Here is a 72,089-nt window from a genome sequence, read left to right on the forward strand (position 1 = left end):
ATGTACTAGGTCGGGAGGGACAATTCCAGTGCAAAAGTATCATATGTGTTATAAAAGTTCTTGATTTGAGTGATGGAGGCACATGTTTTTCAAGCTTAACGATTGCATCATCCACTTGCTGCAGAGCCCCTTCCACGTGGACAGTGTAGAGCATAGATTCCTTCAAGGATCGAGCACGGTATGGTTGACGGGAAGTTGTGGCCTCCTTTGATACCAACCCTCTGATGCTAACCACGCTTCCGCTATGCATCTCCATGGCAGTTTATGAGCTCAATCGATCGATGCAGTGGCTTAATCGCAGGGGCTTCCTTCTCCACAGTTGTCTGGGTCTCCTGTGCCTTCTCCTCAACTGTCCCGACCTCTTGCGATCTCCACACAATTGAATACTGATATCCTCAAGCAGCCCCGAAGTGTTCTCCTGAACTCTCCTCCCCACAAGAAAATTTGACCCCCAACAAGTTGTTTTGGGGCCAACAAGACACGCAGATAGCAAAACCAATCCTGATACGGATCAATAAAAACGGCCCTTCCCTCTTCGCATCAGCAACACGATGGATCAACAATACAAATATCGACTCCACCTTTTCTCACATGACGGTGATCACGAATTAGGATAGCTCGAATCAGCAGGATTCAAATCACCAACTCATAGGAAGACAACAACTCCTCACAGCCTACACACACCTCCGATCCATAGGCTTCCACCGTAGCAGAAACTGGATTCACGCAACAACGATTGACGTGCTTCAAGAGTGGCTCACCTACACTGTTCTTGAAACAAAAAAAATCATGTAACGGAAGAACTAAATCAGTGTGACCATCACACCAAATTCTGCGTTGATCTCACCTCAAACACGTCGGTCTCTCTCTCCACTTACGGTATAAGCGTCCTCAGCCCTGTAGCTCTGATACCATGTCAAAATACGAATCAAACTTTATTAATTCACCTGAGAAGCTTACAGGTGTGAAACACCACCTGTAAGACTGCCTCTACAGAACACACTCTCCCTTACAATTGATTACATGAGAAATATATACATGAAACACACATTTAGGGAAGTTGAACAGAATCCTAGAAAACAGGAACAAAATCCTAAACTAAGGTTCAGTTTGAACCGTCACTCCTTTAAGCTATTTCAACATTAATCTCAACATACCCTTCACCAGGTTCATTGTAATAATCAACTTTTGTTTGATCAATAAAAGAGCAGCAACTCGTGTGATTTGTGTGAATTTCTGTTTTGTTTCCGCTGCCTTTCCCATACTTAAGACTGCGGCGCCCTTGTCATAAATTCATAGCACGCGATGTAAAAGTGATAATCGATCTCCATTATTAGGAAGAAAGTTGTCCCTCGCCATGTAAAAGAGAGAATCCATCTCCATATTAAGGAACTCACTATGTTGTCCCTAGGAACTCCAAAATGGTGTTCATTTAAATATGACTGACCAATGCCTCCTACCATTCACAAGAGACTATTCTACATAGCTGGTGGAAGTTATAATATATATATAAAAGTAGCACATTATCGCGAGCTATGTATAGATATTTTTGTTAGAAATAGTAATTACTCCGTATGAGGAGTTGGCTAAACTTAGAGAGTTAGTTAACTAAGTGGTTGAGTGTTTGAGTGAGTGAGTTAACTGAGTCATTAAGTGATTGAGTGTCTGAGTGTTGAGTCAAGTCAAGTTAGGTGATAGACCACTTATAGTGTGTGGATGCATGTGGTTGCTTGTCAACGAAAGTAACTAGTTGGAAAAGGATAAATATCGTTCACCAGGTTCATTTTAATAATCATGTTTTGTGTGATCAATATGAAGAGCAACAACTAATGTTTTGTGTGAATTCATGCTATGTCTCCTCCGCCTTTCCAACATTAACATGTTGATTGTTTAGTATCCTACATTGACAAATGAAGGAAATGTGAATTGATTGTGAGGTTGAAAATTGAAGTATCTATAACTCATCAAAAGTTTTAAATATATAGGATTTAAACCATATATCGATTATAAAGCCTATATTGATTTCTATTTTTCTTCACATAAATCTTCAAATCCAAAATGACAAAAAACTAGAGTTCTCATACTATGTATTTGATTTTTATTTTTATTAAACTTCTTCTAATCTAAACTTGCAAAGAAATATTTTATTCTTATTTTTATTCAACTTCTTCGAATCCAAGCTTGCAAAGAAATAATTTGGTAAAACACATTACATATGACGAAGCATCAAGGAGATGAATTGGTGTAGCACATTGAACGAGACAAATTTGTATAATGTGTTGGATGTGAATGTAAATAGATGATGTTAATGACATCACTGTTCAATAACCTCAAACTCCATAAACATAAATAAAAAAGTCTCTCAAGTTTCATAAACAAAATCTCTTTCAACAACAATAAGATGTTACTGGGCTCATTTGGGGCATTCGGAGTTTGAAGAGCTTTAGAGTCGAGAGATTTTCCTGCTCTGCAACTATGGGCTTCAGCCTTATCTACTTGCATCACGAAGAGATCTCAAAGTCTTAGGTGATCTGAGAAGCCTGCGCATCTGTGTGCTCGGCACAGATGAGAACCTAAAGTGGCCATATCTTTAGAGAGTCTGTCTATATGAGCATCAAGAGTTGATTGTTCAAATACTGAGTCTGTGATCTCGCTAGGTAGCCTCTAGTAAGCTATCTACTAGTTGAGTAGCAAAAGTTTGGTAGAGCCAAAGCGTTTGGTTCAAGTTAGTACTCAAGAAAAACACTCTATATATTATAAATGGAGCCTTACAGAAAGTCTATTTCTTTTCGCGAAATAGAAGAGAAAGAATCATCTGATCATGATAATCCCCTTAGGGATATGTTCGCATCAGCATCTAGCCATGTTTTAAATTCTGCTGAATTAGAATATGAAGAAACAAAACCCTCTGCTAGATGGAAGCTACCCAGAATAAATGCATCTGAAGTTTACTCAGACCTGTCTACTTTTCATTTGAAAGCCGCAACTAGAATTTCTATTAAGGAATCTATAAGTCAAATTCAAGAGAATTCCGATTGTGTAAAATCCATTCCTCTCTTAAATTCCAAACAACTCTAGGCCAAGGCAAAAATATTAAAAACTCAATATCTTTGTCTAGGATGCATCCGTAGTGGTATACATGCTTGAATGCATCAGGTTCTAAATACATTTGTATTAGCCACTGTTAGAGATCTGACCCATAACAAATATACTGACTCATTGATAGGTGGGATTGTAGCTCCTTTGTCCAATGGCTCTGCGTATTTCAATTCTTATCCTAATTTTTATGTATATGTTTTCGATGAAACAATTGAAAGTATTCTTTAGTTACAAATTCAGACAACTGGATTTGACATGGCAAAAAAGAGACATAATATTGCCATACAAACTAGATGTTGCTTCCGTCATACAAGTACCCTCTATCCTGCAGTTTTAGATGACCCAAGCAAAGAATCCAAAGCAAGTGTACTAGTGTTAACAGATTCTCAAAATCAAAAAATTGAACACCAAACTAGAAGATGGGAAGATCTTACTTTCCCAAAACATTGGGTGGTATCCAATCCCAAGCCTCCTGCCATAAATAAAATTACTTCTGCTGATATTAGAGAAGAAACCTCTTCTGCTATTATTTCCTTCCCTCAAAGATCAACTATTGATAGGAAAATAATAGACAAGATGTGCAGAAGTTCACCATTATACAGAAATCCTGAGTTTGTAGATACAGATTGTTCCAGCACCAGTTCAAATTCTTGTAAACATATTTCATTATTTGAGTTTGCACAGATAGTAAATTTCTCTTCACTTGAGGTAAAATGTCTAGAATGCCATTGTTCTATAAATCTTAGCCATCTTGCCAAAGTGGTCATGCATGAGGATCATCATCCCAGGACAGGAGAAGCTCCACCTTCTACTTCTATAAATCCTTGTCCAAACCCTAAATGTTCAGACATACCATTTCCCCATGACTCTGAGCATGTCTTGATGATGCATGAGATCACTACTTTGGAAAATTAAGATTCAAGGTTAACAACAATCTTTAGAACCTTGAGGCCAACAAAGCCTAGATATGGGCTAAGATACTTAGAGCAAACAAATGGTTTAATACCAGATTCAAGATTTGGCAAAATACCAGATGACTGTAAGAAGTCTGCAATCATGGAAATGCAAAAATTATTTACTTTAATGGATGGTTGTCCAAAGCACAAAATTGGTGCTCAATGGATGAAGGCTATGTTAAATTGGGATATTTTTACTCATCCAAAGGCTAAAGAATTTGGCCTAAGTCATTCAATTGATGAAAAAATCAGAATATCTCAAGATTGGAAACAGTTCAAGGAGGAAACGAATACCTGGATTTCATTCTATTCATGGATCCAGAAGAAACAATTAGAAACAATTATGATGACTGATGACAGGGCAGCCACATCATGTAAACACTCATGGTTAGCAGTAGATGGTAGCAAAGTTGAAACTCCTACCACATTCCCTCCTTACAAAGGAATAGCCCTAGGAGAGGGCCAAAGTGTTGGAAATAATACTGAGAGGGGGGGTGAATCAGTATTATCAAGCCAAATATTTCTTTTTTAAATTCCAGATGATATACGCTATTTCAGTTAATACAACCCGCGTATATACGCAACTACAGATAAAGAAAACCGCGTATATAAATCAGACTTATAATTTGAATTATCTTTCAGATGTCAGTTATTAATCTATGATTCAGATGCACATAAACAGTACCAGAAATAGTGAAACAGAGCAGAAGACAGTCACACACAAGAACACAAGATATAAGGAGGAAACCCAATGTGGGTGAAAACCCCCTGCTGCAATTCGTCTCTATCTTCTTTTTAATTAGAAACTTCTCTTTACAATGTCTTGTACTGGAGCAGACTTTACCAGTACACAGGCTGCAACCTGTAGAGAGCTACAACTCTCTCTCGTTTTCCAGCTTCCCTGGAAGGGAGCTCCAACCCCCTTAGATCTTGTACTAGCTTGAGATACTAGTACGCAGGCTCCTACCTGCAGAAGGCTACAACCTTCTCTTTGCTTTCAGGGACCTCGTTTCATTAATTTTCAGACTAGATCCACAAATAACATTAATCAAACATCAAGAATAACCCAAACTCCTTTTCACCAATTGAGGGTTGAAACAACTAAGCACTTCTCTGACCACTGATCCTAGAACACAGTAACTGTAATCAAACACCAATTCTGAACCCAGAACACTACAACAATAAAACAGAAGCAGCTAGAAAATAAATCAAGACATATACGCTACTTCTCTGTTCATCAACCTGCGAGTATACGCTTCTGTACCACAACCAACCTGCGTATACGCGTCTTTCATTCACAGAAAACGCGTATATACGCAGCTTCAATTCACTGAACCTGCGTACAGATCTATAAAGGATAATTTATTCTTTCAAGTATTCAGACATTAGTTAGCCCAGATTTATAGATCAAGAGTGCGCCACATATAACAGATCAAAATCATACAGAGATACCAATGTTCAAGCCTTGAGATTTAGATCCATCAATAGTCCTTATCCTTCTTGCGCTCAGGTTCCACCTTCATTCAGATCTAGATCTGCACCATAACCTAATCACCCGTATTCCAGATCTATCACAATATCAGATATTCAATAATTCAGAGGATACCTTGCCACATGATCTACTTCTTCTTTTATAGTTTTAGGCCTTCCTCAATACCACGGTCCAAAACCATAATAAACCAATACCAAGGGCCAAAAACTTGGGTTCAACTCTTCTACCGAGATACCATGGTCCACAACCAAAGGTTCAAATTCCAAGGACTAACAACCACGGACCAAAAACAAGTTTCCCATCATGTACGTGCTTTTATGTGCATAAAAGTGCGTGTATACGCATACGCGACTTCGGAATGTATAAACCGCGTGTATACGCGTCTTTGTCAAGGTGTACTTGCGTATACAAGATTTCCTTCATTCTGAGCACTTGAACTGAGATCTGTCACCAAAGTGAGTTGCCATCAAGGACAACACCTGTACCATAGCACCACATCTATGCCAAAATGCCAACAATCTCCCCCTTTGGACTTGATGGCAACCCCAAGATCCTCAAAGTCATTCTCCCCCTTTATCATCAAGGGCAAAGGGCTATGCTCCCCGTGAGTACATGCTGATATCTCTGCTCTGTTGTGCTGAACATGCTCCCCCTGACTGTAGGCAGGATCTGCAAAAAGATGTTCTTCAAGAAGAACCATGGCGTATACATCATAAAAGACCTTCCTATCCAAAAAAGACTCGATACATACAACCATCACCCAACCAAGTGGGGATACATCAGAAATTTACATATGACAATAGGTCACAACAATCATCCCAGGCATAGTGGGGAAACCAAAAATAGGCCGTTACATGACCTTGATAAGCAAATATACATGACATAGAGACGAAATATCAAGACTTATGACCAATAACTACTATCAGCAGCATCTGACAATCACTGTACATATCAGCAATCATGTTCACCTTCTGACCTTCTTTCTGTAGCTGATCCACCTGAGTCAAAAACAACTTGAGTACTAGACCCAAGAGCTTCTAAGGTAATGCCAACAATGCATTATTAGAAGATTATCTGCTCCCCCTAAATCTGTGCCTGATGGTCTCTGACAGACCCATCTCAGACTCTCTCCAACCAGAGTCTACCCTTGCTGATTTTCTTCAGAACTCCATATACGCGACTGCACCTGAATAAATCGGCGTATGTACGCGGATACCCCTCATTCAACTCGCGTACACCAACTTTTCTTGGAACAGACAAGCTTCAACAGTAGGATGAAGCATCAACGACTCCCAGCTTCTGTCTGAGATATTCAAAAGTTTCCCTGGGCAGTGGTTTGGTGAGTATATCAGCAACTTGTTCCTTAGAAGGAACATACTCCAATTTGACCTTTTGTTCCAACACTTGTTCCCAGAGAAAGTGATACTTGATCGGTATGTGCTTGGTTTTTGAATGCATGACTGGGTTCTTTGAAATGCTTATTGCACTTGTATTATCACATAAGATAGAGACAGGTGGATTACAAGTGATTTGAAAGTCCTGCAAGGTTTGCATCATCCAAAGGAGTTGTGTGCAACAGGATGCAGCAACCACATATTCCGCTTCAGCTGTAGATAAGGCAATCGAACTCTGTTTCTTGCTGAACCAAGATACTAATCTAGAACCCATAAAGAATGCACCGCCACTTGTGCTCTTCCTGTCATCCACGCTTCCGGCCCAATCTGCATCTGTGTAAGCATGAAGAATGAGATCTGTATCTCTAGGATACCATAGGCCATAGTTTTGAGTTCCTTGAAGGTATTTGAAGATTCTTTTGACTGCCTGAAGATGAGTTTCCTTTGGGTTGGCTTGAAACCTTCCAACTATTCCCACTGCATGCATAATATCTGGTCGTGTACCTGTCAAATAAAGCAAGCTCCCAATCATGGATCTATAGGTTGGTTGATGCACTGCTGCTGATTCATCATTTGCACTAAGGCTGCATCCCGTAACCATGGGGGTACATAATGGTTTCGAATTTTCCATGCCATACTTCTTCAAGATCTGCTTGAGGTACTTGGTTTGAGACAAGAAAATACCGCCTTCATTTTGTTGGATTTGCAATCCAAGAAAATATGTCAATTCTCCAAGTAATGACATTTCTAATTTTTTCTGCATCACCAAGGCAAAGCTTTGACTCATAGCTTCTTCATTTCTCCCAAAGATAATATCATCTACATACACAACAAGTATTAGAAATTTGTTATTTTCAATTTTTATATATAGATTGCTATCTGTTGATCCTTTTGAAAATCCTTGTTAATGAAGGTATTTGTCCAACCGATAGTACCAAGCCCTTGGAGCTTGCTTAAGCCCATAGAGAGCCTTTTTAAGTTTGCATACAAGATTTGGATCATTTCCAAGGATAAAGCCATCTGGCTGCTCAATGTATACTTCTTCTTCCAAGTCTCCATTCAGAAAGGCTGATTTCACGTCCATTTGAAATACTTTGAAGTTTTGAAAGCTTGAGAGAGCAAGGAACATTCGGATGGCCTCAAGTCTTGCAACAGGAGCAAAGGTTTCTTCAAAGTCTATTCCTTCTTGCTGCGCATACCCTTTACAAACAAGTCTGGCCTTGTTTCTAATTACTTCTCCATTTTCATTCAATTTATTTTTGAAGACCCATTTTGTTCCGATAACATTCTTATCCTTTGGTCTAGGAACCAGCTCCCAAGTGTTGTTCTTTTCGATCTGCTCAAGTTCTTCATCCATTGCTTTCACCCAACATTCATCTTTGCATGCCTCTTTCACATTTTGTGGTTCAGTGGAGGAGAGTAATGCCAAATAGCTTGAAGCTTCTGCAACTGTTCTTCTTGTTTGTACACCTGCTTCTTTCTGCCCCACAATCTGAGATTCTGGATGATTCTTCTGAACATATCTGGATGGAGTCTTATCTTCTATTCTTGTCTGCTCCTATGGTTCTTCTTGAGGTTCTTCTTCTTCATCATTCTGTCTTTGAGGGTAGCCTTCATCTTCTTCAATGTCTTCATGATGTACTTGCCTAGGAATGTATTCCTTCTCATCAACCACTACATCAATGCTGTCAACAATTCTGCCAAGTCTTTTATTATAGCACTTGTATGCTTTGCTATGTGGAGAATAACCAAGAAGAATGCCTTCATCTGCTCTAGGTTCAAGTTTGCCAAGTTGCTCATCAGTATTCTTAATATAACATTTGCTCCCAAAGATTTTGAAGTGCTTTACCGAAGGAGTCTCACCACACCAGAGCTCATGAGGGGTTTGAGTGCTGTTCACCCAGACATTTGTTTTGTTGAGAATAACAACCGCAGCATGTACAGCTTCACCCCAAAAAGTTGCGGGAGTTCCCGACTCATCAAGCATAGCACGAGCCATTTTTTGGACATTTCTGTTCATTCTTTCCACAACTCCATTCTGCTGAGGAGTTCTAGCTGTAGAGAATTCTCTTCTTATCCCATGTTCTTCACAGAAATCGGAAAATTCATTTGAGGTAAACTCCCCACCTCTGTCGGATCTGAGGCACTTAATTTTGTATCCTGATTCATTTTCAACCAAGGCTTTGAAGGTTTTGAATTTTTCAAATGCTTCATCTTCGTGCTTCATAAGTCCTAACCAGACAAACCTAGAGAAATCATCAATGAACAATATCAAGTATTCTTCTCCTCGAGGTGTCCTTTTCCTGAATGGACCACATGTATCTGTATGAACTAGCTCAAGAGGCATGCTAGCTGATCCTTCCTTTTCTGGAAAGTTAGTTCTGGTTTGCTTTCCAAACTGACATGATTTGCATATGGTGTTGTCTGGAATTTTGATATCTGGAAGATCGCGAACTGCCTGATATCTGCATGCTTTCCTTATTTGTGAAAAGCTTAGATGCCCCAACCTTCGATGCCATAACCAGTGTTCATCATCCTTGCTTAGATAGCATTGTTGTTGTCCTTCTTCAAATATGTATAGATTATTTGAAGTTCTTTTACCTTTGATCACTGTTTTACCTGTATCAAGATCACGAACAAGACATCCATTTGTTCTAAATATCACCTCGGTTCCTTGATCACACATCTGGCTGACACTTAGAAGATTATGTTTCAATCCATCAACATACAAAACATTTCCAGCCTTGACCTTTAATTTTAACTGAGCAATGCCTTTTCCTTTTATAGTTGCAGGAGTATCATTTCCAAAAGAAACTTTCTTTCCCTTTTCTAGAGCAGAATATGACTCAAGTTTTTCTTTATCACCTGTCATATGCTTCGAACATCCACTGTCAATGTACCATAGATTTTCCTGTCCCTCTGCATAAAATGCTATCCCACATCTTTCTGTTTGTGGTTCCTTTATTCTCCATGTTTTGGTGCTTGAGGCTTGTTCCTTTGTCTGCTGAAACCTGCTTCTGCATTCAGAATCTTCATGACCAAAGTTATTGCAAATAGAACATTCAACTTCATTTTCAAGAGCCGAAAAGTTGTTATAGGTCCTTTTTGTAATCCCAGTCATACTTCTTTGCTTTTGAGCTTCTCTAGTCATGATTGTTTTATATGCGACACATTGAGCTGCTTTGTGACCAAAGTTATGGCAAGAGAAGCATTGTCCATTGAAGAAACTTCTGCGGTTATCAAATCTACCAGCCAAATGATTGTAATTTCTATTGTCATCCATTCTTGAAGCAAATTGAGAAGATTTTACCTGTGGCTGGTTGTAGCTTTTGTTCACCCTTAAGAAGGATTGCCCCTGGTTTACCTGATAGTCTTTGTTTGTTCTTGATGTAATTCGTCCTTGCTTTACCTGGTGATCTCCATTGTGCTTTTGCTCATTTCTTCTTGCTGCATCAAGATAACTCTTTGAGGTGGATGCTTGAGAAGTTTCTCCATTATACCCCAAACCTGTCTTGTTTAGTGGAGAACGCTGTACATTGATGATCTCATCCAGAGTTTCAGATCCTTTGACAAATTTAAGATTAATAGCCTTTGTTTTCTCAATCTCTTTTCTAAGGCCAACAATTTCACCTTCTAATTTTTCAAGATGTTTTTCCTTTTCATCAATTTGAAATTGTAGAGTATCAATGATCATATTCTTTTCTTCTATACATCTCTTGAGTCTAGTAATTTCTTCATAAAGGCTATCCACATCTATAGCATCCATATAATCATCATCTTCAAATGCCATTAACAGTTTATAGTCATTACCTCGTTCATCTTCATCACTATTTGATAGACCATCACTATCTTCATGAGTGTAGTAGCTCTTCTTATTTGCGTTATGTTTCTTGTTCCATCTAATAGGTTCCTTTCCCTTGTCGATCTTATCCTTATGAGGACATTTGGCAGCATAGTGACCTACTCTTCCACGAGCAAAGCATTTGAAGGGCAACTTACCTCTGAACCGTCCAGCACCCCGTTGAAGATTTCTGACAAAATTTGATTCTTCTTCTTCTTCTGACCCATGTCCTAATTCATAGTACTCTCCTTTGCCTGAAGCCTTGAAGGCAGCTTCTCTCCTGTCAGATGGACCTCCTTTCCTCATTTCATAAGCAGTTAGAATTCCGTGTAGCTGAGACATAGTAAGTGTTCGTAGATTTTCCTTTTCTTCTATAGCAGACACTTTAGATTCAAACTTGGGGGACAAAGATCTTAGAACCTTTTCAACCACAATAGCCTCTTTTATTTCTTCACCCAAGTTTTTCATGCAATTAACAATCTCATCTACCCGAAGGAAATAGTTAGCCACACTTTCATCATTATACATTCTGAGATTCTCATATTGAATTCTGAGGGTTTGAAGTTTAGCACGCTTTACCTGTTCATCTCCTTCGTAGCTCAAGACAATCTTGTCCCATATTTCTTTTGCAGATTTATATTGCATAACCTTCACAAATTCTGTTTGAGATAAGCATCCTAGCAGAGTATTGACTGCTTTAGCATTTGTTTCATATTTCTTCTTCTCAGCCGCATCTGTAGGAGTAGTTGAAGGAAAAGTGTAGCCTGTATCTATGATATCCCATACTTCTGTACCAAGAGATTGAAGATAGGCAGTAACTCTTACCTTCCAATAATTGAAGTTTGTCCCATCAAAAATTGGAGGCCTGATTGATGCTTCCCTCTCGTAGTTGCTCATGATGAATGATCTTCCTTCAAGCGATCAAGCTTCTCTGAAGGACCTGCTCTGATACCAATTGTTGGAAATAATACTGAGAGGGGGGGTGAATCAGTATTATCAAGCCAAATATTTCTTTTTTAAATTCCAGATGATATACGCTACTTCAGTTAATACAACCCGCGTATATACGCAACTACAGATAAAGAAAACCGCGTATATAAATCAGACTTATAATTTGAATTATCTTTCAGATGTCAATTATTAATCTGTGATTCATATGCACATAAACAGTACCAGAAACAGTGAAACAGAGCAGAAGACAGTCACACACAAGAACACAAGATATAAGGAGGAAACCCAATGTGGGTGAAAACCCCCCGCTGCAATTCGTCTCTATCTTCTTTTTAATTAGAAACTTCTCTTTACAATGTCTTGTACTGGAGCAGACTTTACCAGTACACAGGCTGCAACCTGCAGAGAGCTACAACTCTCTCTCGTTTTCCAGCTTCCCTGGAAGGGAGCTCCAACCCCCTTAGATCTTGTACTAGCTTGAGATACTAGTACGCAGGCTCCTACCTGCAGAAGGCTACAACCTTCTCTTTGCTTTCAGGGACCTCGTTTCATTAATTTTCAGACTGGATCCACAAATAACATTAATCAAACATCAAGAATAACCCAAACTCCTTTTCACCAATTGAGGGCTGAAACAACTAAGCACTTCTCTGACCACTGATCCCAGAACACAGTAACTGTAATCAAATACCAATTCTGAACCCAGAACACTACATCAATAAAACAGAAGCAGCTAGAAAATAAATCAAGACATATACGCTACTTCTATGTTCATCAACCTACGAGTATACGCTCTGTACCACAACCAACCTGCGTATACGCGTCTTTCATTCACAGAAAACGCGTATATACGCAGCTTCAATTCACTGAACCTGCGTACAGATCTATAAAGGATAATTTATTCTTTCAAGCATTCAGACATTAGTTAGCCCAGATTTATAGATCAAGAGTGCGCCACATATAACAGATCAAAATCATACAGAGATACCAATGTTCAAGCCTTGAGATTTAGATCCATCAATAGTCCTTATCCTTCTTGCGCTCAGGTTCCACCTTCATTTAGATCTAGATCTGCACCATAAACCAATCACTCGTATTCCAGATCTATCACAATATCAGATATTCAATAATTCAGAGGATACCTTGCCACATGATCTACTTCCTCTTTTATAGTTTTAGGCCTTCCTTAATACCACGGTCCAAAACCATAATAAACCAATACCAAGGGCCAAAAACCTGGGTTCAACTCTTCTGCCGAGATACCATGGTCCACAACCAAAGGTTCAAATTCCAAGGACTAACAACCACGGACCAAAAATAAGTTTCCCATCATGTACGCGCTTTTATGTGCATAAAAGTGCGTGTATACACATACGCGACTTCGGAACGTATAAACCGTGTGTATACGCGTCTTTGTCAAGGTGTACCTGCGTATACAAGATTTCCTTCATTCTGAGCACTTGAACTAAGATCTGTCACCAAAGTGAGTTGCCATCAAGGACAACACCTGTACCATAGCACCACATCTATGCCAAAATGCCAACACAAAGTTTTGCTAAAGCTATTCCACTAGTATTAAAAGATGACAATGCTTTAGGCATTGATGGTAGAATACAAAAAGTTAGTGAACAACTAAACTAGACTAACATAGTTGTAACAGGGCTAGAGATGAATGTAGCCAAATCTACATAAGTAAAAGAATAGTTCAACACTGTTCAGGTTTCTATTAATGATGTAAATAAATCTCTAAATGATGTACAGTATTCCACGTCAATAGTTAGAGGATATGTCAGAGAATCCTTGATGAAACCAGAAAATGTAGAAGACAAGTTTGTAGAACACATTGGTTCTACTTCAGGAAAATTAAATGAATTGGTATAAAGAGTTGATAAAATGTCTCTATCAAAAGAAGATGAACCAGTTCCATCCTCCTTTATGCATAAAAGGAGTGTAAAGATACAAGACCCTATCAAACTTGTTGACAGGTTTCCCCATTTATTCCCTAAAGAAGTTGCATCTTTACAGAAAGATAAAACTGAAGCCTCTAGCTCAGAAGAGAACATTTCATTAGCATCTCTCTTCAAAAAAGAAGAAAAGGAAGCCGAAGTTCTCCCTATCTATGAGCCTTTAGAGAACCAATACAACAAATATTCTACTCCAGATCGAAGAGGCAAAGGCAAGCTCCCAGATTCTCACACATTCTTTCTCGATTCTCATAAAGAATGGAACATTGACAACCTTAGTGTTGGTCAAATTAGGAAAATGGTGGACGTGATGTTCACTGAATATAAGTCCATTTGTTTGAGAGGGAAAAATGAAGTATAAGCTTGTAAAACAATAATCCAATGTTTCACAGGGACACTGTTACAGTGGTGGGAGACTGAGTCTTATCCAGAATTAGTAACCAAAATTGAAGAACAATTGCTCAAAGATGAGAAAGGAAATATCATACACAATTCTAATGGGACAGTTCAGAATAACATGATTGGAGCTTTAACCTCCATGATTGTAGAGCACTGGTGCGGATCAGAAGTAGAAATCACTGATAAACATGAAGTCATCTTAATGAATTTAAAGTGCAATAAAATGTCCGAATTTGAAGACTTCCATTGGGACTAGATACAATGCATATATGAGGTAAAAGATTCAAAGAACCTTCTCTGGAAGCAGGTATATCTAGCAGCGTTACCTTTAAGGTTTGTTGATTACATTCACCTGGAAGAAGTTTTTCAAATGTCATTTGAGTCTTACACATGGGGACAAATTTATTCTCATATAACAAAAGCTTTGGTTGGCTTATGTACTAGCTCAAAAGTTAAAAAATCTCATGAGAAACTATCTAAGCTCCTAGATAGTAAGTCTATTTGCAACAAATATGGACTTTCTATTGATGACCCATTGGTCAAAAGAAGAAAGATCAAGAGAAGAGCCAAAAAGGAAAAGAAGACAGCCAAGTTCCATTACAATAAAAGAGGCCAACATTCTAGGCCTAAACAAAGAAAGGGATATTACAGGTATGTCCCTAAGACACACTACTACAAGCCATTAGATATTCATTTGCATAGTGACAAGCAAGAACAATTGAACAAATTAACATGTTGGCTCTATGGTAAGACTGGACACACTGCAAACAAATGTCCAATGGGAGAAGAATCCAAGAAAGATAGAGGTACAAAGTCTCAATCTCTATCACAGAGAAAGACTGTAAAAACAGAGAAAACAGATACCCCAATGCTTTGCATGAGATGTGGGTCTAGGACACATAAAATAGATCACTATCCAAATGTAGTGATCAAAGATTGTCCTCAAATTCAGCAACAACAATTACTCTATTCTTCTGCTGAATATTCCAGTTCCAGTTCTTTTTATACATTAGAAGAAGAATATGAAGAATTAAATCTTCATACCCAGGCTTGTAATTGCTCAGATTCTGAAGAATGTCAATGTAATATTTTAAATACAGATTCTGACTCTTTTGATGATGAACTAGAAGACATGCTGCAAAAAGAAAAAATATTAATGCCTGCGACAGAAAAGGATGAAATATGATCCATGCGACAAAATATTACATTAGATCCATTTGAAGAATATGATCCACCAGAATTCCATGGATCAAATATCCAGATATTTGAAGGGAAAAGGGATCCCTTTGCTGGTTTTCAAGAAATGAGGATACTTGCAATAGGGTATCAACAGCGTCATGTACAGGTTAATATATGTATTCAGGGTGAAATGTTTAGTCTAACTACTCTTATAGATTTAGGGGCTGATGTTAATATACTAAGCACCAAAGTTGTTCCAACTAAATACTGGATGTCTGCACAAAGAAAAGAGATTGGTCTAGGCAATAAAACACTAAACTATGAAGTACCCAAGGCTTCAATTTGCTTTGATAATCATTGTATAAAGTTAAAATTTGTAGTCGGTGACATCCCAGTAAATTGCATTTTAGGCAATATCTTTCTGGCTGCAGTAGAACCACATGGGTAAATCTATTTGAAGAAAAGCAGAGGTGGATATTTTATTACACTCCCAACTTCCAGTGGCATTCCTAAAAGGATTGAGATGCCTTACATATCAAATCCCAGAGTCTCAACAATGGTACAAACCATAAAATATTTGGATAAAGTTGAGTCAAAATTGTTAGATCTTAAAGATCTAAAATCCACTATTTAAATTTCACAACAGCTAAAACATCAAGACAACTAGAAGAAGATTGTTTCAATCAAAAAACAGATTGAAGAAGAATGTTGTGCAGAAGAGCCAAATGTTTTTTGGCATCGAAAGCAATTTTAAGTGGAACTACCATATAAGGTAGAATATACAGGAATGCCTTGCAAAAGAAAAGCCATACCAATGAATAAGAAGTATCGAGATCTTTGTGAAAAAGAAATACAGAGGCTTTTGGAGAAAAAGCTAATCAGAGAATCTTATAGCCCCTAGAATTGCTATGGATTCTATGTAAACAAAAGGGCTGAACAAATCAGAGGAATTCCTAGATTGGTAATCAATTATAAACCTTTGAAATCTGTTTTAATTGACAATACCTACCCAATTCCTCATAAAGGGGATCTTATTAGTAGGATTGCAAGTGCTAAGGTATTCTCTAAGTTTGATTTAAAGTCAGGTTTTTGGCAAGTTGCAATTTCATAAGAAGACAAATTCAAGACTACCTTCAATGTGCCAGCTAGGCATTATGAGTGGAATGTGATGCCTTTTGGTCTCAAACATGCACCATCCAAATTTCAAAAGGTGATGGACTCGATCTTTAAACCTTTCTTTGATTGGTTAATTGTATATATTCATGATATTCTTATTTTTTCCAAGAATGTCCAGGACCACTTTTGACATATACAGATCTTTGTAAATACCATTAAAAGAAATGGTCTTGTCATCAACAAAAAGAAATTGAAGTTTTTCAAACTTCAATTAAGTTCCTTGGCCATACAATATTTAATGGCTAGATCTCTTTGTGAAAGCATGATTTGGAATTTTCCAGCAAATTTCCAGATGTTATTACAGATAAGACGCAGCTCCAAAGATTCCTTGGATGCTTAAAATATGTTAGTAACTTCTATAAAGATTGTGCTAAAGAAATAATTTTGTTGAATAAGCGTCTTAGAAAAATCCAGAACCTTGGACTGAAGCACACACCAGAGCAGTTAAAAATATAAAAGCCAAGGTTAAATCCCTTCCTATTTTGCACATCTCCGATGATGAAGCATATAAGATTGTTGAATCCGATGCCAATGACATCAGATGGGGAGGAATTCTAAAGAAAGAGAAAAATAATGAAGAACAAGTTGTCCAATTTGTTTTAGGTACGTGGAATCCTGCTGAAAGAAACTACTCTACCATAGAAAAAGAAGTTAAGGCAGCATGGAACTGTATAGATAAATTTGAGATACATCTTTTCAATAAACCATTTCTCCTCAGAACAGATGCATCAACACTCAAAAAAGTCTTAAGCAAAGATATCAAAAATCGAGGGGAAGCAATATTCGCAAGGTGGCAAGCTCCCTTTGCTAACTTCAATTTTGAAACTAAGCATATAAAAGGAGATGAAAAATTGTCTGCCAGACTTTCTTAGTGGAGAACATATTCAGAACCAACACCAAGAACATGTGATGATAATTGTTATAGAATGGGATCAAAGTCAAAAGCAGGAAACTCTGAGAATAATCCTTGATAATCAGAGTTGGTTTGAGTATAGAGGAAATTGGAAGCCAACCTGACAGTTGAGAAATACAAATGTATTCGATGAAAACTTACAAGCACATACAAATATCTTACATCTAGTACCTGAAAGGAAAGTGTACCCTAAAGGAAGTAATTGGATCTGTTATCACCCCAAGAAACTCTCCTAGGTTGTATCTCGGAGATGCTCGGGAACATTACATACTCAACAAAATGTTGGAGATGGATGAATGGAAGGAAAGATGCTTGTCCAAGCTAGATAACCACTTCTACTATGCTTAACTCCAGACATGGGTGAACACCCTCAGACTACAAGGCTTTAGACCACCAATTACTCATATTTTGAGGATTAGTTGAACATGGAGAATACTAACCACATCAATAGATGCACAAGACCATGTGATGGCTGACTGAAACCAGTAAGGAGGTCTACAAATCTATTTCCTAATGCATAGATAGGATGACAACTCTTTGGCATTAAGTAAACAAAAACCTGCATAACACATTCAATGATACATACTAGACTTCAACACTGAGGTGGGATGACAACCCCTCTAATGCTAAATATCAAGAGCACATGAATAAATGCATAACAGGCACAACCTAGAATAGAGCAGAAATGAAAAGTGAGCAATTAACAACAAAATAATCTTATATTAGCTTAAAATGAAGACCAGACGCTGCAAGTATCAAAGTAGCTACAGTCTCCAGAAGTTGAACCTTACATCAAACTACAACCATCAACCCTGATTACATCTGTGTTCTGGGTATATATAGAGTTTGATTACAAAGATATGCTACTGTTCTATGTGTGAAGGGGTCATAATGGACCACCAATCGCTTCAACTGTCTAATATGGGTCTCTGTTACAATTTATTGCTTTAGTGAACAAAATTGATCTTCTTGGATGCTCTGCTGTACTTCTCGAATAGGCAGAGTGTAATATGGATGAAGCTCCATAACTGATAAATGTGTTATCTGCTCGAGGCTGGTCCTTTCCCTTCTTGTCCATTCTGCCTCTTGAATGCAATTGTTGGAGGTGAAATGCGCCAAGTACAGGCGAACAAGTTACTTTTGTCCTTTGGATGCACGGGACAGGCTATGGACATGGACAGTATGGCAAAGGCATGAGTCTGACAGGAACAGATATCAGCCATTGGATCGCACAGATGGATGGCAGAGAGCACTTGACACAAATTATCGGGAGGAATCGGGTATAAATAGGATCAAACAACATGAGCCGTCGGATCGCGGGTGGACAAATCCGACGGCCATTTGGCGGAAGAGTAGCACGGGAGATAATGAGCAGGGATGGGCAAATGGGTGGTAAGCTGTATGTATCACACCACTTTAGGGCCTATGGCAGTAATCATACAAAGCCGTGCGATTCCACCTAGGCGATGACGCATGGTGGATGTGACGGGACAAAAACCACTTTCCCCGTAAGGTAATGTGCAGTCAGTTTGCGAGAGCGGGAGGAGCGAATGATGTCTGTTCATGTCAGAGATGATCGGACGATGGAAGATCGGTGCACATGTTTTTTGGTCGGACGCGGCTGGGGACCATTGGATCGGGGTGCGGCAAACCAACGGCTGAGATTGCGGCGGATGGTTTATGAAGGAGTGCAAGCATATGAGCACGGGGTCACATGGTTATGGTGATAAGGGATCTTAAACTTAGCGCTCGGGGCTTGAAGAACAGAGGTTTATGTCGGGTGTGAAGGAAAAGGAGGAAGATGACCAGTGTTGACCTTTTCTGAGAAAAAACCAAGGAAATGAGCTTACTTAGGCCCCTTGAACACCATCAACATGTAGCAGAGCTAACACTGGCTCCTTCTGGGGATGAGATCCTCCCTGTGAGGTCTCAAGAACTCGCAGATCAATGCCTTTCCTATGAAAAACAAATTAGCAAAATTCCTAGTGTTCCATTGGGCATGGAGTCTGACTGATCCTACACTAAAACTGATAAAATAAAATATTTACAACTTCAAGGCCAAGAGGCCTTAAATCACATAAATTTTCAGAAAACGCCCATTAACTGGGCCATCAAAAACTTCTTCTCCTCCCATACTTTTCAGTATGAAGGTGTTGTTCCCTTGAATCTGAGAAATGATAAAAGGCCCTGTCCAGAAAGCATAAAACTTCCCATGATTGCCTTTCTTTTCTTTTAGTGCATCCCACTTCAGAATCAAGTCTCCAACCTAAAAATTATCTGTTCTTGTCCTTTTGTCAAAAGCTTCCTTGATCTTTTTTTGATGCGCTGCAATCTTTTCAACCAGCTGTTCTCTGATTTGATGTACCTTTACTAAATCAGTGATCCTTTTTGCCATGTCTCCCTCCTCATTCTGTTCTTGTTGCAGGAACTTTGCCACAGGGAGAGTCAACTGAATTGGGAACACGACCTCAGTGCCATATACTAGCCTGAATGGAGAATTCCCTGTGGACTTCTTAATGGTCACTCTGTCAGCCCACAGTGCATACTTGAGCTTAGAATCCCAATTCTTTTTGTTGTCCTCCAACAGCTTTTTAATTATCCTTATCAGACTTTTATTTGAAGACTCTGCTAAACCATTTCCTTGAGCATAATATGAGGTGGAATGAACCAGTTTAATGCCCATTGAATCGCACATATCGACCAATTATTTTGCCCTAAAGGCTGCTACATTATTTGTGACTAATTTGTGTGGACAACCAAATCTGGTAATGATATGCTCTGTCAATAACTTCATCACCACATTATGATCTGCCTTTCTGGTCAGGATTGCTTCAATCCACTTAGTGAAGTAATCAATGGCTACTAATATCCATCTGTGCTAGCCACTGGAATGTGGACTGATTTCTCCAATGAAATCCAAGCCCCACTGCTGAAAAGGGCATTTTGCATGTATTGGTTTTAAGGGCAGGGACTTCAATTGTTGTTTCCCTTCAAATCTTTGGCACCTGTCACGAGATTTAACAAATGAAAAGACATTAGAAAATAAGGTGGGGCAATAGTACTCAGCTTTGAGGATCTTATGGGCAGTGGCTTTCCAATAATGATGTCCTCCACACATGCTAGAATGAAACTGCTGCATAACTTCCATTGACTGTTCTTTGTCCAGGCACCTCAAAAGCATCCCAGATGGGTCCCTCCAATAGAGCAAATTTTTATGGATGCAATATTTTGTTGCCCTGAGTTTAACAGTTCTGGCTTGACTTGTGCTTGAGCCTGGAGGGATTTCTAGCTTCAGCAAGAAATTAGCTATTGTAGAGTACCAATCACAAGAAGCTAGATTTTCTTCCATCGATTGCTTTCTCTCTAGTTCAGCTGCTTCCCCTTCTTCTATTTGACCACTTTCTACATATGTGCTTATGAGATTTATGTCTAATGTTCTGCAATTTTCTTTAGCTAATAGTCTGGCAAGACCCTGACCTTTGACAAGCTTAGTGGGCTTCAATTCTATATTAAATTCAATCATCTTTGCAATCCATTTAGCCCTTCTTCCGTTAGCATCAGGTTGCATTAAGACATCTTTTATTGCAGCAGAGGGTACATATGCAATTATCTTGGAATGCAGAATATAAACTCTGAAAGCTTTCAAAGACTTGATAATAGCATATGCCTGTTTCTTCACAATATCATACCTCAGCTCAGCATCCCTTAATGTTTTGTTGAAAAATGCCACTTGATGCTCTGAGCCTTCTTCATCTGCTTGCAATAAAACTGCTGCAAGGGTGTCTTCAGAGGCAAATGAAAATATATGGAACTCCTTGCTATAATGTGGGCTGATTAATGTAGGGGCCTCCATGATAGCTTTCTTAATGGACTCAAAGGATTTTCTTGCTGAATCATCCCACTTGATCTCTGACCCCTTTCTCAACATGGAGGTAATATGCTTCACCAGTTTTGCAAAATTTGGTATAAACCTCCTCACAAAATTAATCTTGCCCAGAAAGGACTGGATGTCTTTCTTTGATCTCGGGACAGACAAGGTCTGCATTGCTATTACTCTTTTTGGGTCAATTTGAACACCTGTAGCAGAAACAACATGTCCTAACAACTTGCCTTCTTCTAAAGCAAATTGTGATTTTTTAGGATTGACTGAAATCCCAAACCTCCTGCACTTCAGGAACACTTTCCTCAAATGTTGCAAATGGTCTTGATGGCTGCTGGAGTATACTGTTATATCATCAAGGTAGATAAGGACAAATTTATCCTTCTCTCCCACAAATGCTATGTCCATAGCTCTCTGAAAGGTAGCTCCAACATTCATCAACCCAAAAGGCATCTTAGAATACATAAAAGTGCCCCAAGGAGTGGTGAATGCAGTCTTCTCTTGGTCATCTGGATATACAACAATCTGGTTATAGCCTGAAAATTCATCCAGGAAAGACATCACTTTGGCTCTTGAGACCTTCTGCAGTAAATGCTCCATCTTGGGCAGAGGGTAATTGTCTTTTTCAGAGCACTTTTTCAAGTTTCTGAAATCAACACAAAGTCTGATTTCTCCACTTTTCTTCCTCACCACAATCAAATTGGATACCCATTTTGAATATCTCAGAGGGACTATGATTTTGGCATCCAGTAACTTTTTAATTTCTTTTTCAATAAGAGGGAGGAGCATAGGATTTATTGGTCTTGGCTTCTGCCTGAAAGGGATGGTGTCTTTTTCTAAGGGGATTTTATGCTGTATGATCTTTTTGTCATATGTTTTCAGGTCAGTATATTCCCAGGGAAAGACATCAACAAATTGCTTCATTAAATTGCAGTATTCAGCACTCTGGTCAGTAGAAAGGTGAGTGGACAGATTTATATATCTCGGCTGACCTGGACTCCCTATATCATGCTTGCAGACTATAGATTGATCTTCTTTTTGGGCAGCCTTGTAAGGCACATCATTCTAGTTAAACAGCTTTTCTAATGGAACTAGCCCCTTAGGTATGTGATTGTTGGGCAGTTGGACAATGCTATCTTTACCAATTTTATATCTAAGCTGGGATTTTGGGCTTTCTTCCAAGGCTTCATTTTCTTGGTCAATTTTCATTTCGGAAAATTCATCAATGACTTGCAGAAACTTATTTATTTCATCATCATCTTCAAAAAATTTCAAATGATGGACATTATCAGGCAAGGATGGTCTATATTTCATTTGGACTTCATAATCTAGTCTGGGGGGCATGGGAGGGATAAACATGCTAGCAAACACAGCAAGGGAATCAGTAAGCCGATTTTTGGCTCTAGGGATATATGAAATACATAAATTATCAAAGGAATCTTTGAGTCTCCATACCTCATCTCTATATGCTTTCAACCTTGGATGCTTTGTTTGAAATGTTCTGTTTACTTGTTGAATGATCAAATTAGCATCTCCGAACACCTTTATGCTTTTGATTCCTCTGGCTTTAGCTGCGTTAAGGCCAAATATCAGAGCCTCGTATTCTACTACGTTATTAGTGACTTGAAAAGCCAGTTTAAAAGACGGCTATGTGCTTTTTTGTTCTAGAGATATCAGCACCACCCCTGCTCCTGCAGTCTCCCTGGAACATGCTCCATCAAGGAACATCTCCCAAACTTGACTTCCTTGCTCTTCTTCGGCCTGAACTATTGGTTTCCTGATCTGCATTGAGGCCTTCTAAGATTCTTCCATTTGGAGAATACATGCTCCAAAATTGGTGTCCACAACATAAATGGGATGATTAGAAGGATTCTTCTCATCATTGATGATGTATGCTAGTTGTGCTTCTCTGTACAATCTCTTGCTTTCTCCTCCAAAAATTGGCACAGTGGCATAAGAAAAATCATTCTGTAATGTCCCACCTAGTCTCTTAATCCATCCTCTAGACAATAGCATGCCAAACTTAGGAGGGACATCTGCTACCACAATATCCATCATCATACTCTTCATGGGTAGCTGAGTTAGGGTAATGGCTAGATCTTTAATTAAGCCCAGACATTTAACCTTTCTTGAATCAAATTAGAATAAATCATGATATGGTCTGGCGATGTCAAGGCCTAACTCTTCCATGACAGCTTTAAGCATCAAATTGTTGCTAGCCCCTTTGTCTAGTAGGCAATTGTGGAGGATTTTGTCATGAATGGTCAAGGAGACATAAAATGATGGAGAATTATTATCAGCAGGTTCAACCATGGGGCTAAGCACGACTGCGGGCTTATCATCTTGTAGATTGACATAGTCAGTGGGGTTCTGTGTGGCTTTCAACTCAAGAGCTTCAAGGATAGGCTTTCTAAACACTTCACTCCTTACAAGTTCTAAAAGAGGCACAAATATCTTTAACTTCTGGACTTCTGACTCAACACTGAAAGGGGAAGGGAACTTATTAGGACCTCTTACCTCTTGAGTTGGTGCTTTGAGGATGACTGGATCAGCTGCTGTTCTTTTCTGTCTGGTATTCTATGATTCTGTTTGGACAACAACTTTTTGGGCAGGACTCTTCTTGACATTGTTTGCATTTGACCTCAGATTATATCTTTGCTATTCACCAGTCTGTAAAATAGCCTCTATGTCCCATTCTTGACTGTTTTGGTCCTGCAGTAGTGACTCTTCATATGCAGCCAATGTCAAAAAGGTAGCACTACCTTTGTCTTCCATGCAACGAATTTCATCCTCCTCTTCAAATGGTTCCTCCTCCATGACTACATTCTAGAAAGGAGCAATGACTTTCTACTCTTCATTTGTTTCTTTACCCCTCTGAATTATTTGTAACTGTTCATTTTATCTTCTGAATGGGTTTGGGTTTCTTGGAGCAATTGTGTTTAGAAGCCTTGTCTTTCCGGAACTCTGCTCAACTTTCAGCTTGGATATTTCAGCAGCCAATGACTCTATCATCTTAGTCATTTTATCTAATTTGGGTTCTAAAGATGAAGTAGAGGAATAAGAAGCCTCACCTCTCTAGCTCCTTCTATCAGCATGACTTTTTAACTTTTCTGCAGCCATAATATTAGATTCCACCTCTAGTGCTGCATCCTGCATGTCAGATAGTGTGGCACATCTTCTTTCTCTCAACAATAGGCAGAAATCTGAGTCAAAAGCATTGGCATAAGTGAGTTTGGCAGAGGTGGGGGTAGGCTTTACCTCAGCTGGTATCTTACTATACATACGGTTGAATCTTTTATTGAAATCAGGCAATGATTCCTCATTTTCCCTCTTTAGATTTCCAAACTCAGTATGGTAATAGAGCAGATCTTTTCTATCTCCCCATTGCTTCAAGAATGCATCATCCAATGCTTCAATGTATGTTATGGACCTATGGGGTAATTATCTGAACCACTTCCTAGCCTCACCATCAAGTCTCTGGACAAAAACTCTCATCCATACATCATCTTCACTGATATCTAAGTTATCTGCATAGCTATAAAAAGACTCAAGGTGTTCTTCAACAGTTACTCCCTCTGTACCAATGAATTTAGGCATATATTTTTGATACTCTCCTATAGGCATGGCATTCAAAGGAATAAGAAAGACCAGGGGTCCATACCTAGCAGCTATAATTCTTTCCATCTTCGTGGGAGCTTGCTGGCCTGCCATGACTGGGATATGTGGAAGGATACTGGCAGATTGAATGGTAGGAGCTAAGGAAATAGATGAAAGAAATGAAGGGAATTGATGGACTGAATGGGAGGCTTTCTTTGGACTACGATCCAAAGGGGAACTGAGTGAAAAATGAGCTTTATGAATCTTTGAAGGTATTTCTTTACTAACAATGCCAGGCTCTAAATCTTCAAACTGTGTATCTTCAGCTATAACCTTCTCTTTTAGAGATGCACACATTTTCTTAGGCTTACCTGATCCTGATACTCCTTTCTGCGATGTTTTCTTCTGCTTAGCAATCTTCTCGGGGTTGGGCATTGGGTCAGCTGGTGATTTCTGAGGATTTCTTCGAGTGTGCCTCACGAACCGAGCCAGGACTGAGATGTGGAGTTGCCAAAGGTTGGTCTTCCTCTAGTGGAGTCGCCAAATAGATGATTACAACCAGAAATGTGTCCAGACTTTGTCTATCATCAAAATTTGGAACTGTGTCATTCTCCCAGGGAAGCTGAGCTTCAATCTCCTCTCCCCGACAACAGCACCAATTAATGTTATCACCCCAAGAAACTCTCCTAGGTTGTATCTTGGAGATGCTCGGGAACATTACAAACTCAACAAAATGTTGGAGATGGATGAATGGAAGGAATGATGCTTGTCCAAGCTAGATAACCACTTCTACTATGCTTAACTCCAGACATGGGTGAACACCCCCAGACTACAAGGCTTTAAACCACCAATTACTCATAGTTTGAGGATTAGGTGAACATGGAGAATACTGACCACACCAGCAGATACACAAGACCATGTGATGGCCGGCTGCAACTAGTAAAGAGGTCTGCAAATCTATTTCCTAATGCACAGATAGGATGACAACTCTCTAGCATGAAGTAAATAGAAACCTGCATAACACATTGAATGATACATACTAGAATTCAACACAGAGGTGGGATGACAGCCCCTCTAATGCTAAATATCAAGAGCACATGAATAAATGCATAACAGGCACAACCTAGAATAGAACAGAAATGGAAAGTGAGCAATTAACAACAAAAGAAGCTTGTATTAGCTGAAAATGAAGACCAGACGTTACAAGTATCAAAGTAGTTACAGTCTCCAGAAGTTGAACCTTACATCAAACTACAACCATCAACCCTGATTACATCTGTGTTCTGGGTATATATAGAGTTTGATTACAAAGATATGTTGTTGTTCTATGCGTGGAGGGGTCATAATGGACCACCAATCGCTTTAACTGTCTAATATGGTTCTCTGTTACAATTTGCTGCTTCAGTGAACAAAATTGATCTTCTCGGATGCTCTGCTGTACTTCTCGAGCAGGCGGAGTGTAATATGGATGAAGCTCCATAACTGATAAATGTTTTATCTGCTCGAGGCTGGTCCTTTCCCTTCTTGGCCATTTTGTCTCTTGAATGTGGTTGTTGGAGATGAAATGCGCCAGGTACAGGCGAACAGGTTACCTTCGTCCTTCAGATGCACAGGACAGGTTAGGGACGTGGATAGTATAGCGGATGCATGAGTCTAACGTGAACAAATATCAACCATTGGATCGTGCAGATGGATGGCGGAGAGTGCTTGACACAGAGTATCAGGAGGAATCGAGTATAAACAGGATCAAACAATGTGAGCCGTCGGATCGCAGGCAGATAGATCCGACGACCATCAGGCGGAAGAGTAGCACGGGAGATAACAATCGAGGACGGGCAAATGGGTGGTAAGTGGTATGTATCGCACCGCTTTAGGGCCTACGGCGGTAATCGTACAAAGCCACGCGATTCCATGCAGACGAAGATGTGTGTGGGATGTGACGGGACAAAAAATGCTTTCCTCGCGAGCTAACGTGCGGTAAGTTTGCAAGAGCGAGAGGAGCGAATGACGTCTGATCATGTTAGAGATGATAGGATGGTTGAAGATCGGCGCACATTTTTTTTGGTTGGATGCGGCCGGGGACCGTTGGATCGGGGTGTGGCAAACCAACGGCTGAGATTGCGGTGGAGGGCTTATGAAGGTGTGCAAGCATATGATCGCGGGGTCACATGGTTATGGTGATAAGAGATCTTAAACTTATTGCTTGGGGCTTGAAGAATAGAGGTTTATGCCGAGTGTGAAGGAAAAGGAGGAAGATGACTGGTGTTGACCTTTTCTGAGTAAAAACCGAGGAAATGAGCTTACTTAGGCCCCTTGAACACCATCGACGTGTAGCAGAGCTGACAGGATCCATGACATGGTCTACACAAAAACTAGAACAGATGCACTCCTTACAGAATATGCCCTTAAAAGCAACTTCCATGACATCACTATGATCTGGTCCCATGGTGGAATTCAAAGAGGAATCTATAATAGATATATTAGTATAAATCGCACAAGAAATATTTCCTGGCCAATAATGACACATAATTCATCCTTATGGCTCGATAATGATCCTAAGCTTATTCTTCCTAACATAGTTTGTGACTTTGCAGGATATAAGAACCTCTAGTGGGATATGCTAAATGTTGACAAGAAAGACGAAACCCACTACACCAAATTAAAATTTGGGACAACGAGGATCATGCAAAGAAATCAATAGTGTGAATGGTTCCAAAAATGGTGGATAGAATATAGGGTTAATAGAACAACTATTGATCCAATGTACCACGAAGCATACATGAAGCTGGGTTGCAACATATGTTTTGAACATAATATTCATGCTTGCTTTCGCTCTCCCTACAACACTGTTAAAGTTATAATGTCATTATATGATAATGAAATCTTAAGAGAATATATGGGAAGGCATTATGAATGGCTTGTCCTGACAAAAATAAAACATCAAGTTATTTAAATAAATCCATGATCGTCAGGAGAATTTTTACAAAAGCATGGGATGAAAATTTGTATAAAAGATTTCAGTTCCCCGAATTCAGAGTCTTTTGAAGGTTCCCGTGGGCCTATCCTTAAAAGGTTCCACTTTGTAATGATGATGTTTAGTCATGAGGACTATTCATGACTAGTTTTCTCGTGGGATTTTCTATACAAAAGCATCCACCTTGTAAATATCTTGGCAGAATATTTTCCGTGGGATTTGATAAATCATCCGCTGTGTTTTCCAGTAAGAAGATTCTTTACTCTCGAGACTCGGAGCACTTCTTCGACTGTTGGTGCCCTTTGAGCCACATCTCCTTGACTGACAGAATATTGGTACATTAGTTTGTCGGTCCAATGATCGAATGCTTGTCCCCTCCTTTTCCTATATAAGAAAGGGGTAAGGCTCATTCGGGGCATTCAGAGTTTGAAGAGTTTTAGAGTCGAGAGATTTTCCTGCTCTGCAACTGCGGGCTTCGGCCTGATTTGCTTGCGTCACGAAGAGATATCAAAGTCTTAGGTGATCTAAGAAGCCCACACATCTGTGTGCTCAGCACAGATGAGAACCTAAAGTGGCCAGATCTTCAGAGAGTCTATCTATATGAGCATTAAGAGTTGATTGTTCAAAGATTGAGTCTGTGATCTCACCAAGTAGCCTCTAGTAAGCTATCTCCTAGTTGAGTAGCAAAAGTCTGGTAAATGCAAACACAGTCTATCTCAGGATTGAACAGATTGTATTCTTCTGTAATCCATTTGTTGAATTAATATAAGAGAGTGTTATTTATTCCTCATTTGAGTAATTTTTCATTAAATGAGCTGTTGAGATAGTATCTACTTGAGTTATTTTGTATTGAGGTTCGCCAGAAGTTCGCCAATGTATAGAAGAGACACCAGATTGTGTAAGGTGAGGATGTTGTTGAAGAGGTCAACAGAGCGAGAAATGTACTAGTAGGTTCATGTATGGGTTCATGTATGGGTTCATGTAAGTCAGAATAAGTGGCAAAAAGCAGAGAAGAGACTCAGCAAGGCCTAGCAGCTGTGTTGTTGTTGCAAGCTTCATTAAAGCCCTTGAGGTGTCAATGAAGAGTGGCTTCTTTGAAGCTCCTTTACTGTGGTTGGAAGATTTAAGCTGGTCCATTAATGCTTCAGTAAGACGGGTTTTCATCTTGCCATCTTCCATTGCTCTTATTTTTGACAGGATTTTTATTTCATCCTCTTCTCTCGTGGCCATTAATACTTTTTCTTTTTACAGCATGTTTTCTGGTTCGTCATCAAAAGAGTCAGAATTTGTATTTAAAATATTACATTGACATTCTTCAGAATCTGAGTAATTACAAGCCTCGGTATGAAGATTGAATTCTTCATATTCTTCTTCTTATGTATAAACAGAACTAGAACTGGAATATTTAGCAGAAGAATAGAGTAATTGTTGTCGCTAAATTTGAGGATGATCTCTGATCACTACATTTGGACAGTGATCTGTTTTATGTGTCCTAGAACCACATCTCATTCAAAGCATTGGGGTCTATGTTTTCTCTATTTTTACAGTCTTTCTCTGTGATAGTGATTGAGACTTCTTACCTCTATCTTTCTTGGATTCTTCTCCCACTAGATATCTATTTACAGTGTGTCCAGTTTTACCACAAAACCAACATGTTAATTTGTTCCATTGTTCTTGCTTGGCACTATGCAAATGAATATCTGATGGCCTGTAGTAGTGTGTCTTAGGGACATACCTATAATATCCCTTTCTTTTTTTAGGCCTGGAAGGCCGGCCTCTGTTATTTTAATGGAACTTGGTTGTCTTCTTTTCCTTTTTGGCTCTTCTCTTGATCTTTCTTCTTTTGACCAATGGGTCATCAATGGAAAGTCCATATTTGTTGCAAATAGACTTACTGTCTGGGAGCTTAGACAATTTCTCAAGAGATTTGTTAACTTTTGAGCTAGTACATAAGCCAACCAAAGCTTTTGTTATATGAGAATAAATTTGTCCCCATGTGTAAGACTCAAATGGCATTTGAAAATCTTCTTGCAAGCGAATGTAATCAACAAACCTTGAAGGTAAGGCTGCTAGATATACCTGCTCTAGAGAAGGTTCTTTGAATATTTTACCTCATATATGCATTGCATCCAGTCCTGATGGAGGCCTTCAAATTGGGGCATTTTATTGCACTTTAAATTCATTAAGATGACTTCATGTTTATCGACCATCTCTGCTTTTGATCCGCACCAGTGCTCTACAATCATGGAGGTTAAAACTCCAATCATGTTATTCTGAACTGTCCCATTAGAATTGTGTATGATATTTCCTTGCTCAACTTTGAACAATTGTTCTTCAATTTTGGCTACTAAGTCTGGAGAAGACTCAGTCTCCCACTACCATAACAATGTCCCTATGAAACATTGGATTATTGTTTTATAGGCTTCTACTTTGTTTTTCCCTCTCAAGCACATGATCTTATATTCAGTGAACATCATGTCCACCATTTGCCTGATTTGACCAACACTAAGGTTGTCAATGTTCCATTCCTTATGAGAATCGAGAAAGAATGTGTGAGAATCTGGGAGCTTGCCTTTGCTTCTTAGATCTGGAGTAGAGTATTTGTTGTATTGGCTCTCTAAAGGCTCATAGATAGGAAGAAATTTGGCTTCCTTTTCTTCTTCTTTGAAGAGAGATGCTAATGAAATGTGATCTTCTGAGCTAGAGGCTTCAGTTTTATCTTTCTGTGAAGATGCAACTTCTTTAGGGAATAAATGGGGAAACCTGTCAACAGGTTTGACAGGGTCTTGTATCTTTATACTCCTTTTATGCATAAAGGAGGATGGAACTGGTTTATCTTCTTTTGATAGAGACATTTTATCAACTCTTTCTACCAGTTCATTTAATTTTCCTGAAGTAGAACCAATGTGTTCTACAAACTTTTCTTCTACATTTTCTAGTTTCATCAAGGATTCTCTAACATATCCTCTGACTACTGATGTGGAATACTGTACATCATTTAGAGATTTATTTACATCATTAATAGAAACCTGAACAATGTTGAACTATTCTTTTACTTCTGTAGATTTGGCTACATTCATCTCTAGCCCTGTTATAGCTGTGTTAGTCCAGTTTAGCTATTCACTAGCTTTTTGTATTCTACCATCAATGCCTAAAGCATTGTCATCTTTTAATACTAGTGGAATAGCTTTAGCAGAACTTTGGCCCTCTCCTAGGACTATTCCTTTGTAAGGAGGGAATGTGGTAGGAGTTTCAACTTTGCTACCATCTACTGCTGACCATGAGTGTTTAGATGATGTGGCTATCCTGTCATCAGTCATCATAACTGTTTCTGATTGTTTCTTCTAGATCCATGAATAGAATGAAATCCAGGTATTGGTTTCCTCCATGAACTGTTTCCAATCTTGAGACAGTCTGATTTTTTCTTCAATTGAATGACTTAGGCCAAATTCTTTAGCCTTTGGATGAGTAAAAATATCCCAATTTAACATAGCCTTCATCCATTGAGCACCAATTTTGTGCTTTGGACAGCCATCCATTAAAGTCAAGAATTTTTGCATTTCCATGACTGCAAGCTTCTTATAGTCATTTGGTATTTTGCCAAATCTTGAATCTAGTATTAAACCATTTGTTTGCTTTAAGTATCCTAGCCCATATCTAGGCTTTGTTGGCCTCAAGGTGCTAAATATTGTTGTTAACCTTGAATCTTCATTTTCCAAAGTAGTAATCTCATGCATCATCAAGATATGCTCAGAGTCATGGGGAAATGGTATGTCTGAACATTTAGGGTTTGGAGAAGGATTTACAGAAGTAGAAGGTGGAGCTTCTCCTGTCCTGGGATGATGATTCTAATGCATGACCATTTCGGAAAGATGGGTAAGATTTATAGAGAAATAACATTCTGGACATTTTACTTCAAGTGAAGAGAAATTTACTATCTGTGCAAGCTCAAAAAATGAAATATGTTTACAAGAATTTGAACTGGTGCTAGAGCAAGTTGTATCTACAAGTTCAGGATTTCTGTATAATGGTGAACTTCTGCACATCTTATCTATTCTTTTCCTATCAAGAGTTGATCTTCGAGGGAAGGAAATAAGAGTAGAAGAGGGTTCTTCTCTAATATCAGCAGAAGTAATTTTCTTTGTGGTAGGAGGCTTGGGATTGGATACCACCCAATATTCTGGGAAAGTAAGATCTTCCCATCTTATAGTTTGGTGTTCAAGTTTTTGATTTCGATAATCTGTTAACACCACTACACTTTTTTTGGTTTCTTTGCTAGGGGCATGTAAGACTGCAGGATAGAGCATATTTGTATGACAGAAGCAACCTCTAGTTTGTATGGCAGTATTGTGTCTCTTTTTGGCCATGTCAAATCCAGTGGTCTGAATTTGTAGCTGAAGAATACTTTCAATTTTTTCATCAAAAACATATACAGAAAAATTAGGATAACAATCGAAATAGACAGGCCATTGGACAAAGGAGCTACAATGCCACATATCAATGAGTCGGTGTATTTACTATGGGTCGGATCTCTAACAGTGGCTAAGACAAATGTATTTAGACCTTGATGTGTTAAAACATGTATACCAATATGGATGCATCCTAGATGAAGATACTGAGGTTTTAATATTTTTGCCTCGGCCTGGAGTTGTTTGTAATTTAAGAGAGGAATGGATTGTACACAGTCGAAATTCTCTTGAATTTGATTTATAGATTCCTTAATAGAAATTCTAGTTGTGGCTTTCAAATGAGAAGCAGACAGGTCTGAGTAAACTTCAGATGCATTTATTCTGGGTAGTTTCCATCTAACAGAGGGTTGTGTTTCTTCATATTCTAATTCAACAGAATTTAAAACACGGATAGATGTTGATGCGAACATATACCTAAGGGGATTATCATGATCAAATGAGTCTTTCTCTTCTATTTTGTGAAAAGAAATAGGCTTTCTGTAAGGCTCCATTTATAATATATAGAGTGTTTTTCTTGAGTACTAACCTAAACCAAATGCTTTGGCTCTGATACCAATTTTACGCAGGGGCTTCAATGAAGCTTGCAACAACAACACTACTGTTAGACCTTGCTCAGTCTCTTCTCTACTTTTTGCCACTTATTTTGACTTACATGAACCCATACATGAACCTACTAGTGCATTTCTCGCTTTGTTGACCTCTTCAATGACATCCTCGCCTTACACAGTCTAGCATCCCTTTTGTACATTGGCGAACCTCTGGTAAACCTCAATACAAAATAACTCAAGCAGATACTATCTCAACAACTCATTTAATGCACAAGTACTCAAATGCGGAATAAATAACACTCTCTTATATTGATTCAGCAAATGGATTACAGAAGAATACAATCTGTTCAATCCTGAGATAGACTGTGTTCGCATTTACCAGACTTTTGCTACTCAACTAGGAGTTAGCTTACTGGAGGCTACCTCGTCTTTGAACAATCAACTCTTAATGCTCATATAGACACACTCTCTAAAGATCTGGCCACTTTAGGTTCTCATCTGTGTCGAGCACACAGATGCGTAGGCTTCTCAGAGCACCTAAGACTTTGAGATCTCTTCGTTATGCAAGAAGATCAGGCCGAAGCCCATAGTTGCAGAGCATGAAAATCTCTCAACTCTAAAACTCTTCAAACTCCAAATGCCCCGAATGAGCCTTACCCCTTTCTTATATAGGAAAAGGAGGGGACAAGAATTCAGTCATTGGGCTGACAAACTAATGTACTAATACTTTGTCAATCAAGGAGATGTGGCTCAAAACGCACCAACATTGGAGAATTCGTACTCAAAAACATTGTGGATGATTTATCAAATCCCAGGAAAAATATTATGCCGAGATATTTGCAAGGTGGATGCTTTTGTACAGGAAAGCCCATGAGAAAATTTGTCTTGAATAGTCCTCATGACTGAACATCATCATTACAAAGTGGAACCTTTTAAGGACAGGCCCACGAGAACCTTCAAAAGACTCTGATTTCGGGGAACCGAAATCTTTTATACAGATTTTCATCCCATGCTTTTGTAAAAATTCTCCTGATGATCATGGGTTTATTTAAAATAACTTGATATTTTATTTTTGTCAGGACAAGCCATTCATAATGCCTTCCCATATATTCTCTTAAGATTTCGTTATCAAATAATGACATTATATCTTTAACAGTGTTGTAGGGAGAGTGAAAGCAAGCAGGAATATTATGTTCAAAACATATGTTGCAACCCAGCTTCATGTATGCTTCGTGGTACATTGGATCAATAGCTATTCTATTAACCTCGTAATCTATCCACCATTTTTGGAACCATTCACACTATTGATTTCTTTGCATGATCCCCATTGTCCCAAATTTTAATTTGGTGTAGTGGGTTTAGTCTTTACCGTCAACATTTAGCATATCCCACCAGAGCTTCTTATATCCTTCAAAGTCATAAACTGTGTTAGGAAAAATAAGCTTAGGATCATTACTAGGCCATAAGGCTGCATTATGTGTCATTATTGGTCATGAAAGATTTCTTGTGCGATTTATACTGATATATTTGTTATAGATTCCTCTTTGAATTCCACCATGGGACCAGATCATAGTGATGTCATGGAAATCGCTTTTAAGGGCATCTTCTGCCAAGAGTGCATCTGTTCTACTTTTTGTGTAGACCATGTCATGGATCCACTTACTTCCTTTAGGGTACACTTTCCTTTCAGATACTAGATGTAAGATATATGTATGTGCTTGTAAGTTTGCATCTAATACTTTTGTATTTCTCAATTGCCAGGTTGGCTTCCAATTTTCTCTATACTAAAACCAACTCTGATTATTAGGGATTGTTCTCGAAGTTTCCTGTTTTTGACTTTGATCCCATTCTGTAACAATTATCATCACATGTTCTTGGTGCTGGTTCTAAATATGTGCTCTACTGAGAAAGTCTGGCAGACAATTTTCATCTCCTTTTATATGCTCAACTTCAAAATAGAATTTAGCAAAGAGAGCTTGCCACCTTACGAATTTTGCTTCTCCTGGATTTTTGATATCTTTGCTTAAGACTTTTTTGAGAGCTAATGCGTTTGTTCTGAGCAGAAATGGCTTATTAACAAGATGTATTTCAAATTTATCAATATAGTTCCATGCTGCGTTAACTTCTTTTTCTATAGTAGAGTAGTTTCTTTCAGCAGGGTTCCACGTACCTGAAACAAATTGGACAACTTGTTCTCCATTATTTTTCTTTTGCTTTAGAATTCCTCCCCATTCGATGTGACTAGCATCGGATTCAACAATCTTATATGCTTCATCATCGGAGATGTGCAAAATAGGAAGGGATTTAACATTGGCTTTTACCTGAAACAAATTGGACAACTTGTTCTTCATTATTTTTCTTTTGCTTTAGAATTCCTCCCCATTCGATGTCACTAGCATCGGATTCAACAATCTTATATGCTTCATCATCGGAGATGTGCAAAATAGGAAGGGATTTAACATTGGCTTTTATATTTTTAACTGCTCTGATGTGTGTTTCAGTCTAAGGTTCTGGATTTTTTCTAAAACGCTGATTCAACAAACTTCTATCTTTAGCACAATCTTTATAGAAGTTGCTAACATAATTTAAGCATCCAAGGAATCTTTGGAGCTGCGTCTTAATAACATCTTGAAAAATAAAAATAAATGCCTTTTAAAACATTGATTAAAGTACAAAAAAATTCCGTGCATGTCAACGTAATTACATTAAAAGCACCCATCAATCATTGCAAAGAGTAGCATGCATATCAAAATTGCAGTTATGCAACTTCACATCAATATTAAAGTCAACGAACCTTATACACGTAAACAGGGGTTAAATTTGACGCCCGTATGCCCGTTTTTAGGTTTTTTACACGTAAAATACATTCTAATTTCAAATATCCGCGTCAGGGGTAACTTGCTATTAATTTTTAATAACGTCAATATGACGGGCATGTTTGAAAATGAAAAGTTTTAAGTTTTTTTTAATAATTGTTTGATATATATATATATATATATATATATATATATATATATATATATATATATATATATATATATATATATATATATATATATTTAACATTGCAAGTTGCGCTGAATGAAGGATTCATCAACATTTTTAACGTTTAATTTAATAATGCACGATTATTATTAATAGGGATAATCCACCTGGCACCCGTAACCTGTTACCCGTGTAACGGACTATCTGCATTGACTCCTTTAAATTTACACTGAACGTGGAACGCGGACGCCGGCCAAGTCGGTATAAATAGTGAAGTGACTGTGGCTGTAGGCTGTAAGTTGGCGGCCCGCGGGGGCAACTGTCGTTACCCAGAGACTACAAATGCGTCCACCAACTTTCACGAATGGAAATAAATTTTGTGGGGTCTTGATTTTATTAGGATCGTCTGTCCGCGACGAGGCGGCCTGCTTGAAGGTATCAAACGGGCAAGTCTGGGCAATTTGGCAGAGAGTTTTTTCTCGTTTTTTCGCTGATAAAAGGGTGTGTAAGTTACAAGTTATCGATGGGAAACCCATCCACTGGAGGTCCGAGAAGATACAGCGTGTAATTAGTAAGACTCTAGATAAGCATGGATTTTGAGTATTGGTAAGTTTAGAATTTATTGATAAAGGACATTGATCGCTGGAGCATTTACCACTGGTCCACCTTAAACTTACCAAATACCAAGTACCAGACTACCGCGGCCCGCGGGCCTGACCGCGTGTCCAAGATATGGAAAGATATGGAAACAGGAAACTTAAGTAACAAGTTACAAGCCTTACAAGGTGAATCGGTGATTGGATTTTCATTAAAAAATACAATTCTGGGAATGTATGCTCGAGCGGCGACTGCGAGGGCCGAGTTGTCAACAGTTCAACTATACTTTTGCACCAGAGATCATAGATGCTACACAGTGAAAACCAACATCAACCCCGGTCCCCAACAGAGTTCTGGTCGTGTGTCTGGTGCGATTTCTGTTGGGTTTTCAGCTTCTGTCATCAGTTTATATACATCGCCGATTCGCCAGCGTTGCCAGGTTTTTGAAATCCCTCCCTCTCTCTCTGTACAAATAACAATAACAATTACACTGTTATAGCTGCTAATTTCATGGGTGGAAAATTGGAAATGGATTGGATTTAGGATATAATGATACGGCCTTTGACTCCTAGGCTATGTAACCAATAGTACTAAAAGTTCTGATGATAAGTTTTAGCCCGGTCCCCCTGTCATGAAATGGAGAAGAATAAGTGTTCATGGTAATAATTCCATTATGTCAAAATTTACAGTGTAAACTCCATGGACCTGAACAAGAGGAGTTAGATGTATGTACCCATTTAGCAAATGTATCTGCATCTATTTGCTCATATCCCAAGGAACCTGGTTGTCGTTCTGAACACGTAAAGAACCTGGAAACAACAAAGGAGCTCAGAAACAGAGCTTTTCCTAGCTGATTATTGTCAATGTGAATAATGTGAAAACTGTACAGTTTTTGTATTTCATACCCTGCATCTGAATATATCCCGAGTTTGAGACCTTTGCAGCATGGGATGCAGAATGGAATTATATGGACCCGGTATTACTATATATAGATATTGATATTTTTTTTGTTTAATTCATCTTCTACCAAATTTGTATTTACTATTTGTATCTAAACTATTATGGATGAGAATTTATACCCTGTTGAAATAATTTTCATTCTTAACGGTTTAATGATCCATAACAATTCTGCAGTGAACTACACGCCGCTTGAAATGTTGTATATATTGCTTGGATTTCAGCGATATATACAACACTCAACATTAACTGCAGCCTGGAGTGTTACATATATAGTTTGGATTGGATTTAAAATAACGTAGATATATACAACTCTTCACCTAGGTTTCGAATTTTAAAACAGAATTAATTTTAAATTTGATGGATTTTACATTTTTCTCGTTTATTTTTTAATATCAAATAAAACTTTTGACGGTTTTGTAAAATTTTGAACGATATTTGATTACCAAATCATTAGTGACAAACAAAGTGTAGCAATGAGACTTGACCCGAATTGTATAACAAAAAATGAAAAATTTGAACAATTATGAGTACAATTTGAAATTAGATGAAACTTGTACAAATAAATTTTAAAAGTCATATGATGGGCAGTTTAAAAATAAAAACGTCATAAAAAATTTCCTTGACGGGTAGGGTCACCCGTCAAATTTAACCCCTGCACGTAAATATTTTATAACCTCACATATTTATCCCATACTTAATGTGAACGCAGAAACCTCACATCTTACGTTATCTTACGTTATGATGACGAAATCCTAATGGCCATTTCATTGACACCATTTTGACAACTGACATAATTTTTAATATAAGATATGACATCTTAACACGCTACTCGCTTCACATTGCATAAGGTCACCATTATGTCACCATTTTTTACAATCTACTCATTTAAATGATTTGACTTTACCTATTTATGCCTACCAAATTAACACCATTTTTGCCAATGACTTACCTAAACTGATTTGACAATACCTATTTAAATTAAATTGAAGTGACTATACTTAATTGCATGGTATCTTTGATATTTCAGTTTTACAATCTTGTTAAAATATCTCCCTTTTATCCAACAAGGCCCGTAACGGGCGTTATTTTTATACAATAAATACATGAGGCCCATCCTGAAACTTTTACGCAACACATTAGCTACTAACCAACGTTAAAAATACACAAATACCTTCATGGTCAGCTTTAAGTTTTTAAACCATGAGGATTTACTTCACAAAAAAAATATAGAGCTCTTACAACGATGCTCACATTTGTATTGAAGTATTATAATTATTTTCTCTACCCATGCATGCAGAGAGTAATTTTTTGAAGGACGCTTAACATGCAGACTTATTTTATTGTCTATTACTAAAAGTATGTTCTTAAAGAAAGAGGTTGTAAATGTATGAAAGAATCTTTGTCTATTTACTTCGTCTATTTAGGTTTACTTCTTGACGCAATGAATGTATCAAAGTTTATCAAGAGTGGTGTGCGACTTAGGAGCAGGGGAGGAGTGTAGAAGCGGAAGGGGCGGAGCAGGAACACGAGCAGGAGGGCGAGCAGGAGCACGAGCAGGAGGGTGAGCAGGGGTTTGAGTGCAGGAGGGCGAATAGCAGCGGTGAGCAGGGGAGGAGCGCAGAAGCGGTAGGGGTGGAGTGCAGGAGCAGGAGCGGCGAGCAGGGGAGGAGCGTGCACAGGAGCGGCGAGCAGGAGGAGCGGCGAGCAGCGGCAAGCGGCGAGGGGCGAGCGGGGGCGAGGTGGCTCCCCTTGCCACCTCTGCCCCCGATGACGCCTCTACTCTGGGGGGTCTTCTCCTTCTCGGCGGCAGTTAGGGCTGTTCTGGCCACGGCATAGCCTTTGGAGCGTTGAGGGAATAGCGGTGCTTCTGCCCTGTTTCGTGCCGCTTCCATGGAGGTCTCCGTTGGTCTTTTCTGCAGGCAGATGCAGATGATTGTGGCAGCGTTCTTCCTCTGTTTCTCGTCTGATTCGGGTGGAGAGTTTGAGGGGGCAGGGAAGGAGTGGCTTCTTTTGCTGCTTTCTTCCTCATTTCGTGCCTCGCCATCCATATTGGGCCGACAGATCTTGTTGCTCTTTCTTCAGATGCTTGTCTGCTTGGTTTTCTGATGCCTCTTCTGCACCTTATAGATGGGTTGCCTTGTCTGGGGGGCAATATTAGCTCTTTGGGCTTTACTTGGGATCTGTTCTAACAGATTTGTATGTGGCTCGGTCCGTTTCTGCATATGCTTCATGCATTTGCTCTATGTAATCTTCTTATATGACTGTTTTTGCATATGCTTCTTGCATTTGCTCTATGTAATCTTCTTATATGAATATATTACGCTTTTTCTTCTGAAAAGAATGTATCAAAGTTTATGAAAAAATTGCCATAATAGTGGTCTCCAACGGAATTGATGGCTCTCAATGGAGGAACCCCATCTTCCATTCAATGGAAGTGTGCTAAAGTTGGACTTTTGATTGCATATAAAATTTAATTTAATGGTTAAGTTAGATGATGTGAATGTCAACTAAGTCCGTTTTTACTTGGAGCAAATGCATTTGACTTTTGATTGCATATAAGATTTTATTTTATGGGTATGCGTTTATATGGAGCTATTGAAATTTTATTAATTAGGATCTGAAATCTATGTCAATGGGGGGCAATTTTCTTTTCAAAGTAATGTTTTGTAATTGCACTTCGTTGTCCTAATTCAAAATTTGTTTTTAATAATTAATTATATTAATTATTCAAATTTAGTGGTGAGAAATATTATATGTTTTAATATTGTTTTTCTTTGTGTATTGAATTTTCCAGGTTTTTTTATGTTAATAAAAAATAGATTTGTTAATTTTTTTAAGATTATAATTACGTTTTATAATTTTGCAAAATATTTAGGAGATATTATTTTAAATGGATTTGAAAAACTTACAAGTCACTTTACCCATGATATTATGGATCACATGAAAAAATTGACCATTGATCACACATGAATAAATTCAAGAAAAATTATCTGCAACAACATTGTTTCTCATTCAACTAGGTTTAAAAGACTATATACTCTTCTCAAAATGGTAGCAACAACCAAGTTCAAAGAGGCTTGGTATATTCCATAGATGGCACATAGTGAAAGGTAGAGCAACACCAATCAACATAGTTTGGCAAAGAGCTATAGTTGTTGATGAAGTGATGATTGTTATAACAAAGAATAAAAAAATCAAATGATATTGTAAAAAATATTGTAGAGAGCTTGCTGAAGCAGAAAAGAGATAAACATCACACAGAGAATACAATTATCCTAAACACTACAAATACGTATGTCCAACTACAAATACGTCTCTCCCATAAATTGAAGAAAAATATGACTATAAAGTGAAGAAAGTGAAGCCCATTCAAGGACGATGAAATTGAAATTGAAATTGAAAATGAAAGTTGAACTACCATCTCAGCAATAGAAAAAAGTGAAGAAAACCTAGTAGTGAATGTTAAATTTGATTATGAAACAAAATTAGCATTTTTCATCTTTTGAAGATTGGGGCCAAGCATGCAACTAAAGTGGGTATGAAAAACATGTCATAACTATAGCTAAAAAAGGAGTATGAAAATTTATAACAATTACTACAATTGTTAAAGATGTTCCTTGTAGTGGAAAAGGAGATGAATTAAATAGAAATATTGCTTAGAAATATTCAATCAATAGTAAATGAAGTGCAAGAAAATGTAGTTAAATAACTAGATTAAAAGGACAAAAAGAACATGAAATATTAAATAAGAAAAAGGAAGTAAAAAATATTATTGAAGAAGAAAAAACTTATAAATAACTTAGAGTAAGAAAAGAAAAATGGTTGTAAAATATAAAATTGAATATAAATTACACAAAAAAATATTATTGAAGAAAAAGAAAACTTATAAAGAACATAAAATTTAGAGTAAGAAAGGGAAAAAATACTTGTAAAACATAAAATTGAATATAGATTACACAAAAACCTAAACAAAATAACAAAGCCTTTTTTTTCTTCTTCTATTAATCTCATGTGTTATAAGTTTACTTAAAACTTAAGGGAGAAGGGAATCATGTTATGAATAATGTAGATGGTAAACCCATAAACACAAAGTTCAATGTAAAGTTATAATAATTAAAAGTGATGTTAACAATAATAATCACGGAAAGTATGGAATATTATAATCACCCTCTTTAGCTATTTAGTAAGGAAATTCGAATTAAGTTACTTTTACAGACGAGTCTTATTATGAATGTATTGTAAGAGCTTATATTGACATATTATTAGAAAAATAGGTTTAAAATATTTTTCAACTATATTACTTATTCAAAATAATCTGTCTATTTATTTTATGTTCTTGAAACAATATTGAATGCATGAAAGTTTATAAATAGTAGTTTGTTCTTATAATGTAAAACCGAGTGTTTATCTCTTATGTCTTTCAAGCTGCAGCATACAGTTGCTCAGATCACAATTGAAGCATATATTCTTTTACATAAATCTCACACCTTTTTAAAAGCAGGAAAATGAATCTCACTGAACCGTAAGAATTCAAACATCTTCGGAACCCAAAATGAAAAATACTCACAAACAAAACGTAAAAATCTCTTATACATAATAACTTATTACTCACAAATACAACATAACATACTTTATATAGAATAAAGTATTCCTCTAAAGTACAACATACTTGCCCTTGACGCAGAAGACACTTCAAAGCTTTATAATGCGAGCATACAATATTTGCAGATGCGCTTTGCTATCCATAAAAGAGAAAAAATTTCACATTCACAGAAATACTGAATTGGGTACTTAAACCTACACCCAAAAGCTTTCCTTTGGTGTGTATGCATATATTATGCCTAGGTGGACTTCTATGATGTAACCATTTACACAAAATTAATCTTTTAACAAGTAGTGACGGGAAGAACCAGATATAGCCGATGTTTGCTTGATTTTCTTGTATGTATATTTCCGTGCCGCACAAATATAGCAGCAGAGATTGATGGCACTCAAGATGGCCAAAAACCAGTAAAAGTAATTCAATTTGCACCTATTTAGATTGTTTACAAACCATCCTGGATGCCCTCCTCTTTTGGTTATTTTCTCAATTATGGTGATGACAAGACTGCCCACAAAACTGGCGACTCCAATATCACTCAGAAAGAAGCCAATCCCCAAGCTTCTCACGTTGTCAGGGACTTGATCATAGAAGTATTCCTGCAATCCTACTACAAGAAACACATCTGCTATTCCCATTAGAACAAACTGTGGAGTTAACCAGAAAACACTGAGAGGGATTGTAGTTCCCGGGCTGTCAAGTAAACCATGAATTTTCGCTACATGGATTCTCTTCTCCTCTGTTAGTGCTGCAGCCACCATGCACATAACAGCAAGGAACATGCCAATTCCGATCCTTTGGAGAATAGTTAGTCCTCGTTCATTCAGTGTTATTCTTCTGGCTAGTGGTACAATACCACGATCATATATAATTATGAAAACAACCCCAGATACGGTGGCAAGGGCCAGAAGAGAAGATGATGGGACTTGGAAATGGGAACCCATGCTTCTATCCATGGTGCTGGCTTGCTTTATAAAGAATGATTGGCTCTGCGTTGCTGCCACTCCAAATATTAAACAGAAAAACCAGATGGGCACCATCCTAAATATAAGCTTCGTCTCCTCTACTTGAGTTACTGTGCAGATTTTCCATGGATTTGGCTTCTTGCCGCCTTGTGTATCACTATCCCATCCTCGTGAAGGATTTGAAGGATCTTGCACCAAGACCGCTGCTTTGTCCAGAAACCTAATACGTTGCCAACAAAACCAAAGTATCAAAAAAATATTGGTGGTTAATCACAAATTGTCTTTCACGTGCGTAAAAGTGACCGTATTTTAATTAACCAATAAAATGGTCTTTCTCCTCACTCATAGATAAAAATTTTGACATATTTTTAGTTAATTTTAATAGGAATTAGTTAGAAATTTGGTAGGGTTAACATTTTTTTAATTTAATTTTAATTAAAATTAATTAAAAAGTTAGTTACCTTATTGTAATTAACAGATAAAATGGTTTTTTTCCCAATTAATACATAAAATATTTTTGGCTTTTTTCTAGTTAATTTTAACTAAAATTAGTTAGATATTTTTAAAAGCTTATTGTGTGCAAAATGAAGAGTCCAGGAATTTGCTTTTTGGGGGTTAAATTTATTTATGCATTTAAAAGCATATATTAAATAACAAAAGAATCACAATCTTACTTGAAATTGTATTATATAATTCCAATGAAAAAACCCATTTGACCCTTTTTTTTCTATGTGATTTACCAATCTTGGAAATTATTGACCTCTATGTCCATGGAATATTTGTACTAGGAAAATCCTCAAAAAGTGATCACTTCCTTCCAACTCAACCATGAAATATTTGTACCAAAAAAATCCACTTTAACTGATCACTTCCTGCCAGCTCAATAGCCAAACTTGAATCTAAAAAAATCCAAAAAAATACACTAATAACTTTTCAATAACAAAAATTCTTTAATAAAAAAAACTTGGCCAATTAAGTTAACTGTAAAACTAACAAAATTTCATCTATTATACTATTACTAAATTATTTTACATAAAGCTTAATTCTGAAAATCTGACTAGTAAGGGATAATATCACTTTATCTATGAACTAGAAGTATTTGCTTAACAGGAAAGGTTGGCTTCGCATGAATTTACAAAAAAATTACTCATAATTTAAACAAAAATACATTTTCACGAATATTTCAAAATTTACGATAAATTTTCTAAATCTTTTTATTTTCCTAACTTTAAAATATAAAAATTGCGTTGACATGGGCTTCCAAGGATTTAATCATTCAAAAACAATAATCAATATATATATTTTTTCAGAAGTAAAAGATCCACATATTACTTACTGAAAATTATCTGTACGAGATAGCAACCTCTGCCCTGCTATTATGGAATCCCCATCCTCATTCTCGTAAAGCAAGTTTATATCTGAAGGCATGCTGATATTTCTCTTTCTTATAGCAGCAACTATAACTTGAGCTATACGAGTAATTGGGCTGGCTCCAGGAAGCTTGTATCTATAGAATGGAGTTCCATACAGAAACAAAAGACTGGCGATACCCATGGCTACTGTGACAATCCCAAATCCGAGTCCCCAACTTATGTTCTGCTGGACGTATGCAATAATTGTGACTGCTAAGAGATTACCAATACAGATACTCAAATACCAGAGATTAAAGAAGGAATTCTTCTTAAGCATTTCATCTTTATCTTCCTCATCGAACTGGTCTGCACCAAATGCTTGCAGAGCGGGCTGGTGGCCGCTGGCCCCCAGAGATATCAAATATAGCGCGAAGAAAAAGACACCAATCTGGGTGGTCGTTGCTTTCTTACATATTGCAGTTTGACAATGATCAGGTGGCTTCAGAGCTGACAGAGATACTGATATTGTCAGCAACCCCAATCCCTGAAACATTAATTTATAAAAATCAGAATCAAATAGATTGGAAAATCTAAATCTCAAAATTTTGAGTTTTATTTTTCAGATCAGTTTTATTGTTAAGATCTATCACAGTAAGATTTGTATTGATGACGTTTTTTAGTTTTATTTTTCAGATCTATTATATTTAGATTTTTATTGAGGATGTTTAGAACTAATTATTATGGTTCATGATGATGAGTCATACTGGTTAGTTACAAAAATTGGTGATTTGAAGATCACAGAACAGTTATATAAGTGATGGTGTCTAAAATCACAGTTGTGTTTCAATGATCATTGAAACAATTTAACATGGTCATTGAAACAATTTAACAAAAATTTGATTGACCTTTAAATACGCTACATCTTAAACTGAATACCATGAGTAAAACCTTAGATGCCAATAAACCTTAATCAAGTAACTTGACCTAAACAAATTTACTGAACCATCCTAAACCACAATAATTAGTTACAAACAATAACACTACAAATCTTAATTAGTTACAAAACAATAACACTTCAAATCTTTAATATAATGGATCAGAAAGATAAGTTGAAAGTACATCTAATCACATAAAGTCTGAAGAATGGTAGTGCACATAGAATTTCAATTTCTGGTCTCACCAACACATAAATTATTGAAGCAATGACTATCATCCAGTATCGTCCACAGTAAACATCTGCTATAAAGCCCCCTACAAGAGGCATAACGGCTGCAACACCTGTCCAGTAGTTGACATTTTTAACAGAAGTTGTAAGCCCTTCGTGCAAGACCGTTGTTAGATAGATGATGAGGTTTGCTTGAATGGCAAAGTACGTGAGCCTCTCGCTGAATTCAAATACTGCACAATCACAAACGCACACGGTAATTAAGGAATACTGAACAGATGATAGCAGTATTATAATGAAAAGTGTTACCTATCATGAACAGAGAAGCCTTCCATCCACCAGTTTTTGTTCTGAGAACTGGCGGTCCTTCATTATCCACAGATCCAATATTGACGCGCTGTAATTGCTCATCGTTTCTTCCGTGCGATTCCACTGATTTTTTCCCGAACTCCATACACTCATTCAAATGTTGAAATTTCATGTCTAGAGCCAATTTCAGGGGCTAACTTCTCAAAATCCAATTGTCATATAATGATTTACCCCATATATATCTATATATATTTGTCAGTGTATGCTGTCACCTCCTACTACCTGTATTCTTTAATGCAATGTACAACTGCTTCAATTATCACATGGAGGGTAGGAGTAAATCACCTTACCATTAACTGCATGTGTTGTCTGCAATAAATGTTCAAGATAAAGGGCAAATGTTACGTTAGTTCAGACATGTTGCAGGTTTGATTAAAGAACCTAATCATTGATTTATCACAGACGGTTGAACGACGTCGGTTCCTATTTCCACCTCCATGTTATGTCTTCACCCCCTCTGACAACGGCAGACGGCCTCCTTGACGTTATGGCGCCCTTACATGCTCGACCATGGATCATGGCTGCATTCCTCTCCGGCGATTAGAGGTTACACTATTTCTGGCAGCTCCTCTCGTGGGATTTCCCGTCAGTCGGTTGCCTCCGCCTTGACTGCCACCACCAGACCGCACACTCATTTGAATTTGGAAACCCGCCGAAACAAGAACTTGAACCCACCCATTCATTATTCTAAATTGGTTTGAAATTTGAAATTGAAACCGCGCCATCGCAAGAATTCGGCGAGTAAAGACACCTTCGTGGAACACATCAGGGGCCTGCTGAGCGTTGTCCTGCAGTACGTGTAGTTGAAGCTTTCTTGCTCCTACGCTCCCGGCATGGTACTGCAAAATATACACGTTGGAAGCTGCCAAACCAAGGTTTTGGATGAATTTTGCACCGCCAAATTGGGGGATCTTTACGCCTAAGAAGACAAAGACATCATCATTGAGACTTTAAAATCTCACCCATCAAATATCGTTGAGCAAAAATGCTCCTTCGAGGATCCAGTATCGCAGCAAAAAATATATGCCAAAGAACAGATTCTGATCATGCCTTGGGTTAACAGCATCCGCGGATGTCCCACGTCCGTCAGCCTCGAGGTCGAGAAGCGCAAGAATAGAGTGCGCACTGAGCAAGCCATCACCGAGACTCATCAAACAACCAACTGCTAGTTTTTCCTTAACTCGACGAATTATTTTTATGGGATTTGTGATTTTTCTATGTTTAGAAAATATTTACAAGAATGTAAGCATTTCAGAGGTAAGTCGCTGCTCCTCCTCCGTTGTAGTAATGTACTGGAGGAGTGACTTGAAGACCTGTAGCCTGTCATCGATGCAGACAAGTAGTGATCAATATGTGATGATATTTACAGTCAAGCTTCACAAAAGCTTGATGGCTGGTTTTTGGGTATTTTTTATTTCTCCCCAATGAAAACTATACGAATCTTAAATTTCTATTGCGGAGGTGTATCATGTATTTGTATCTGTAGGGAACGCCGCTATAACTTCAACCACTATAAATATCTCTCTTATAAAAACACTTATTTGAAAAAAAATCATAAACAAGCAGAAAAACTTTGATGTACATCTTCATTTTGGTGGTCACGTTAACCTGGATTTATGTTATTTTTTTTATATTTATTTCTTTCATTTAGATTGAATGTTGTGGTGAATATATATATATATATCGGATCGGATGTTTGCTAGAACTAGAACTGTCAAGCGGAGACATAATTCTATAACATCCGATTTTCAATCAACATAAGGTGTTACGTTAGAAATAAAGTTTTGATACGAGGAAAATTTATTTTAATATTTATAATTATTGAAAAACAAGTAAAAAAAATCAAGATAATCTCTGATGGCAAGTTTTAATTATTAAAAAGGTACTCACTTGAAAGTGTTACTGTTTCATATGGAAATTTTGATATTTTAAAAATTATTCTAATATAATTACTTAAAGAAGAGTAAGAAAATGTTAATTAAAAAAATTATTTTTTTATTATTGATTTATTTTGTTACTATGAAATATCAATATGTATTAATATATCATTGTATATTAAAATGAAAAATTATTTTCCTTAGATGTTTAGATAAAAATGTTATAAAACTTATTTTAATATTTATATTATTAAAACAAGATATGAAATAATTATAACAAATTGTTATCGGTTCAGAGAGTGTTGTCTTTTCCAATTATTTGGTTATTTAGTTAATAATTAGTCATTGGTCATTCACTTAATTAGAATCATTATTTTATATTGTGAAGACAAATTTTTCTTATCAATATCAATTTAAAATGTTAGATAAAATTGTTTTATATTACAAAATATTTTTTTCATAAGAAATATATTTATCTTATTTAATAAGTATATAGATAAATTTATGAGAAAAGTATTATAAAATTTTACAAGAATACTATAAAGCAATGTTAGGTATTCTAGAAAATTTCAAATTTTTTATGTTCACTTAGGCTCTTTTTCTTGAAGGATGATCTTATACATGGAGACAAGTATCTTTTAGATATCATGTACGTAAATAGATCTAACACCAAATTGTTATGTTCTCCTAATTGAATACTTGACTTTATTTATTTATTATTATTGTTTTTTAATTCGAGAATAATTTTATAAAGACATTTAGTAAGGTTTGTCTCAACATAAACACTAGCTTTATGTGCACAATCTAACCACCGCTCTCTCAATCTCACCATAGCTCTCTCAAGACATGATTTTATGTAGGTATCCAAAGTATTCCCACTGTTAAATATAAAATTGATAAATACTAGAAATGTAATGGCCAAATGGGGAGGAAAAATCAAATTGACATTCTAATAATTGACATAGAGTTAGAATTAAATTATGTAAACCAAGGGTTTATTAAAAGTTTTACTCCTACCAAAAAACATGGACCCTCCTCAAACACTTTCTCATGATTATCATGATTATAGAACTAACCAATACAAAAACCTTTGGAATAATGGAGGACCTCCCAATTGTTTGTCCAAGTTGAGTGGGTCCATTGGTACAAAGCCAATGAAGTAGGTGAATACCCATTAAATATGCAAAAACCACATCGATTTTAAACATTGAATGTAGATGGGGGGATCTTTCATGCTCAGATCTCCACTTTTCTCCTCTTCATCTTTGTCCACTATATGTGCACCAACAAAAGAGGGGATTAATGAGTTAAAGTGGACTATTTTTTTCCTAACCACATCTTTAGAAGACATAGGTTTGGAGGTTGGAGGACCCCTAAAAATAGGCATTCCTCCACACAACCATAGCACCAAAAAGAGAGTTGAATATTTACCATGTAATAGATATAGAATGGATTTTGATCCTCAAGTTGTTTTCCTTCATAGAGAAAACATTGAGCCACATGAATTCCTTGTGGTAGCTCCAATTTGGGCTTGATATCCACCACAAAATCAATAGAAGTTACCCATAGATAAATGATTTTCCTAGAAAGTGTTTATCATTGGCTAAAATATTATTGTGGCATTAGAAACTAGTGCCTTGTTAGTATCCTTGAGAGCAAGCTAAATTGGCATATATTTTTCATATAGGCATTGCATCAAACACTTTGAATATAAATGTTTCATGAATCCCTTTGCATGGATCTTGAATACCAAATTGTATTACCACCACCAACACCAAAAAAGTGTTGAGAAACCATGGCCTCCTTCTATCCATGAGCACCTTCACAAACCTTGGTAGAAGAAACCCTCCACTGAACAAGAAGAGTACCTAGTACCAACCTCCTTGCAACTAAAAATTCATAAATGGTAACAACCTATGGAAAATAGATTATGTCTCAACCTTTGACAAGACTTGTCCCGCTGTCACCTTTATGAGATAAATAATGATTGATACTATCCCCTTTTGTTGGAAAAACTTGACCCTGTGCAAACCAATATGTAAGATCTCATTCATTTTAAAAACATTAGACACAATCTTAATTCATCGTAATAACCACCCCGCTATCACCACTAAGGCTCTCATCCTTTGAAAAAAGAATGGACTCATTATCAATCAATGGAAATACTCATCCTAGTATCACAAACCCTCCAACAAGTTCCTTTTAATGGTTTTGTTTACCTATTTTAAACAGTTCTCATTCTAAAATGGTTATATGAGGCAATAAAATTTGCATCTAGTGGAATACATCCAAGGTATTAATTTTGAAAGGCTATTCCCCCACGACGGGTGCCCATTGTTGACAGATGTCAGCATGCATTCATGGCTGGAAGTGATCAGCATCCATATGGACACAATGATATCCCTCTAACATGCTTGGAAGAACGTTGAAATGACACCCACAATGTTGAAATCTCGGCCATCGTACATTATCGTTCATTCGCCATGTGGGATCATAATGGTTGTTCATGATAGTTAGCAGTGGTTTCGTGTGATGGAGGATGAGGGTGGTGTCATGGCATGCTGACGCCCTCCCTCAAGTTTATTTCTATCCAACTCCACCTCAATTGGAAGCAAGTGATATGAGCAAATGTTGGGTGTAAGTTTAATGTAGAACAAATATTCCTTTGATGTTGCTCCTTTCATCACACTCGGTCATTGGCCTGTTCCTGAGTATTTTATGGTTGTCTTGGAGGTGGAACTTTGGTATTGCAATTGGGTGGACTCTCATCCCTCCCAAACCTCCAGTTTTTGCAGGATGATTTTGGCACCTGCAATGGCCTCCTAGGCTCACAATATTTTTCCGACCCTCCAAAAACCTTATATGTTTCCTTATCCTACGTGAGATGTAGTTCCAGAGAGCCATGGCTCGATTTGGTTCATCAATTTCCCTACTTTTAAGTCTATGGAGAAATTTGATAAGAGACGGTGAAATGGGAGCAGAGTGATAGAGCTCCATGGGAGAAATTGGGATGAGCTCAATAACTCGGAAATATCATGTAAATTCGTGGCTTTTGAATTCCACTCTCGGGCTCATAAACACACATGGTATGCACCACGACACGATCGATTTCAATTTACCATGTCTAGTTTTCTCATGGTACCATGATGGTGTTGGTTGGAACCACACAAAACACCCTCTCTGCACATAATTTGGAAAAACTACTTGTTGAACATTGGAAAAGGTATGTAATTACCACTTATTTCTTTATCTTTTCCTTTAATTCATAACTTCTTTACATTCTAAAGATGGTCATATGTTAAAGGATTATGATAAAATTAAGGGGATTTGTGATTGATGTAAAATGATTAATTAGTGTCTTTTTCTATGCAGAAAGTGAAGAAAATGGAAAATCACTATTCCGGAGGAAAAGACAAAGCAAAACCAACTGTCGTCCCTTTGATAGGAAACCACATCCAGATGAGGAAATCAATATCAGAGCGCACGGACCAGGAAAAGGAAGAAGAAATGCGGTATCAGCGCAAGAGGACGAAATAATAACTGAAGATTAAAGATATGGCGAATCCCTTAGGATCCTTTGATCTTGAGGGATCGCTACCTCAAGACTTATCTGTATTTCTGATATTTCCGCCTGGCCACTATAAAAAGGGACAGCGCTGCTAGCCTAAGGAGCGAATATATGGGTGTTGATTTGCAGAAATTACTGTTGTAATCTAAACTTTGATCATCGACTCTCTTTAAAGAGCGATAGCTGTAACTTTTCCTTTACGATTAGTATATAACTTCGTTGCTGTTTCGTCATCTGATCTTGGAGTAACCGTAGCAGTGCGTCCCTGGTGGCTAAGGGCCCGGTCCTAGTGGATCACTTGCTTTCTGTATCATTATTTTCCGATTACAGTTGTGTGTGGTTTGGTTTCCTTTGCATTCCACGCATAACTAATGCAATTTTACAAATTACACGCATAACTAATGCAATTTTACAAATTAAATCGATTATAAATACTATAAGGCATTAATACATGATAAACATCAAAATACTTATTTCATGAGAGATCCCATATTGTTATAATTGGAAAAATCAACTAAACTATAAATTTATTTTCTACGAGAGTATATCCATCTTAACCTAGAATCAACCAAAAACCGAAAGGGATCAAATCTCTAAATGTGAAAAACTCTTGTTTAGTGCAAAGTTCTGAAAGTTTTGTTCCTCTCATAGATTGATAGATGCTTACTTAAGATAGATCGATCTTGGTTTTTAATAATATTATTTATATTATATAAAGGTGTACCGTGTAAGTTTCGTTTCTTCTTCGGCTATCTTTATGAAGTACTTATGGATACTACATAGCCCTTATAATTTTATTGGAAATCAAATCAAGGCAGACACTAGTAATTAGACAACTTACCTACTTTTTATAACTCAAAGCTCATTCTTTCTTGTGGTCTTAGTGGACTTTAATCATCATTGTTATCATATAATTAATTAATACAATGTCATGAATTAATTGTTTGTTAAATATAGTGTTATGAATTAGATATTTGCTAAAAGCTTCTTTGTTGTTGGTAATTAATTGATAAACATTTAAAAAACCATTAAGCTTAGGAGGTGATGAAACATAAATTTGAATAAAATGTATTATTTTTTTAATAATTTTTTTTTAATAAACCTAAAATAAAAATTAAACTTTTGATTAAGAATTATTGTTTTTATTATAATTTTATTATATTTCAAAAATATACTCAAATAATTAGAAAAATATTTAAAAACATTTGAACTTTAAATTAATTTATTGTTGTAAACGTTGAAAAGGGTTAGATTAAAGAAACCTAAAACCAATATTTCTCTTAAGCAACAAAAATTACAGTAAATTCAAAGTTGTAACGCGCGCGGCGCACACCCAAGGCAACCATATGAAGACACCAAGAGACCATTTTGCTAGGGTTGTGCAATAGTATTGTTGATGCCAAGGTCCCCTTTTCCCTTCCTTATCTTTTTCCCTTGTTCCCCTATGCCATTTTTCCTATCACCACTGCCCTAACACTACCAAAATCATATTCCCTTTCCCCTCCTATTGCTCAATAGAAACCCCAAACCCTACCCTATCAAAAATCCCAAACTCCTCCCACATCCCTAACAAATTTCTTCCTATAACCCATATTCCCATTTCATCACTCCGTTTCTAACATTCCCTGTTTCATTTTTTCCCCTTGGTAACAGATACTACAAAGGCACCCAGCGTCACACCATCATCAAAGGGGCAGCCTAATCACAGCTCACCTTGCAGTCATGTCATCACAGCATTCATCCGAGTATGAGAGGGAGATATGCGCATATCTTCTGTATATTCCCAATTTCCGTATATGCGCATATCTTCCGTATATGCGCAATTTACGTATATGCGCAATTCTTGTATATGGAATTTATGCGTATACGATGCAGATACATAAACGAATATATGTACAAATTCCATATACAGAAATTGCGCATATACGGAAACTGTGCATATACGGAAGATGTGTGCATATACGGAAATTGGGGATATACAGAAGATATGCGCATATCTTCCGTATATCCCTAACTTTCCTGTATGTGCATATCTTCCGTATATGCATGTCATTTATGTATCTGCATCGTATATGCGCAAATTCAATATACAGAAATTGCGCATATACGGAAACTGTCCATATACGGAAGATGTGCGCATATACGGAAATTGGGCATATACGGAAGATATGCGCATGTCTTCCGTGTATCCCTAACTTTCCTGTATGTGCATATCTTCCGTATATGTAGGTTGTTCATGTATTTGCATCGTATATGCGCAGATTCCATATACAAAAATTGTGCATATACGGAAATTGGACATATACGAAAGATATGCGCATATCTTTTGTATATGCCCAATTTCTGTATATGCGCATATCTTCCGTATATGCACATACAGGAAAGTTAGGGATATACGAAAGATATGCGCATATCGTCCGTATATGCCCAATTTCCGAATATGCGCACATCTTCCGTATATGTCCCATTTCCGTATATGCGCATGTCTTCCATAAATGCCCAATTTCCGTATATGTGCAATTTCTGTATATGGAATTTGCACATCTACGATGCAGATACATGAACGACGTGCATATACAGAAGATATGCACATACATGAAAGTTAGGGATATACGGAAGACATGTGCATATCTTTCGTATATGCGTATATCTTCCGTATATGCACAGTTTCCGTATATGCGCAATTCTGCATATTGAATTTGTGCATATACGATGCAGATAAATAAACGACGTGCATATACAGAAGATATGCAAATACAGGGAAGTTAAGGATATACGGAAGATATGCTCATATCTTCCTTATATGCACAGTTTCCGTATATGCGCAATTTCTGTATATTGAATTTGCGCATATACGATGCAGATACATAAACGAAGATATGTACAATTTCCATATACAGAAATTGCACATGTCTTCCGTATATTCCTAACTTTCCTGTATGTGCATATCTTCCGTATATGCACGTCGTTCATGTATCTGCATTGCAGATGCGCAAATTCCATATACAGAAGTTGCGCATATATGGAAATTGGGCATATACGGAAGATGTGCGCATATACAGAAGATATGCGTATATCTTACGTATATCCCTAACTTTCCTGTATGTCCATATCTTCCGTATATGCACGTCGTTCATGTATCTGCATCGCAGATGCGCAAATTCCATATACAGAATTGCGCATACACGGAAATTGGGCATATACGGAAGATATGCACATATCTCATATCTTCCGTATATGCACATACAGGAAAGTTAGGGATATACGGAAGATATGCGCATGTCTTCCGTATATGCCCAATTTCCGTATATGCGCACATCTTCCGTATATGCCTAATTTCCGTATATGCGCAATTTTTGTATATGGAATTTGCGCATCTGTGATGCAGATACATGAACGACGTGCATATACGGAAGATATGCATATACAGGAAAGTTAGGGATATATGGAAGACATGCGCATATCTTCTGTATATGCGCAATTTCCATATATGCGCATATCTTCCGTATATGCACAATTTCTGTATATTGAATTTGCGCATATACGATGCAGATACATGAACGACGTGCATATACAGAAGATATGCACATACAGGAAAGTTAGGGATATACAGAAGACATGCGCATATCTTCCGTATATGCGCAATTTCCGTATATGCGCATATCTTCCGTATATGCACGGTTTCCGTAAATGCGCAATTTCTGTATATTGAATTTGTGCATATATGACGCAGATACATAAACGAAAATATGTAAAATTTCCATATACAGAAATTGCGCAGATACGGAAATTGTGCATATACGGAAGATATGCACATATACGGAAATTGGGCATATACGGAAGATATGCGCATGTCTTCCGTATATCCCTAACTTTCCTGTATGTGCATATCTCCCGTATATGCACGTCGTTTATGTATCTGCATCGTAGATGCGCAAATTCCATATACAGAAATTGCGCATATACGGAAACTGTGCATATACGCAAGATATGGCACATATGTTGCGTATATGCACAGTTTCCGTATATCTGCAATTTCTGTATATGGAATTTGCGCATCTACGATGCAGATACATAAACATGCATATATGGGAGATATGCACATACAGGAAAGTTAGGGATATACGACAGATATGCGCATATACAGAAGATATGCGCATATCTTCTGTATATCCCTAACTTTCCTGTATGTGCATATCTTCTGTATATACACGTCGTTCATGTATCTGCATCGTAGATGCGCAGATTCCATATACAGGAATTGCGCATATACGGAAACTGTGCATATACGGAAGATATTCGCATATACGGAAAATTTGCATATACGGAATATATGCGCATATCTTCCGTATATACCTAACTTTCTTGTATGTGCATATCTTCCGTATATGCACGTCGTTCATGTATTTGCATCGTATATGTGCAAATTCTATATACATAAATTGCGCATATACGGAAACTAGGCATATACGGAAGATATGCGCATATCTTCTGTATATGCCCAGTTTCCGTATATGCGTAATTCTTGTATATGGAATCTATGTATCTGTGATGCAGATACATGAACGACATGCATATACGAAAGATATGTACATACAGGAAAGTTAGGGTTATACGGAAGACATGCGCATATCTTCCGTATATGCCCAATTTCCGTATATGTGCACATCTTCCGTATATGCACAGTTTCCGTATATGCGCAATTCTTGTATACGGAATCTGCGTATCTGCGATGCAGATACATGAACAACATGCATATACGGAAGATATGCACATACATTAAAGTTAGGGATATACGGAAGACATGCGCATATCTTCTGTATATGCTCAATTTCCGTATATGTGCACATCTTCCGTATATGCACAGTTTCCATATATGCGCAATTCTTGTATATGGAATCTGCTAATCTATAATGCAAATACATCAACGACGTGCATATACGGACGATATGCACATACATGAAAGTTAGGGATATACAGAAGACATGCGCATATCTTCTATATATGCCCAATTTCTGTATATGTGCACATCTTCCGTATATGGACAGTTTCCCTATATGCGCAATTCCTGTACATGAAAATTGTGCATATACAAAAGATATGCGCATATACGGAAGATATGCGCATATCTTCCGTATATGCCCAGTTTCTATATATGCACAATTTCTGTATATGGAATCTACGCATAGACGATGCAGATACATGAACGACGTGCATATACGGGAGATATGCACATACAGGAAAGTTAGGGATATAAAGAAGATATGCGCATATCTTCCGTATATGCACATATCTTCTGTATATGCACAATTTTCGTATATGCGCAATTTCCGTATATGCGCACATCTTCCGTATATGCATAGTTTCAGTATATGCGCAATTTCTGTATATGGAAATTGTATATATCGTCGTTTATGTATCTGCGCATATATGGAAACTGTGCATATACGGAAGATATGCACATATACGGAAATTGGGAATATACAGAAGATATGCGCATGTCTTCCATATATCCCTAACTTTACTGTATGTGCATATCTTCCGTATATGCACGTCGTTCATGGATTTGCATCGCAGATGCGCAGATTCCGTATACAGGAATTGTGCATATACGGAAACTATGCATATAGAGAAATTGTGCATATACGGAAATTGGGCATATACGGAAGATATGCACATATACGGAAATTGCGCATATACGGAAGATATGAGATATGTGCATATCTTCTGTATATGCTCAATTTCCGTATATGTGCAATTTCTGTATATGGAATTTGCGCATCTACGATGCAGATACATGAACAACATGAATATACGGAAGATGTGCACATACAGGAAAGTTAGGGATATACGGAAGATATACGCATATCTTCCGTATATGTGCACATCTTCCGTATATGCCCAATTTCCATATATGCGCAATTTCTGTATATGAAATTTGCGCATCTGCGATGCAGATACATGAACGACGTGCATATACGGAAGATATGCACATATAGGAAAGTTAGGGATATACGGAAGACATGCGCAATTTTTGTATATGGAAATTGTACATATCTTCGTTTATGTATCTACATCGTATATGCGCAAATTCAATATATAGAAATTGCGCATATACGGAAACTGTGCATATTCGGAAGATATGCGCATATACGGACATTGTGCATATACGGAAGATATGAGCATATCTTCCGTATATCCCTAACTTTCCTGTATGTGCATATCTTCCGTATATGCACGTCGTTTATTTATCTGCATCGTATATGCGCAAATTCAATATGCAGAAATTGCGCATATACGGAAGATATGTGCATGTCTTACGTATATCCCTAACTTTCCTGTATGTGCATATCTTCTGTATATGCACATCGTTCATGTATCTGCATCGTAGATGCGCAAATTCCATATACAGAAATTATGCATATACGGAAATTGGGCATATACGGAAGATGTGCGCATATACGGAAATTAGGCATATACAGAGGATATGCACATATCTTCCGTATATTCCTAACTTTCTTGTATGTGCATATACGGAAACTGTGCATATACGAAAGATATGCGCATATCTTCCGTATATCCCTAACTTTCCTGTATGTGCATATACGAAAACTGTGCATATACGGAGGATATGCGCATATACAGAAATTGGGCATATACAGAAGATATGCGCATATCTTCCGTATATGCCCAATTTCCGTATATGCACAATTTTTGTATATAGAATCTGCGCATATACGATGCAAATACATAAACAATGTACATATACGGAAGATATGCACATACAGGAAAGTTAGAGATACACGGAAGACATGCGCATATCTTCCGTATATGCCCAATTTCTGTATATGCGCACATCTTCCGTATATGCACAGTTTCCGTATATGCGCAATTTCTGTATATTGAATTTGCGCATATACGATGCAGATACATAAACGACGTGCATATACGGAAGATATGCACATACAGGAAAGTTAGGGATATACGGAAGATATGCGCATATCTTCTGTATATCCCCAATTTCCGTATATGTGCACATCCTCCGTATATGCTCACATCTTCCATATATGCACAGTTTCCGTATATGCACAATTTCTGTATATGGAATTTGTACATATATTCGTTTATGTATCTGCATCGTATACGCGCAAATTCCATATACAAGAATTGCGCATATACGGAAATTGCGCATATACGGAAGATATGCGCATATACGGAAATTGGGAATATACGGAAGATATGCGCATATCTCCCTCTCATACTCGGATGAATGCTGTGATGACATGACTGCAAGGTGAGCTGTGATTAGGCTGCCCCTTTGATGATGGTGTGAGGCTGGGTGCCTTTGTAGTATCTGTTACCAAGGGGAAAAAATGAAACAGGGAATGTTAGGAAGGGAGTGATGAAATGGGAATAGGGGTTATAGGGAGAAATTTGTTAGGGATGTGGGAGGAGTTTGGGATTTTTGATAGGGTAGGGTTTGGGGTTTCTATTGAGCAATAGGAGGGGAAAGGGAATATGATTTTGGTAGTGTTAGGGCAGTGGTGATAGGAAAAATGGCATAGGGGAACAAGGGAAAAAGATAAGGAAGGGAAAAGGGGACCTTGGCATCAACAATACAATTGCACAACCCTAGCAAAATGGTCTCTTGGTGTCTTCATATGGTTGCCCTGGGTGTGCGCCGCGCGCGTTACAACTTTGAATTTACTGTAATTTTGGTTGCTTAAGAGAAATATTGGTTTTAGGTTTCTTTAATCTAACCCTTTTCAACGTTTACAACAATAAATTAATTTAAAGTTCAAATGTTTTTAAATATTTTTCTAATTATTTGAGTATATTTTTGAAATATAAAAAAATTATAATAAAAACAATAATTCTTAATCAAAAGTTTAATTTTTATTTTAGGTTTATTAAAAAATATTTATTAAAAAAAATAATACATTTTATTCAAATTTATGTTTCATCACCTCCTAAGCTTAATGGTTTTTTAAATGTTTATCAATTAATTACCAACAACAAAGAAGCTTTTAGCAAATATCTAATTCAAAGACACTATATTTAACAAACAATTAATTCATGACATTGTATTAATTAATTATATGATAACAATGATGATTAAAGTCCACTAAGACCATAAGAAAGAATGAGCTTTGAGTTATAAAAAGTAGGTAAGTTGTCTAATTACTAGTGTCTACCTTGATTTGATTTCCAATAAAATTATAAGGGCTATGTAGTATCCATAAGTACTTCATAAAGATAGCCGAAGAAGAAACGAAACTTACACGGTACACCTTTATATAATATAAATAATATTATTAAAAACCAAGATCGATCTATCTTAAGTAAGCATCTATCAATCTATGAGAGGAACAAAACTTTCAGAACTTTGCACTAAACAAGAGTTTTTCACATTTAGAGATTTGATCCCTTTCGGTTTTTGGTTGATTCTAGGTTAAGATGGATATACTCTCGTAGAAAATAAATTTATAGTTTAGTTGATTTTTCCAATTATAACAATATGGGATCTCTCATGAAATAAGTATTTTGATGTTTATCATGTATCAATGCCTTATAGTATTTATAAACGATTTAATTTGTAAAATTGCATTAGTTATGAGTGTAATTTGTAAAATTGCATTAGTTATGCGTGGAATGCAAAGGAAACCAAACCACACACAACTGTAATCGGAAAATAATGATACAAAAAGCAAGTGATCCACTAGGACCGGGCCCTTAGCCACCAGGTACGCACTGCTACTCCAAGATCAGATGACAAAACAACAACGAAGTTATATACTAATCGTAAAGGAAAAGTTACAGCTATCGCTCTTTAAAGAGAGTCGATGATCAAAGTTTAGATTACAACAGTAATTTCTACAAATCAACACCCATATATTCGCTCCTTAGGCTAGCAGCGCTGTCCCTTTTTATAGTGGCCAGGCGGAAATATCAGAAATACAGATAAGTCTTGAGGTAGCGATCCCTCAAGATCAAAGGATCCTAAGGGATTCGCCATATCTTTAATCTTCAGTTATTATTTCGTCCTCTTGCGCTGATACCGCGTTTCTTCTTCCTTTTCCTGGTCCATGCGCTCTGATCTTGATTTCCTCATCTGGATGTGGTTTCCTATCAAAGGGACGACAGTTGGTTTTGCTTTGTCTTTTCCTCCGGAATAGTGATTTTCCATTTTCTTCACTTTCTGCATAGAAAAAGACACTAATTAATCATTTTACATCAATCACAAATCCCCTTAATTTTATCATAATCCTTTAACATATGACCATCTTTAGAATGTAAAGAAGTTATGAATTAAAGGAAAAGATAAAGAAATAAGTGGTAATTACATACCTTTTCCAATGTTCAACAAGTAGTTTTTCCAAATTATGTGCAGAGAGGGTGTTTTGTGTGGTTCCAACCAACACCATCATGGTACCATGAGAAAACTAGACATGGTAAATCGAAATCGATCGTGTCGTGGTGCATACCATGTGTGTTTATGAGCTCGAGAGTGGAATTCAAAAGCCATGAATTTACATGATATTTCCGAGTTATTGAGCTCATCCCAATTTCTCCCATGAAGCTCTATCACTCTGCTCCCATTTCACCGTCTCTTATCAAATTTCTCCATAGACTTAAAAGTAGGGAAATTGATGAACCAAATTGAGCCATGGCTCTCTCGAACTACATCTCACGTAGGATAAGGAAACATATAAGGTTTTTAGAGGGTCGGAAAAATATTGTGAGCCTAGGAGGCCATTGCAGGTGCCAAAATCATCCTACAAAAACTGGAGGTTTGGGAGGGATGAGAGTCCACCCAATTGCAATACCAAAGTTCCACCTCCGAGACAACCATAAAATACTCAGGAACAGGCCAATGACCGAGTGTGATGAAAGGAGCAACATCAAAGGAATATTTGTTCTACATTAAACTTACACCCAACATTTGCTCATATCACTTGCTTCCAATTGAGGTGGAGTTGGATAGAAATAAACTTGAGGGAGGGTGTCAGCATGCCATGACACCACCCTCATCCTCCATTACACGAAACCACTGCTAACTATCATGAACAACCATTATGATCCCACATGGTGAATGAACGATAATGTACGATGTCCGAGATTTCAACATTGTGGGTGTCATTTCAACGTTCTTCCAAGCATGCTAGAGGGATATCATTGTGTCCATATGGATGCTGATCACTTCCAGCCATGAATGCATGCTGACACCTGTCAACAATGGGCACCCGTCGTGGGGGAATAGCCTTTCAATATTAATACCTTGGATGTATTCCACTAGATGAAAATTTTATTGCCTCACATAACCATTTTAGAATGAGAACTATTTAAAATAGGTAAACAAAACCATTAAAAGGAACTTGTTGGAGGGGTTGTGATACTAGGATGAGTATTTCCATTGATTGATAATGAGTCCATTCTTTTTTCAAAGGATGAGAGCCTTAGTGGTGATAGTGGGGTGGTTATTACGATGAATTAAGATTGTTTCTAATGTTTTTAAAATGAATGAGATATTACATATTGGTTTGCATAGGGTCAAGTTTTTCCAACAAAAGGGGATAGTATCAATCATTATTTATCTCATAAAGGTGACAATGGGACATGTCTTGTCAAAGGTTGAGACATAATCTATTTTCCATAGGTTGTTAGCATTTATGAATTTTTAGTTGCAAGGAGGTTGGTACTAGGTACTCTTCTTGTGCAGTGGAGGGTTTCTTCTACCAAGGTTTGTGAAGGTGCTCATGGATAGAAGGAGGCCATGGTTTCTCAACACTTTTTTGGTGTTGGTGGTGGTAATACAATTTGGTATTCAAGATCCATGCAAAGGGATTCATGAAAAATTTATATTCAAAGTGTTTGATGCAATGCCTATATGAAAAATATATCCCAATTTAGCTTGCTCTCAAGGATACTAACAAGGCACTAGTTTCTAATGCCACAATAATATTTTAGCCAATGATAAACACTTTCTAGGAAAATCATTTATCTATGGGTAACTTCTATTGATTTTGTGGTGGATATCAAGCCCAAATTGGAGCTACCACAAGAAATTCATGTGGCTCAATGTTTTCTCTATGAAGGAAAACAACTTGAGGATCAAAATCCATTCTATATCTATTACATGGTAAATATTCAACTCTCTTTTTGGTGCTATGGTTGTGTGGAGGAATGCCTATTTTTAGGGGTCCTCCAACCTCCAAACCTATGTCTTCTAAAGATGTGGTTAGGAAAAAAATAGTCCACTTTAACTCATTAATCCCCTCTTTTGTTGGTGCACATATAGTGGACAAAGATGAAGAGGAGAAAAGTGGAGATCTGAGCATGAAAGATCCCCCCATCTACATTCAATGTTTAAAATCGATGTGGTTTTTGCATATTTAATGGGTATTCACCTACTTCATTGGCTTTGTACCAATGGACCCACTCAACTTGGACAAACAATTGGGAGGTCCTCCATTATTCCAAAGGTTTTTGTATTGGTTAGTTCTATAATCATGATAATCATGAGAAAGTGTTTGAGGAGGGTCCATGTTTTTTGGTAGGAGTAAAACTTTTAATAAACCCTTGGTTTACATAATTTAATTCTAACTCTATGTCAATTATTAGAATGTCAATTTGATTTTTCCTCCCCATTTGGCCATTACATTTCTAGTATTTATCAATTTTATATTTAACAGTGGGAATACTTTGGATACCTACATAAAATCATGTCTTGAGAGAGCTATGGTGAGATTGAGAAAGAAGTGGTTAGATTGTGCACATAAAGCTAGTGTTTATGTTGAGACAAACCTTACTAAATGTCTTTATAAAATTATTCTCGAATTAAAAAACAATAATAATAAATAAATAAAGTCAAGTATTCAATTAGGAGAACATAACAATTTGGTGTTAGATCTATTTACGTACATGATATCTAAAAGATACTTGTCTCCATGTATAAGATCATCCTTCAAGAAAAAGAGCCTAAGTGAACATAAAAAATTTGAAATTTTCTAGAATACCTAACATTGCTTTATAGTATTCTTGTAAAACTTTATAATACTTTTCTCATAAATTTATCTATATACTTATTAAATAAGATAAATATATTTATTATGAAAAAAATATTTTGTAATATAAAACAATTTTATCTAACATTTTAAATTGATATTGATAAGAAAAATTTGTCTTCACAATATAAAATAATGATTCTAATTAAGTGAATGACTAATGACTAATTATTAACTAAATAACCAAATAATTGAAAAAGACAACACTCTCTGAACCGACAACAATTTGTTGTAATTATTTCATATCTTGTTTTAATAATATAAATATTAAAATAAGTTTTATAACATTTTTATCTAAACATCTAAAGAAAATAATTTTTCATTTTAATATACAATGATATATTAATACATATTGATATTTCATAGTAACAAAATAAATCAATAATAAAAAAATAATTTTTTTAATTAACATTTTCTTACTCTTCTTTAAGTAATTATATTAGAATAATTTTTAAAATATCAAAATTTCCATATGAAACATTAACACTTTCAAGTGAGTACCTTTTTAATAATTAAAACTTGCCATCAGAGATTATCTTGATTTTTTTTACTTGTTTTTCAATAATTATAAATATTAAAATAAATTTTCCTCATATCAAAACTTTATTTCTAACGTAACACCTTATGTTGATTGAAAATCGGATGTTATAGAATTATGTCTCCGCTTGACAGTTCTAGTTCTAGCAAACATCCGATCCGAGATATATATATATATATATATATATATATATATTCACCACAACATTCAATCTAAATGAAAGAAATAAATATAAAAAAAAATAACATAAATCCAGGTTAACGTGACCACCAAAATGAAGATGTACATCAAAGTTTTTCTGCTTGTTTATGATTTTTTTTCAAATAAGTGTTTTTATAAGAGAGATATTTATAGTGGTTGAAGTTATAGCGATGTTCCCTACAGATACAAATACATGATACACCTCCGCAATAGAAATTTAAGATTCGTATAGTTTTCATTGGGGAGAAATAAAAAATACCCAAAAACCAGCCATCAAGCTTTTGTGAAGCTTGACTGTAAATATCATCACATATTGATCACTACTTGTCTGCATCGATGACAGGCTACAGGTCTTCAAGTCACTCCTCCAGTACATTACTACAACGGAGGAGGAGCAGCGACTTACCTCTGAAATGCTTACATTCTTGTAAATATTTTCTAAACATAGAAAAATCACAAATCCCATAAAAATAATTCGTCGAGTTAAGGAAAAACTAGCAGTTGGTTGTTTGATGAGTCTCAGTGATGGCTTGCTCAGTGCGCACTCTATTCTTGTGCTTCTCGACCTCGAGGCTGACGGACGTGGGACATCCGCGGATGCTGTTAACCCAAGGCATGATCAGAATCTGTTCTTTGGCATACATTTTTTGCTGCGATACTGGATCCTTGAAGGAGCATTTTTGCTCAACGATATTTGATGGGTGAGATTTTAAAATCTCAATGATGATGTCTTTGTCTTCTTAGGCGTAAAGATCCCCCAATTTGGCGGTGCAGAATTCATCCAAAACCTTGGTTTGGCAGCTTCCAACGTGTATATTTTGCAGTACCATGCCGGGAGCCGAGGAGCAAGAAAGCTTCAACTACACGTCCTGCAGGACAATGCTCAGCAGGCCCCTGATGTGTTCGACGAAGGTGTCTTTACTCGCCGAATTCTTGAGATGGCACAGTTTCAATTTCAAATTTCAAACCAATTTAGAATAATGAATGGCTGGGTTCAAGTTCTTGTTTCGGTGGGTTTCCAAATTCAAATGAGTGTACGGTCTGGTGGTGGCGGTCAAGGCGGAGGCAACCGACTGACGGGAAATCCCACGAGAGGAGCTGCCGGAAACAGTGTAACCTCTAATCGCCGGAGAGGGATGCATGCCATGATCCATGGTCGAGCATGTAAGGGCGCCATGACGTCAAGGAGGCCGTCTGCCGCTGTCAGAGGGGGTAAGGACATAGCATTAACTTTGCTATGGAGGTGGAAATAGGAACTGTCGTTGAACGACATGCTAAGCTTTCGTCCTTTTCACATAAAGGAGCATCCATCTCCATTGAACGTGACATTATCAATCGACTTTATGTTAAATAAGTTCTTAAATTACAGCGGTCATTGAGGTTGAATTTATGTGGACAGATTATAAAGCTCTTAAATTACACTGCCCATTGATGTTGATGATAGATTTTGAAAATATTAAATATTTGGGAATCAGATATACAAATACAAGATATGCAAATATGTTTTTGTAATTTTTTATTTTGAGGTTATTGATGTTGAATTTATTTGGATAATTTTTTAAAAATATTTCTAATTGAGATATAGACTTTAATTTCTATTTATTTTCTAAATATTTCTAAAATCTGCCATCTACTTAATATATTCCTTTCCCACTCTTCAACCATCTACTATTGAGATTTGTAAACCTGATCAAAATTCATCAGGTTCTATTTGAGTCCAAACAACATTCCTATAGGCTTCACATCTATATTCACAAGTGGGCTAATTTTCCATGCTTTCTCCAAAAAAAAGATTCATTAATTTCCATTTTTTCTAAATATTATTTGCCCAAGTTTTATAGTATAAAATTGTTTTACCTTAAAAATCGACAAAAAATTATATAAAGGCTATATAAAATTATTAGAAATTTGAATACTTTTATTAAAAAATTTCCAAACATTTTAAAAATTGCATATTATGTACTAGTGAGATTTGTCAAGGTTTCTAAACTTTAAGATAAATTTCCATCCATAAAATTTTCACTGTTGCATACGCTTGCTTGAACATGAATTTTAGCTGCATCCAAACTTTCTCCTGACATGGCTCCGTTACTCCTTGACTATTGATTGAAATTAGGATCTTCTTGTTGTACTTGAACTCAATGTAGAGAAATTCAACTGTCTCTAATGCACCGTGTAAATGGACTCTAATATCAACAAGACTTACTTTTCTAACATTTACAGTTTCATCAACAATAGAACTAATGATATTGTTTAAGATTTCTAATACATTCTTAATTTGATCATTCTTGGTCAATATCGGTGTGAGGTTCAACTGAAAATGCACCTGTTTACAATGTAAATTTGAGAAGTATGAATAAGAAGAGAGAAATGACAAGCACAAAGCACCCTATAAACATCACATATCAAGCAATTCATCCACCATGGTGTCTATAACCCATGAATCAAACTTCGACATCATGAATTAATTTAACCATTTTCATTAAATATCTTCAATTATCTTAAAACTCCAATGAAACATGTGAAGGCAAATATTTCTATAGTGGAAGAAAAAACATCAAGACTGATGTGTCATGGATTGAAATTAGTAGCCTTCTCCTCAAATAAACTTCTTCACTTTGGTAAGAACCACACTTTGAGCCATAAAAAGAGGACACTCCAAAGCATACATTAGCAATTAGGTTCCTCCACCCCCTATGCTACCAGTAAAAAATAAATAAATATCAAACAATAAATAACACAACTTCAACAACTCAGACTTCAACAAATACGCTGATGAGTCTCTTTTCTCCTTTTTTATGCCATAACTAATACACACTCAGCAATCTCTACAAATATATTACTGCAATAAATTCTCATGAAGACACGTGACTTTACATTGGACACCAGACCGATGAAATTTCTGCTTACCCAAAATTTTTTCCTTCTTCCACACAATATTGTAGTTGAGGCATATTGTTGTTTAAATTTTGCCTGGGCACAACTTATTTCTACATTAATCTACAACAAGGGACTTCGATTGTACTTTCTCTCCGCTAGGCATCCAGCCACAATAGTAGCTCTTTTGCAATCCAAAGGCAGCGAAGGAAGGGGTCCATTGCTTCGTTTGTCACACTAATCATTGGAAAGAGTCTTTCAACAAGGCAAAACTAATACAAAATTCAATCTCTCATGCAGATCGCCATGAGATCTTACCATTTACACCAATACAGTTCCTTTACCGATGTTCACTATGACTAAATCAAACTCATTCAATTTCTAACGCGACTTTCTAGCATCAATTAATAATTATGCCTCACAGTTACATGGATGCTAAGACCATTTAAAGTTATTGCACTTATTAATTCAAAAACCGAAGATATAATGGAAAGTGCATTCATTTACTAGTGCTACCAACAGAGAAGAAAAAACATATTAGGACTTTTGAATGGATCAACACCTCAGACAAGTCCAATTTTCTATAACATAACATGAGTCTAATGCATGAAAGTGAAAAACAACATTGAACCAAAGCATGAATGGATTTTTATAATCACGTTCTATTTTTTTAATAGATGTTTGTTTGTATATGAGCTATTGATGACTCAACTATCTACCTTTCAAACACAAGTCAAAAAATGTTTTTCGATATTTCAATGCACATTTAGGCTTGCTTATGGACTTAGCAATTTCTAAAATATGCAAATCAATAATTTTCAACTCTTAAATTTCAACTTGCATGTAAATGTTCACAAACTTACGAATTCTTTTTTTGACATCAAGAAAGAGAATTTCTGCCTCCATTTCTCCAACTCATCTGATAACAATGCTTTCACCAAAGAATAGGGTGATTGCACGACATTAATACAGTTCCACGTTGTTGTTCCAATCCAGCATTACAGCTAAACTCCTTCTCGTCCCGCTCATCTACAAGATTGTGACTATCCACACGAAAGGTAAACCTTGGTTCTCTTCTACAACTAAACAAGCAGTCTCTCACCATGCATGGCAGGCCAAAACAATGAGGGCACAAGAAGTCCACTAACTAATGGCTCATTTTATTCGACAAATCATATTAACCTCTCTTCTAATACCACTATAAGACAACACAAATTGGAAACCAACTCAAACATATATTTAGAATTGATGTCAAAGAATGATGTACACAATATACATATAAATACATAAAGAAACTGTTGATTCAGTTTTCGAGTCTTCTTAGTCTCTAATAACTACTCACCATAACACAAACCTAATCCTGAGGATTAGCTATTTAACAACAACAGAAAAATATTATAGATATGATGTTATTTGGTGAGATAAGACCACTTGTGTCTGAAAAACAAGTGGAAGACAACTTGTTTGCAATACTAAAGCAAGCGACAGAGGAAAAGAAGGAAGCAAAAGAGGACAAATCTCTCATTGTAGAGTAGAAAGAACAAAATCAATATCATCGTGAGTGCCCTTGAGTTGTCATTATTGCTCTTGAAATTTCAAAATATGTCTCTTATAGGCCTCCAAATCCATGATCTTTTGTTGATGAGATTTAATTAAGAAACCAAGAACAATAGGGGCAGATAGCCTTGACATGGCTCGATCAATTTCAATAAGTTCAATTATATGTCTCTTCTTTTTTCCTCTTTCCCATCTACACACCACCTTTTTCAATTCTCTTAATTTATAACATACAAAATACATCCTATAAGCCCCATGTATAAATGTCATACTAGCCCATGTATTTATAACCAATTGCACAAATTCCTATTCACTTAACCAAGAATGATTAAATTTGAAATGAAGTCCCTTCTAAACAGGTTTCCATTTCCATTGTAAAAGGAATGGAGAATGATCAAACACTAAAGAAAGGGATACCCATGAATGCATTAAGCCAAGTTACTCCACCAACTTTTCATGGACTAAATATTGATCTAATCTCTTAACAATATGCTCAGGGCCAGTTCACCCATTTCTCCATGTTGGGATGAGCAGGTTCGAAAGAATATCAACAATAGAGTTTCTATCAATAAACTCCTTGAAATAACACCCCCATAGGGTCCATTTCATTATGAGATACCTAAATTTTGTCCCTGGAGAATGTGAAGTTCAAAAGCCCAACCACAATTTGGGTCCAATATTTAATAAACCACTAACATCCAATATGTTCCAGAATTCCTTTCTAGAATCATATGTCACATATACATTAAGAATGTGAAATCTAACCATAGATCCCCTTATGAAACCCGTTAACAGGGTCCATACAAAAAGTATAGAAGTTGTCAATTCAACCATATGGGGATCCCTCAAAGTGAATATGCCCCCTAAGAGGCATATAGAATCAATTGAGATGAAATTCCATCTACGGAACATTTGCAAGAAGTATGCCCAAGCTTTTGCACCCAAAACCATAGTTTCCTGGATCAAAATGACCATCGGTCTAACATACATGATAACATGTTTTAGGGAATTCCTTTTATGAGCATTCCCCAATCCATGAGTATTAAGGGACATGATCTACATGTAGGAAAATTGAGGACAAGCATATCAAAATTTTCAAGGATAGATACATCATGTAGATCCAATCTTTGCAAAAAAATTAAGGATTTTCCAAAACGAATTGTCTCCCCTAAAGGTGTCATCTTAGTGCGCCCATGTTGTTTCTTATGAATAGTGACATTCATAGTAGAACTTTGTCTAATGGAAAGACATGTTAGGTATCCAATAACCTAATGGATAGTAAGAAACTAGATATCCATGATTAGGTTTTGGAAAAGAAACTCGAGGTCACTACCCACTGAATTGGTGGGGATAGTGATGCTAATATAGGATCCAAATTGTTTTTTTGGAGATTTATAAACCTGAGGATATTTAACATTTGGATATAAATCACTAAGAATTCATTCCCCAAAACCCTTGGGAAACACAGAAACTAGAGTAGGAAGACAAAACTCAAAGTGAGGGAGAGTTTTGAAAAGAGTAGACATACACTTGGAAGTAGATATGACCACCATATTTTATAGGGGGAAGTAGGAGGTACAAACATTTTATTAGATATTTTTTTATGCAAATTGATATGCATATATTCTATTACACAACAATCAGAAATAAAAGGGGGGAAATTAGAGAATGAACTATGTGTAGTACCTGAGGATGCATGCGGAGACACGCATAAAATGATTTGATCCTGCGTAATCTAGAGTGGCAAAAACCCCTTGATTTTTCTAAAATGCATACCCTGTATGATGGTTGGAACCATAAACCCTAGCATTCCAAGAACATTTTGCAAGTAGGTGACATGTATGGTGACATTTTAGGCACCGAAATGGAATACCTCAGTAGTCGATTCTCTGCCAAAAATATGAAACAACCCAAAACAAGTCCAATTTCACAAGAAGTCCCCCCAATAATTCCAATTCCACTAAAACCTACGAGATGTGAGTCCAGACTCCATAAACTACTTTCATCAAAATATATAAACTTCCCAATCAAATTTCCAATCTCATTCATGGTCTAACGCGTCCACAACTCCAATGGAAGACTCAAGAGTTTAACTCAAATAAAGAGATGACTAGGAACCTCAATAAGTGGGTTAAAACCCACATACTAGTGATGCAAGTTCAAGAAACTTCATCCGCAAACCCATCAGATCTCATGACTTTTTTAGCATCCTTGTGAAGAAGGAAATGAAAGTAGAAACATTTTTTCATTAGCATGTTGACATTTAGTTTATACTGCAAAATTAGACACCATTTTGTTTCCACCCATGCCCTCATCATATCCCCATCCATATGTGCAGATTATAAGTGGCTAATTAACACCCTCTTCCATGTGTGCAGATTCTAAGTGGCCAATTAACACCTTCTTCCATGTGTGCAGATTCTGAATGGCCAATTAACACCCTCTTCTGAACACCTAAAATCCTATTCCAAAATATATCTTAACCAAGGATCAATTCTTTAATCTTAGTTAATGCTTTAACAACTTTTGGTTTATTCCCATGTCTCACAGGAGCCTTTTCCTCGTATCCATCTCCCTGGAACCAAACTCCATTAATGAAACAATATGTCCGTGGAAGTGTTTTCCCAAACTTTTCTAAAAATGACACGATCCTTTCCTTACAAAATATTGTCCTAGAGATCATGCATGTAACTTTATCTTGATTCCAAGGTAACACATAACAACTCCTTCAGATTCATAGACTCAGGCAACTCAAATCCATGCTACTTGTTGAATGAAAAAATTAGTGAAGAAATACACCTAACCTGACCACTAAGGAGAATGGGGGAGACTGGGAGACCCGAAGTGGAAAAAACATTGGTTAAAGGAAATATTCAATATACATACCATATAATGCATATGGAAATAAACCGTCTAATCCACCATTTAATGTACTCAGAGATGACAACTAGAAGACTTTAAAAATCGACGCAGTCAATTCGGGCAATCATGCCCATAGACACCAGATCAGTCTAGAAAGATTGTATGGTGAAATCGAAGATCGATATTCTCTTTTTTTATTTTTCTTTTTGGTAGGTAAGCACCCACAGGGGATTTGAACCAATGGACTATCGTAAGGAGTGCCTTAACAGTGCACCCATTCACCGTCAATCCAAAGCCCTGTCGGTGATCGAAGATCAATATTCTCATCGAACCATAAATATACATTAAAAACATGACCTACACAAAACATATTTAAAAAAACACCCCATCCATTGTGCCAATAATGTATGTTTGGCATCGAGGACAGTTAAAGAAAAACCAACAACAATAAACAAACCCGATAGTGCTAATAAGAGAAAGTCACCTGTAAATATCATCCATTGTTCAACATCTAAAAGATATTTCTGAATCATGAAACCACATTCCACATAAAAGATACCAAACTAGATTCAAGATCATATCCCAAGCCACATGTGACATAACATGAGGGATGTACAGAAAGTATAGCGATATGTCAATATGCTCAAAATCATGCCAATACCATGTGCGAACCACGAGAATAAAGAATATATAAGAAGGGATATAAGAAATCCCAAGAA

General features: G+C 36.8%; 1 protein-coding gene across 1 annotated transcript; it reads right to left on the reverse strand.

The window, feature by feature from the left end:
• Nucleotides 1-41,918: 41,918 nt before the first annotated feature.
• On the reverse strand, nucleotides 41,919-45,990 carry LOC149247481 (protein NRT1/ PTR FAMILY 5.6-like). Its single transcript, XM_089455880.1, has 4 exons — nucleotides 45,766-45,990; nucleotides 45,472-45,689; nucleotides 44,276-44,835; nucleotides 41,919-43,159 (listed from the first exon to the last, which is right to left on the reverse strand). Exons 1-4 carry the CDS (start codon nucleotides 45,935-45,937, stop codon nucleotides 42,253-42,255), a joined length of 1,857 nt encoding a protein of 618 aa, XP_089312006.1. The 5' UTR covers nucleotides 45,938-45,990; the 3' UTR covers nucleotides 41,919-42,252.
• Between the last annotated feature and the right edge of the window lie 26,099 nt (nucleotides 45,991-72,089).

Source organism: Pinus tabuliformis, chromosome 7 (genome assembly GCF_031772625.1).
Source record: "Pinus tabuliformis cultivar Carrire ecotype Pingquan chromosome 7, CPIR1, whole genome shotgun sequence".
NCBI classification, from domain to species: Eukaryota; Viridiplantae; Streptophyta; class Pinopsida; order Pinales; family Pinaceae; genus Pinus; species Pinus tabuliformis.

What these genes read in the sequence shown, in the direction of transcription:
- LOC149247481 (XM_089455880.1), bottom strand. Translation starts at nt 45,937, where the DNA reads ATGAAATTTCAACATTTGAATGAGTGTATGGAGTTCGGGAAAAAATCA. An exon ending in CTTCAATAATTTATGTGTTG is followed by an intron (nt 44,836 to 45,471) that starts GTGAGACCAGAA and finishes TTAATGTTTCAG; the next exon opens with GGATTGGGGTTGCTGACAAT. An exon ending in TCTCGTACAGATAATTTTCA is followed by an intron (nt 43,160 to 44,275) that starts GTAAGTAATATG and finishes GCAACGTATTAG; the next exon opens with GTTTCTGGACAAAGCAGCGG.